The sequence below is a fragment of the Ischnura elegans genome, chromosome 8 (assembly GCF_921293095.1).
Source record: "Ischnura elegans chromosome 8, ioIscEleg1.1, whole genome shotgun sequence".
NCBI classification, from domain to species: domain Eukaryota; kingdom Metazoa; phylum Arthropoda; class Insecta; order Odonata; family Coenagrionidae; genus Ischnura; species Ischnura elegans.
Window position 1 is genome coordinate 10,270,698 of NC_060253.1, and position 72,089 is coordinate 10,342,786.

The 72,089-nt window shown below is 40.0% G+C and overlaps 1 protein-coding gene and 1 long non-coding RNA gene across 2 annotated transcripts; one reads left to right on the forward strand and one right to left on the reverse strand.

The window, feature by feature from the left end:
* Positions 1-4,589: 4,589 nt before the first annotated feature.
* Positions 4,590-8,512, reverse strand: LOC124163751 (uncharacterized protein K02A2.6-like). The gene is made up of 2 exons (XM_046540831.1): positions 8,503-8,512; positions 4,590-8,083 (listed from the first exon to the last, which is right to left on the reverse strand). Exons 1-2 carry the CDS (start codon positions 8,510-8,512, stop codon positions 4,590-4,592), a joined length of 3,504 nt encoding a protein of 1,167 aa, XP_046396787.1.
* Positions 8,513-43,283: 34,771 nt separating this feature from the next.
* Positions 43,284-51,637, forward strand: LOC124163194. The gene is made up of 4 exons (XR_006865728.1): positions 43,284-43,479; positions 44,098-44,330; positions 49,044-49,313; positions 51,246-51,637. It is a non-coding gene; the product is annotated as an uncharacterized LOC124163194 (long non-coding RNA).
* Positions 51,638-72,089: the final 20,452 nt, after the last annotated feature.

Sequence of the window (72,089 nt, forward strand, 5' to 3'; positions counted from 1 at the left end):
CTATAATCTGCCATTGCCTCCGGATCCAGTCCTCGAGAGATTAGGAACATGGCTGGAAGCATGCGTGTTCAATGCACAACACTTCGAGAAAATTAAGAATGTAAGTAATTTTTTGTGGATATGATTGTGATTGATGAATCAATTTTGCCTGCAATTTTGCTCAGTTAAAAATAACTACATCTGCACGTTCTAAATTAAAGAAGAAAATTGTATTTTAATTTTTTTACTTACTTTCTTAAACGTTCCATCCCTTATTCCCTCTCTGTCCGGGGACATAGTATTTGTAATAATCCTGAAGACCTTCAAAAGTTCCTCTCCAAACTTCACACCTCTCTTTTTCACCGCGGCTACCCAAAAAACTTTTGATAAATAAAATTAGAAAAAAGCCGAAAAGTATTTCCAATAAACCCCGCTCGCACAAATATTGATCTCATTCTCTGCTCACTACCTACTTTCCTGGTGCTCACGTTCTACAGAACATATTGAAGGACTTGTATCTCATCCTTTCTAAACACAAGTCTACCTCTCAGATTTTCCCCTCCACTCCTCGTTTCACATTTAAGAGACCACCGAATTTAAATACCATATTTAAAGCCACCCGCCCTCTTCAAAAGTCACAGTCAGTCACCATCTCCACACCCTCACCTTGCAATCGTCCCAGGTGTAAAACCTGCAAGATATTCTCTCCATCCCCTGCCTCTTTTCTCCCCAAGCTTAAATGGCTAACGGGTTTGAACGTCCATCGTCCCCCCACTCCTCTCTACCAGTTCCTACACATTGTCTGTCACCCGACTCCGTCTTTAATCAATGCTACAAAGTATCCATTATTGCCTCCCTCCCTCCCACTGACTCCGCCATCAAATCTCCACACCCTCGAATTGGCGTGCATTTGGCACTTTCAAGCCAATAGCTTTCCGGGTTTGAACGTCGCATCCTAACGTCTATTCCTAACCCCCCCCCCATACACCTCTCCCCTCCTTTCCCTTGTCCAACACACTCCTTTCCTCCACATTCTTACTTAAGCAATAATTTTAGGCTCACGATATACTTCAAACGATTATTTACACAAAATTCTACAGTCGTGCCATTCTCCCGACGGTTAAATTATTATTTAAATGGTTTATAAATCAGTATTAAATGCCAACAGCCAACCTTGCAGTATTGCAAGCGAGGGTGATTCATTAGAACATGACCATCATAATGATAAACCAACCTACGCTGTTCCTTCTCTCAATATTAAAGTCATTTACTACCATTGTTTTTTTTAATTACTTCCTCCGTGGACTTCGGGAATATTTACAGCTCTACTTTAAAAATTTTAAACAAATACACAGATCCGACACAGGAATTTTGTTCGGGGGGGTCCAAAACCAGAGGGGAAATTTTTGAAAAACAGGGTATTAAGTAATGGGTGTTAAACTAATTTTAACACTTTTCATAATCGAAAATACTTAATTTGTCAAAAAAATATTTTGTTAATTCATGATTTTTCAAAATTTTGTTTTCTTTTACGAAGGGGAATAATTGTGTTTTTATGTTTCGGGGGGCGGAGGTCCGGACCACCTTACAATGTCCGCTGTCCGCTGATTCCTTATAGGAAAAAGAATTTCCTATAGGAATCACAATGGTTCCTATGGGAGCAATAAGGTGGTTTCTTATTATTTTTTATTGCCTTAATCGAAATATTATTACTCCTGGAGTACGCATTTGATGCTCTTAGGTTTTCAAATGACGATATCTATTTTTTGCGATTTAACGAAAAGTGAAAATTTTCAAGCGCGCGAAAACGCGACGGCTAAGTAGGAATGCTGGGAAAAGTCCGTGTGACGTATTTCTGGTTCCGGCTGTAGGCGTGTGAGGTGACCTTGGGGCGAGGAAATATGCGATGATACGACGGAGGCTGCTAGCAGGTAGCGCTTGGCTTAAATAAGGATCATTTATACCTTATCAAACGAAGAAAACTTTCCGACCTTAGCCAGTTTTAATAGGTGATTATTAAGAGATGTTTCCCTGAGCTCTCTGCCTCATGCATGCATTGGTAATCTCCGGCGATGCAAAACTCCTATCTACTCGTATAGAAACTAGGTCCCTGTGTCGTCACGTGGAGTGGCATCGCATGGGCGCCAATCTGGCATTTTTCAAATCAGGTTAAAATTGACCATTGCCATTCGTCTAGCTGGGATTTCTAAAACCAAATAATTTGTATATTATGAATACACTAATCGTGGGTAACGAAGCATAATCAATACATTTCGTTTTCTTTGATGAAGGAAACTACCCTGTTAAGGTTCCTATAGGAACCATTGTGATTCCAATAGGAAATTCTATTTCCTGTAGGGTTTTAAGAAATACTTGAGGAATCATGTAAATTCCTATGAGAAATTGAATTTCCAATAGGAATCACAATGGTTCCAATAAATTAAGGTCCCTATAGGATCCTATATTGGTCCTATATGAATAATAAATTTCCTTTCGGTACAAGAAAGTTTACAATAGGAATGAGAAATTTTCCCGATTCTCGTACGGACCTCGGAGCAGGGGCGGATCCAGGATTTTTTTCTAGGAGGGGCACAAGCAAGGCCGTATCCAGGATTTTGTTCTGGGTGGGGCACAAGGATACCTCGTAATACAAGACGAACGCAATGATAATGGGACCGTATTAAAAATCTTGCATATTTTTGAGGGTCTGGGGGGGGGCACGTGCCCCCGTGCCCCCCCCCCTGGATCCGCCTATGCCTCGGAGGGAGCGATCCCGCGCGCCGTCATTGATGGTGGACAAATACGAAATGCAGACGGCGAGTATAAGATCGGAAGAAATGATTCGCCCGAGGTCAAATGGGCGCACCGCATGTGTCTCATAGGGAGCGAAATCAATTGGCATTTCAACTCAAAGCAGTATAGGATACACGACCAAGTGATTCGAAAAAGTGACTCCGCCCACTGTTGATAGGAAATGGGATCAGATACGATCATATACATGAGATCTAGAGGTGTGAGAATTCTTTGTATGTACAATGTACATGCTTGGCAGAATTCCGGTAGAAACTACTCGCATTTGCTGGTAGCTTTCTAGTCGGATGGCTTTCGACTAACTAGCATCGCGTCTTGAATACAACTAATAATGCAAAACCTCAGTTAATCACCAAAATAAGAGATAGAAGTGTATGTAATAAATGCAATAAGTAATTATTATATTTAACCTTGAAATGGAAACCAGTTATGGAATACTAGTGGTATCAAGTCCTGGTAGCTAGTTCGAAGCTACCAGAGGGGAAGTCATAGTTAGAGAATAGACCCCCAGGAAATCGATTCACGATGAAAAAAGTAATTTATAGTTCACATGGTATCACAAGATATAGATCTTCGCTTTTTCGAATTCAATGTTATGGCCGGCCTCACTCCAAACATGCTCTGCAATGGAAGCGAAGATAGTGGCAAAAGAGATTCGCTACTACCCAAGGCAAATCAGGGAAGCAATTGAAATTTACAAAAGACAAAATATTAACAGGGACAATGGCTACCCAATCAGCAACGTTTGGAAGAGAGTTCTGACCAATCAGCGCACAGGAGGAGATCGGCCAGTGCTATATAAGACGGCAAAAAATGAAAACTTCTCACCTTCGACCTGAAGACGGAAGCAGGATGGCTTCCGAAACTGTTGTCAACCAAAAACGACAGACGCGGCTGAAGAACCCGGAAATTAGCAGTCATCGTGAACAACGCCGCGGAAACCTACGCACGAAGAAGTATACATGCACCAACCAGAGGGTTTTGTTGCTAGAGGTAATGAGAACAAAGTTTGCCTTCTGAAAAGGGCAGTGTACGGGCTGAAATAATCCTCAAGGAACTGGAACGATAAAGTTCACGTTTCACTAATTGAAATGGGATACAGTAAATCTGGTTACGAGTCTGGCATGTATTTCAAAATTACTGGTGAAAAAATTGTCATTAATGCGGTGTATGTTGATGATTTTTTTGTATTTTTCAACGACTCGACTGAGGTGACACACCTTAAAGAGAAGTTGATGATGAAATTTAAAATGAAGGACTTGGGGGAAGTAAGTCATTTCCTGGGCATGAGGGTTACCAGGGATAGATGCAAAAACACCATAAAAATTGACCAGAGGCAGTACATTGTAGAGTTACTGAAAAGGTTTGGTATGGAAGATGCAAAGGCTGCTTCGACCCCTATTGAACCCAATTTGAAATTAGAGGCTTCCTCAAATGACATGACTAATTTCCCTTATCAGAACCTCATTGGTTCACTCTTGTATATATCTGTGTGCTCAAGGCCCGACATAATGTTTGCTGTGTGTTGTTGCTGTAAAAATAAGTAAACTCCGTTTCGGGTTTCGGCCTCTTTATTCAGTAGCCACCAAGCAACTTTACACTGTCTGGTTTTACAGCAAAATAACCCCCGTCTGCCGCAAGACACGGCCTTTTATATCCGTCGCTCCCGCAGCTCCGCGACCTCGGCGCCCGCTGTCTATCCGGGGTTGTCATTAAATGGGGCCTCCGCGACGAACCCGCCACATCTCTCCTTCTGAAAAAACACTGAATAAAACAGGGAAAGGAACAGGGAAACGGGTCTAAGGAGTGTATCGTTGAGGGGGACGCACAAGTCGTCCGTATCTCGTCCTGAATACTCCCGTCTCTGGTGGGCTGTGGCTCTTCGCTGTAGACTCGAGGTCTGGAAAAAATGCTTCATAATCACTCGAAATACTCGGCTGCCGTTCAGCTAATGTCAGCGCCACCCGATTCCTCCTGATGACTCCACTACCCGTCTCAATGAGATAGGACCGGGGATGGCCCGACTCTCCGACAACCGTTCCATACTCCCGACGATCTCTCACCCAAACGGTGGCTCCCGCAGGCAATAGGGGTAGTTCTTTCGTCCGGTGTCGTCGGTCGTAGTTCCTCTTCTGTCTCTCCGCGATGACCTTATTCTTATCCCGTAGGACCGTGAGGCTGGGCCATTTGGGATTCAACTTCGTAGGATGAAATGGCAAAGTCGTTCTCAGCTTACGTCCCATTAGTAGTTCCGCTGGGGAATACCCCGACTCCATGGGTGATGCACGGTATGCAAGAAACCCCAACCACGGGTCTCTTTCTTTCGCCAGTATGTTTTTTACCGTTTTCACCGCTGCTTCCGCTAGTCCATTACTCTTTGGGTAGTATGGACTGCTAGTTACGACATCCATTCCGTATTTGTTCGCGAATTCCTGGAACTCTCTTCCTCCAAACGGTGGCCCATTGTCCGTTCGGACTACTTGTGGGATTCCGTGACGTGCGAATATTGATTTTATTTTCGCTATCACGTTCGTGGCCCGCGTATTTTCCAAATACGCGACTTCAGGGTATTTTGAAAAGTAGTCTACGATGACTAAGTACTCACGCCCTCTGCTATGAAAAATATCCATTCCCACCATCTGCCAGGGCCGTGCCGGTGTCTCCGTAGGTCTCAACGGCTCTACTCGCGATGGACGACGTTCGAGACATTCCGGGCACTTGCTTATCATTTCCAGTATTTGATGGGATGCTCCTGGCCACCACACCGATTGCTGCATCCGCCTCCGGCACTTTGAAATACCTAGATGACCTTCGTGGATACGGCTCAATATCTCTTTCCTCCATGATTCCGGGATGTAAACCCTGGTCCCCTTGACTAGTAGCCCGTCAAGGAGGGAAAGATTTGCTCGTTCGTGGTAGAAGCTGGTATCCTCCAACAGCAGTTTCTCTTTACGTGGCCAGCCTTCTTTCACATACTTAGTTATTCGTCGAGTTCTTTCATCTTCTCGTTGCGCTTTCAACACTTCCTTCATGAGTTTGTCGCTCATTGGTAAATCCGCTTTCACAGCTTCGACGTACAATTCCACGTCTTCATCGGTGAGAATATCGCCTTCTTTTGGGGTTTTGGAGATTGGTGATCGTGAGAGAGCATCTGGCGTATACAATTTCTTTCCGGGAACATAAATTACCTCATAGTCGAAACGCATGAGGCGCATACGGAAACGCTGCACTCTGGCGGACAATTCGCTGAGGGGTTTTGTTCCCAATAGTGCCACGAGTGGTTTATGATCCGTACATAGAAGAAATTTCTTGCCTACTAAATAATTTGCTAATTTTTCACACGCCCAGGTAAGCGCTAATACCTCCTTTTCCAATTGGGCGTAGCGTCTTTCGGTATCTGTCAACGCCCGTGACGCAAAACATACCGCTCTCCAATCACCATCTGACTGCCGCTGCTCTAGTGTAGCTCCCAATCCATATGACGATGAGTCGGCTAATACTCTTGTCGGTCGATTTGTCTCGTACATGGCTAATGATGGGGCACTAGTTAATCTTTGCTTGATTTCTTGGAAAGCTTTGGTGTGCGTAGCAGCCCATGGCAAAGGCTCTTTTTCCCTCATCAGCTCTCTCAACGGTTGGGTAACATCCGCCAAGTGAGGGAGAAATTTCAGATGATAATGCACAATTCCAAGAAATCGACGTATCTCTGCTACCGTTTCGGGCTGCGGCAATTTCTCTATTGCCGTAATTTTTTCAGGATCTGGCTTGATTCCATCCTCGGCCGATATGACATGACCTAAGAATTTTGTCTCTGCGACCCGAAATCGGCATTTCTCGCGATTCAAAGTGATCCCATTTTCTCTAAGACGCTGGAGGACGGCGTTCAATCTCACGTCGTGCTCCGGCTGCGTCGCTGCAAATACGAGTATGTCATCCATAACGTTGACTACTCCCTTTAACCCCGTCAATGCTTCAGACATTCGTCTTTGAAAATGCTCTCCAGCTGAAGATAATCCCATCGGTATCCGGTTAAAACAATACCTTCCAAAAGGGGTAATGAAAGTAGTCAGCGGACGGCATTCCCTCTCTAGTGGTATTTGGTAGTATCCTCTGCAAGCATCCAATTTTGTGAAAATTTTCGCTTCTGAAGCCTTCATCAGTGTTAGGCATTCATCCACGGTTGGCAGTTCGTGCTGTTCTTTCCGAATGCATTTATTTAATTTAGTGAAATCTACACATATTCGAACTCCTCCGTCTGCTTTAGGCACTACTACCATGGGCGCGCACCACTCCGTCGGCTCTTCTACCGCCGTTATTATTCCTTCCCCCACCATTTTCTTGATTTCTTTCTCAACCTTATCTCTCAATGGCAAGGGCACTCTTCTCGGCGTAGATACCGCATAGGGCACGGCTTCATCCTTGATGCGAATGACGTAAGGTTTCGGCATTCTTCCTAGCCCACGAAAAAGTTCCTGGTAATTTTCTTCCGGATGGCCAGTTGTTATTTCTCGCAGCCAAGTCAAAATTCCCAGGGATGATATAGCTGGACGTCCCAAGAGCGCATCTTCAACTCCATTCACCACGAAAATCTCGTCCTCGTACACGCGATCCTTCCAACGTAGAAGTGACCGGAATTTTCCTTTGGCCTGCAATCTGCTTCGATTTGGGCCGCGGAGGAATGTTGTGGTGTTTTCGAGTTGTATTCCCTTCAACGTTTTAAATAATTCGGCGCCGATGACAGTGACATCCGCGCCTGTGTCGACTTTGAAGGGGATTTCTTGGTTACCGATGACGAGTGAGACCCTCCATGGTTCTTCTCCCGTCGAAATGCTTCCCAAAAAGAAATGGTCGTCTTCACCCGGTAGCCGCTTGTCAATTTCAGCAACCGCCTTCGTTCTGCAAACCGCTGCCCAATGTCCTTTCTTTTTACAAAGGGCGCACGCAGATTGACGCGCCGGACATCGTGCGAAAGCGTGCTGCGGCGTTTTCCCGCACCGTGGACATTTGCGACCACTCACCTTCATTTGGTCGGGTAGGGCGGCTGTTGACGTCGATGCCTTCTGGTGCCGTGGAGCCTTCTTCCGCACCACGTCCACCTCAGATCCTCGTGCCTGCGAGTGGACTGTTTTATCTTCCCCTGAGTTACTCCTTATCAGCGTCTGTTGCCTGTGCACGTCTTCTGCTTGCCTCGCCTTTGTAACGGCTCTCTCCAGCGTAAGCTCCGGATCCAATTGTAGGGCTTCGGACAACTTGGCGTTCCGTAAACCAACTACCAGACGGTCCCTCACCAATTCTTCACGCAGGGTGCCAAATTTACAGTTTTTAGCGATAATATGCAGATTACGAACGAATTCTTCCACCGTTTCGGTCTCTCCTTGCAGTCGCTTGTTGAAACGGGCACGTTCGTAAATTATATTTACCTTCGGGACAAAATGCTCTTCAAACTTTCCAAACACGATACTGTACTTCTTTTCTTCTTCCGCCGATAGGTTGAAGGATGATAGTATATCGTCCGCGTCGTCACCCATTGCATAAATCAATGCGTCGACTTGCTCATCTTCTGGCTTTTTGGCGAGTCCAGAAGCTCGTCTGTACCTCTCGAACCGTCGACTCCATTTTGGCCAATCTTCCGCCACGAAGGAAAACTGCTGGGGTATGGACCAGGTAGGACCTCCTATCCCTTCGACTTGCTTATTCGACATAATAACACACCTGACACCATGTGTTGTTGCCGTAAAAATAAGTAAACTCCGTTTCGGGTTTCGGCCTCTTTATTCAGTAGCCACCAAGCAACTTTACACTGTCTGGTTTTACAGCAAAATAACCCCCGTCTGCCGCAAGACACGGCCTTTTATATCCGTCGCTCCCGCAGCTCCGCGACCTCGGCGCCCGCTGTCTATCCGGGGTTGTCATTAAATGGGGCCTCCGCGACGAACCCGCCACATGCTGTGAATTACTTGAGCAGATTCAATGTTTCGCATGGTAAAGAACACTGGGAGTACGCCAAGAGTGTTGCGCTACGTAAAAGGGACTATTGATTTTGGACTTGTGTACAGACAAAACAGAAGTGACATAAGTGGGTATGTTGATGCAGACTGGGCAGGTGATGTGAGTGACAGAAAATCTTATACCGGGTATGTGTTTATGTACGCTGGTGCTGCTGTGTCGTGGGAGTGTAGGAAGCAGCGGACTGTTGCTCTCTCGAGCACCGAGGCTGAGTATATGGCCATATCAGATGCTGCAAAAGAAGCAGTGTACTTAAAGGGATTGGTTGGAGAACTGCTAGGGAACTGTGGGGTCATAAATGTATATTATGACAACCAAAGTGCCCAAAAGATTGCCTCAAATCCTGTGTTCCACAATAGAACAAAGCATATAGATGTGAGGCATCATTTTGTGAGGGAGGTGGTATCAAGTGAAGTGATAAATTTACTGTATCTTCCCACGAATGAGATGATAGCTGATGTTATGACAAAGGGACTTCACAGTCCAAAACACATTTTTTGTGTTGAAGGTCTTGGTTTGAATTAATCAATATTGTTGTGCTTGGACAAATTGAACATACTCTTGGTTGTAGTACAATTAAGCTGGTACAATTATTAGATTATGGGGGTGTGTTATTTGTAATCTTATAATTGTAATATCTACGCAGAGACACCAAGTGTTATGAAGGTGAACTATCTTCCTCTTTGTATGCTTTTTGTTTTGCTTGTTTTTGTTTGTCGTTGTTCATCCGAGATCGCGAATAGACGTGTGAAATTAATATCCGTCTTATTTATTTCCAATCCTGATCCGTTCCTACATTTTATAGACACAGAAATAAGTTTCAAGCACTATTTACGCTTTATTTACACAAGTTCCTGTTTTTGATCCGAAATCCACCGCAGAAACGAGTCGAAATTTTAGGTTTTGCGTTGACATGCTGCGAACTTTTTGACATGACAGCGGTAAATATTGAGTTAACCCAGAGAGTTTACCTTGCCAAAAGTCTCATATTTCTCGTATATTCCGTATTTTTCGCCGTGGTTTAATCGTAATCAGAATTTATTCTCGTGAAAAGCTACCTTCCTTTATATTTAATCCAACAATGAGTAGACTATTAGGTACATTCCTAGGGTTGCTTACAAAGTGAAGTGAGTGATACATCCTAAATTTGGTGGCTATCCGAGAAAAACAGTGGCAATTCGATGGAACCCTACTGCAACCCTGATTCAAGAGTGTACTTACGTTGAGAAATATTCCGTTGACAATGTAGACAAAGTATATAACTCCATTCTGTAGGTCGTCAACCACTTCCTTCTATTATTTTTGTCATTTGGAACACAAGCAGAAACCTTCTCCGGCAAGAAAATAGAGGAAATTGAGCGCCGTGGCACCATAAACGATTTCACACGTTTTTCTATTGGATATTCATGCTGCAATACTCTTATTCCAAGCAAATGATGTAGGTGTGCAGCGTAGATCATAATATGCAATCAACTTATTTTCATTTAATCATTCCATTTCTCCGCAAACAATCCCCTTTATTTATTTCAACGACGCTTTGGCAACCCAATATATTCATTATCTGCATTTTGACGATATAACAACAATCATTTTCGCCAAATTTGCGTTTTTGCCCCTGTATAGACCGGTTTTCTATCCACTGCCTCAGCATGCCATCAGTGGATACTGTGCCGTGACGTCACGCTCCGAAGACGTCTCATAACTCGGCTAAAAACATTATTCATCCGCGAAATTTTCGGTGAGTACATTTGAGGTAGGGACCTTCTTATTAAAGCACTTTTAAAAAAATATGCATGTTCCCCATTGATAAGTCGGTCAAAACTACAAATTAAATTATTTGTTTTGCTTTTACCAATTTAATAACTGGACTTCGTGGCATTATAACATTTTAATTACTAATTTGTAAGCACTAAGCTTATAGGAAGGGCCAGGTTCGAAGAAGGCAGAATGAGATAACAAGTCTGGTTCCACACGTTTAATTCAGAGCACAGTTACAAACTCCCCCTTCGAGATACCACGTAAGACTCCCCGTGTCTCTTCCCTCCAAGAGGCTTCCTTCCGTGTCGCGTCCGTCCCGTGACCCTCTCGGCGTCCTCCTATTGGCTGGAAAAGGCCGCAAGATCATGCACATCATACGCCTTCCCACGCCAAGATACTGCAACGTGTTACGGCATAAAGTGTTGGAGGAATACGCGGAGACCAATTCCCACGCGAGAGCAAGTTGTTAATCGGAGTAGGGTGTCAGAGTCATGCACGAGGATGGATCCCACGCGAGAGGTTGCAACGTGTTAAGAGTTTCAGATACTGGACCCATCACTCGAACGTGACTCTGCGATTCTTCCATTACCCCAAGAGCGGAACCGAGCTGACACAAGACGGCAAGCGACACCCTTACATCTCATTTCCCCCCAAAAGTGAATCGCTGAATAATAAGGAATTATTTTTTATATTCAGCGATTCATCCAAATGAATTCAGCCCACAAAATTTAGATACATATAACTATTACAATATAAGAATTAAAAAGTTCATGTTCCATTGAAAATTCCAACAAAAAAAAACACTTCAAGTTCATATTTGCATTAAACACTATGGTAATAATCACTCTTTCTGCAGAACCGATATATGATAGAAATAGATAGGTAGACCAATAAACACACCCAATATTCCATCCACAAAATTCAGCCCACAAATTGAGATACATGTAACTATTAAAATACTACCCACAAAATGTACTGTCCATAAAATACATAGTTACGCAAATTATAAAGTTTATGCAGCAAACACCCTCTAAAATTGACTACTAATGATATAAGAATTAAAAAGTTCATGTTCCTATTGAAAATTACAACTAACAAAAATACACATTTCAGTTCATTTTTTCACTAAGCACTATGGTAACAATTACTCTTCCTGCAGAGCCCATATATGATAGAAATAGATAGAATAAAAACAGACCCCAGGCTAACTTCCCACTTGCTCTACTGGCCCTGCACCCACCTCCTCCTTGACATGTTGGTATTCCCTATTCATCCTTTCTAACGCTAAAATATATCCCCGACCATAGCTTTGCCTAACTTCCTCTCCCATCCTACCTCTTACTTCATCGAAAATGATTCTAATCCTTTTATATTCCTCTTTCATGGAACCCAGATTAAAATTTATAACTACCATCCATGAATGTTCAGTTAACACTACATCCCGCTGTCTTTCAAACAATATTCCACTATTCAACGGCATCACCTCTTGGCCCCTAATAGGGTCCAAACCACAACACAATAAACACACCAGCCAACCCAAAATGTTTAGGGGTCCACCATATCCTCTTCTTCCTCCTCCCATCTTGTCAGCGCCTCCCGCGGGCGTAGATAATAGCGGGGAGAGGGTGCGGGAGGGGGACGTCCTCTTCTGGGTCGTAATCTGTGAAGATAACGACGGGGAAGGGGAGGGGGGTCAGTGGGGACGACTCCTTCCGCCTCCAATGGGGGAGCGGTGTCGTCTTGATGAGGGGCAGGGGGCGGAGGGGATTGAGGACCACAGGGGGGGGCGGGCACCTCTTCTCCCTCTATGGCCACGACTTCCCCTCTCTCCGCGCCGCCTTCTCCTCCTCCTGCGCCTTGCGTCACCAGCTGATCCCCTCGGTTCTCCACCCACTCGTCCTCCCAGTGAAGGGGTGTGTTTACAGCTGATGTCGGCTCTCGCGAAGAAATGTCACCTGGAAGAAATTTTCGTGGCCGTCCACGGGGTCTATCAGCAATATTCCCTGTATTAGGAGGGGGAATAGGGCCATGATAAGGCTTAACACGACTTGTGTGCACAATAAGGGTTCGAAATGGAAGTTCCAACAGTATATTGCACTTCGAAGTTACCTTCAACACGCGATACGGGCCCTTCCACGGTCTATGAAACTTTTTTACTTGCCCCACTTTCAAACAAGGATCACTTAAGAACACGTAGTCGCCTTCCTTATACTCCCTCACCTTACCCCTTCCCTTCACTGTTTCCCTCCTTTTCTTTACCGCTAAGCGATCATTTCGGGCGCATTGTTTCCACATTCCCTTCAACCTCTCTCGTAGACCTGTCACACTAGGGTGTTCCTTCCCTGGGCTACTTGCCCCTAAACAATTGAAAGGTGATGCCATCTGTTGTCCAAACACCAACTCATGCGGGGTGAACCCCGTGGTCCTGTGGTTTGAGGTGTTATACGAGCAAACGGCAAACTCGAGATGCTTCCCCCAGTCATCGTTTCGTACGTTCACGTAATGGCTAAGGATCTTTGCGATTGTCCGATGCACTCTCTCAACTCGGCCATTGCACTCTGGGTGGAACGGAGATGTCCTTAGCTGTTTTACATTCAGTAGCCTACAAATCTGTCGGAACAGATCAGACATAAAGTTAGTCCCCTGATCCGTAAGCAATAATTCCGGCACCCCAAATTTTAAAATCCATTGTTTTACCAGTGCAACGGATACGGTTTCAGCCGATTGGTCGGGCAACGGCACCATTACCAAGTATCTCGTAAAATGGTCTAGGATAGACAAAATATAACGATTCCCATCATTTGTCCTTGGAAGGGGGCCCACAATATCAATGGCAATAAACTCAAAGGGTTTATTCGCCGCGGGAAGCGCCTGCAAAGGGGGTTTGCACTTGCCATAGGGGCTTCGCTGACTACAAGCTATACAACTCTTTACATACTCCTTGATATTCCCCAGAATCGTGGGCCACCAATAGTCCCTTCTGACTCTACTCGTAGTTGCGTGTACTCCAAGATGGCCCGAAAGAATGTGATCATGACACTGGCGTAACACTCCCTCCCTGCAGTTTCGTGGCACCACTATCTTATTTCCCCCTTTGTGTCTCTTACAAATAATGCCGTCAATCACAACAAAATCATTTTCATTAACCCACTTTATGCATTCTGGGTCTCGTTTCTGTTCTTCTCCAAAATTAATTATTTCCTCGGCCGATACGAGGCCAACTTTTCTACTCAGCGCGTCAGCATTTGCATGGGTTTTACCCGATCTGTGCACCACCTGGTAATCATATTCACCCAGTTTTAATGTCCACCTCATCAATCGACTATTAGGATCCTTTAAATTGAATAGCCACGTTAGTGCTGCGTGGTCCGTCACAATAGTAAATTTTCGTCCCAGCACATAATGTCTAAACTGATTGACAGCCCAAGTTATTCCGACCAATTCCTTCTCTGTTGTGGTATAATTCAGCTCCGGTTTCTTAAGCTGCCGTGAGGCAAATGCTACCGGGTGTTCCTCGCCGTTGATCACTTGGGACAGGATGGCACCTACTGCAAAATTACTAGCGTCTGTTGATATAGTAAATGGCAAGGAAAAATCTGGGTATATTAATACGGGACTACTCGTAAGAGCTGTTTTTAAATCTTCCACTGCTTGATCGCATTCGGGAGTCCAAACGAATGCGCTACCCTTTTTCAATAGCGACGTAAGGGGTCGGGCTATAACTGCATAGTTTTCGATGAACCGACGGTAATAATTCGTGAGGCCCAAAAAGGATTGTATCTCCTTCACATTTTTCGGAGTAGGGAATTCCTTTACCGCTGAAATCTTGCTAGGGTCCGGGAGAATACCTTCTGCACTAATTATGTGTCCCAAATAGTTCACTTGTGATGAGGCAAAGTGACATTTAGATAGTTTTAGGGACAACCCCGCTTTTTCTAGCCTCTCGAATACTCTTTCTAAGCGCGAAGCGTGTTCCTTTATGGAGCCGCTAAAGACGATGACGTCATCGAGATACACCAGGCATTCTGTGGGAGCCATCCCCCTAAAAACTCCATCCATAAACCGTTGGAAAACGCTAGGGGCGTTTCTAAGACCGAAGGGCATTCGGAGGTATTCATACAGCCCATTATGCACGATGAAGGCGGTTTTCTCACGCGAGTCGGAAGCCATCGGGATTTGGTGGTAACCCGCAGTTAAATCAAGTGTAGTGAAATATCTGCATCCCCCCAAATAGTCTAGTGTTTCAGTAATGTTGGGTAAGGGGTATACGTCGGGTTTTGTTATCGCATTTAACGCGCGAAAATCTATGCAAAACCGGTACTTCGGCTCTCCGTCCTCAGATTTTTTCGGAACAATCACAACGGGCGAGGCCCAGGGGCTATGACTTGACACTATTATTCCCCCCTGCAATTGTTCCTTCACAAAATTGTCTATCAATGGCTTCAAATGATGAGGGGTTCGGTAGGGTCTTCTGTAAATGGGCCGAGCATCACCAGTGGGAATGTGGTGTTCTACCAAATGTGTGGCTGGGGGTGTGCCCGATGGCGAGAACAATTGACTATACCTTCCGATTAAAGGCTGCAATACCGATTGTTCCTCCGCGTCTAGATGAGACAACTTCCTTGCGATCTCGTCCTTAAAATCATCCTCACCCGCCTTGCACACGGAAATATGCGCGTCCCTGTCAATCCCGGTCCCTCGCACTCCACTTTTGTCCCACCCATTATTCACATCATCCTCCAATTCACTCACTATTGCGATCACTGTACCCTTACTCAAAGTTACATCTATCATTCCAAAGTTACTTACTTGGATCTTAGCACCCCCTTCCTCATCCACCTTACAAACACACCTGGCCACCCAGCAATCGTCCAATTCCAGCGCTGACTCCACCATGCACTCATGGCCCTCTCTCCAGCCGCTACCAAGGGGAAGAGTCACGAGACGGACGCTCCGAGCTGGGATCATCTCTGCCGACACAAGGCGTACCGGCATATTCACCCGTGGGCGGCGCCATTTCCTCCCCGCATCTCCCAGCTCCTTCGCCGTGGACCTCGTCGTTGCGTCCCTCGGTCTCTCCTCCGTGATGTCCGCGGCTCCGCTTATCCACGCTCGGTCAGCCACGCCCTCCGTCCTTATCTCCATAACGGCCGGGCACGCTCCCTGCGGTTCGCCGTCCGTCATCGCGGAAGTGGTCGCTTCGCCAACCTCCCTCGGCCGCGGTGGGGTCTCCGCGTGCTCTTTACTTCCACTTTCGGTTAGACAAATTACGCGTCCGTCAATTGTCAGTTCACATCTACTCACGTCAATTATCGCTCCAATTTCGCGGAGGAAGTCTATTCCTAAAATTCCCTCATGGCCCCCCAAATTATCTACAACCTGAGCCTTTAGGTTATACACTTTATTACCGACAACTAGCGGTACTACCACTTCTCCGAAGTTCCAAATAAGCCCTACATTCAGTCCTTTTATCCTGAACTGAGACCTCTTCGGTGTTCGGTCCCCACAGCACTTTTTAGTTAAAAGGCTCACTTGCGCCCCTGTATCAACCAACATTCGTCGCCGCATGCCTCCACACGTCACAGTCACCGCCAAATCTTTCACATTCCCCTCGCGGTGCACACATGGAAGTACGATCCTTAATTGGGGCCGTTGCGGGCGACTTGCGCGGCCCCGGAGCCGTTTAACGGCATCTCAGAACGCTGGCTGAAACTACTTCGCCCTCGCGCCCGACAGCTTTTAGCCCAGTGTCCTTCCTTCCCGCAATTAAAACACTGCATTCTGCCCCGCTGTTTACAGTCCCTTGCAAAATGCCCAAGGCGGCCACACGCGTGACAAGCTCCATCACGGACCGCGAAAACGCTCCTCTCCTCTCGCCCCTCCTTCACCGGTCGGATCCTCCGCTCAGCTTCCCGCACGCGCACGGCTGCGGATATAGCAGCGTCGAAAGTCTCTGGCATGGAGAGGCGCGTGTGCTCCCCCACCCTACCAGGAAGGCCATTTAGGAAGGCGTCTAAAGCTCTCTCATCAGCCTCCGCACGACGAGCTGCCGCTGCGGCGGAATCTTCCTCTTCCTTCCATGTATGACTATTTATTTCGCGGATACGATCCGCGAACTCTTCTATCTGCTCCGCCGGGCCCATTTGTATGTTCGCCAACATCTCCCTGTAGAATCTCCTATTCTTCACCCCCTGGTACCTCTCCAACAGCACCTTCTTTGCTTCGGGGTAGGTCAAGGCATCCCCCGCTCTTGCCTTCGCCCTCAGGAGATCCGCGGCCCCACCGCGCGCGCGAAGTGTGACCGCGCTTAGCCTGTCTTCATCATCCCACCCTCCCAGCCTTCCCACCTGTTCTACTTGCGAGAGGAACGCTTCAATGTTTTCACCCGTGGCTCCCGAAAAACTGTCTATTGCCGATAACATCGAGTAGGACTTCCTCGAGTTTTCCCCTGTCCCAGCCACATCAGTTGTACGGGCTCTATAACTGGCGTTTTCTTCTTTGAGGGCCCGTAGCTGCGCACAAAGTTCATCCACGGCCTGTTGGAGCTCCATTTCTCGGCCCGATAGACTAACTCGATTCGACATTGTCACTCACCTTTCCACGTCTGGTACTAATGCCCTTCGGGAGATCCCACTTCTCAACACCAAATGTAAGCACTAAGCTTATAGGAAGGGCCAGGTTCGAAGAAGGCAGAATGAGATGACAAGTCTGGTTCCACACGTTTAATTCAGAGCACAGTTACAAACTCCCCCTTCGAGATACCACGTAAGACTCCCCGTGTCTCTTCCCTCCAAGAGGCTTCCTTCCGTGTCGCGTCCGTCCCGTGACCCTCTCGGCGTCCTCCTATTGGCTGGAAAAGGCCGCAAGATCATGCACATCATACGCCTTCCCACGCCAAGATACTGCAACGTGTTACGGCATAAAGTGTTGGAGGAATACGCGGAGACCAATTCCCACGCGAGAGCAAGTTGTTAATCGGAGTAGGGTGTCAGAGTCATGCACGAGGATGGATCCCACGCAAGAGGTTGCAACGTGTTAAGAGTTTCAGATACTGGACCCATCACTCGAACGTGACTCTGCGATTCTTCCATTACCCCAAGAGCGGAACCGAGCTGACACAAGACGGCAAGCGACACCCTTACATCTCACTGTATTTCTTCCTTCTATTCAAGAGCGCAGCTAGGAATTAAGGATAGGGGGGTTTTAGGCGCAGCTAATACTACGGGTCTGCAGGGTATAGAAAACTCGCTAAGGTAAGCGAGAACGGCGTGGGGGCCCTCCCCCAGACATTTTTTAAGACAAATGGTTCAAAATAGTGGGTTTTGCGGCTGTGTGAATAGTTAAATATGTTTTGTTAGTGACTCATCCGTCCCCCTAATATTATTAACAAAAGTTTTTATAAAAAATTCTCTGACCTCTTGGGGGGGTTTTAACCCCCAAAAACCCCCCTCGCTGCGTCACTGCTTCGCTTCGCTGCATTTATTTAGCTTCATCCGCATTATCTTGCGTCTGATATCAAAACAAAAACTGTTATTTATCAGAAGGTGCTTGACTCGAGTCATTAAACCCGAATGTGTAGGGCACACCGTGGTGCGTTTACGTATGCAGCACGTTTACGCAGTGCGTTTTTTCCAAACAGAGATACTATAACTGGCGCGCCTTAAGTCATTTGATACGACTGCTGCTTCATACGGGCTTTTCTTACACGATTTTGAGAATCAGTCAAGCGTCGGTCTGGCGTTGTGTTAACCTTCCCCGTGAACGGGCCAAGTTTACGCAACGAATTTGGGCCGAAAAACATTTTTTTACGGTTAATAACACAAATAGCCAACAACTGAATTCGTATAATTTTAATTTCATTAACTGCTTTACAAAACCACAATGCCCAATACTTCTTAAACAAAATGTAGGAATATTTATTGAAAAGGCTCCGCGTAAACGTGGTCCGATCCACCCTACGTAGATTAAATAAAGAAATAGTCTATCTGACAAGCAATATTGATACTCATTAACGTATTTTTATAGAAATTGTGTCCTTATTTTATTAAATTAATCAAATATGATTAAAAACGATGAAGCAACTCTTGATTTATAAATGGTGAATTTAACTTTAAGTTCAATGACTGGTAGGCAGTAAGAAGTTCGCCGAGTCAGTTGGTCATATTTTAAAATTATACAATTCTCTGAGCTTATCATTATCGTACTTATTATCGTAATTATTATCGTATTCTTATACGTATCATTATCCCTATTTTGTCTTCTTAAATATATGTATAAAGACCGTGATATGCACCGTCGTACGTACGTCAGCATTTGAGCTATGACCTTCTAAATATGACAGCTGCAGTTGTACTCCTTATACGTCACCGCGTCGACATTTGCGAGGATTCGGAAAAATTGAGGTTTTCGTGAATAAGTCCCCATAAACAAAGTAGATAATAATCCGCTTAAGAGCTTAAGTCAGGCACATTCTGCTAAAAAGATTTTGAAAACGCATTTTGCTAGTCTTTGCTGCGAGTTTTACTTGACCTTTGAATGTTTAAATATGTGAAAAAGAGAGGTCGGCTGTGCCCAGAGCCGATCACCTAAGAGTTCGCGTGTGTGGCATCTAAAGAGATGCATCGGCGCTGTTTTCCTTACGACCTACCTATAAAGCTCGACTGAATTGTGTTTGGGACATAGCACGTGGCCCACTTGGTCACCCCGACCTCTTAATTACAAGAAAAGAAAATCCATCCGCTTATATCGCTTAAAATTCATCTAGAGGGTTACCAAGTTGAACGCTAACCATTGAGGGTATCACCTCAAAATCCTGTTCCTTTAATTAAAACCTGAATTTTAATGAAATTATTGAACTATAACGCAAGAATACTACTATGTCTTTCCTTCAATCAAATTTAGAGACAAAGTCAGGTACACTCTGCTAAAAAGATTTTGAAAAGCGATTTAAGAACCCCTCTATCGAAAAATATATGCTTTGTTTACAGTCCTCGCATTACCTTAGATTACTCCGCCTGTAATAGTAGATTATTCTGAAATAGAACAACAAGCCCTTTCGAAGATTAAATTTAAGTTAAGTATCTTTATTCCGTCAAACGGTGATTTTTAGTTAAATATACCTCAAATAAAAATGCGAATACATGAGCACATAAAAAACATACGCATCGAATCCTATGCTTATTTTCTTGTCTTGGGTCATGTATAGATAGAGTATAAGAGTATGTATATCCCTCCCACCATGCAAAATATAAAGCACTAAGAACAAGAGGAATGGTGATAAATTAAAAAAAAACATATAGCTCCCAAAGAAATACGCGTGGAAATTAAGTGCCTTTTTTACAAAAAGAAAATCACTCAGCAGTTGCACATTTTGTAAATCGTGGATCAACAAGACTCGAAATCAATGTCGAGGCCTATATTATGCTATTGCCACAGACGTCCATGCAGAGTAATGCCTCGATTATAGCCTAAAATTTGATAAATCACATCAACATGAATGTAAACTTCAGTGGACGATCCTAATTATTCTTAATTTCCGCGTAAAAACTCGTATTTATATCTCGGATTTGCAATGGGTAACAACACAGAAGCCGATTAGAAGATCCTCTTTCTAATATTCGAGGAAAAAAATTGGGATTCTTTTACCCTAAATTATGATCTTCATACAAAGGAATATCGATTTAAGAATCAGATCCTTCCCTTACCTATTCATTTTATGAAAAAACCCAAATGCAAAAATTAGGAGTGAAAGCACTGCAGCGCGTAAGAATGGTGAAATGTAACCGCTGCAAAAACAAAACCATACCTGCATAGCAAAAAAAATCACTCCGCAGTTGCACTTTTTGTAAATCGAGGATCAACAAGACTCGAAATCAATGTCTAGGTCTATATTATGCTATTAGCACAGACGTCCATGCAGAGTAATGCCTCGATTATAGCCTGAATTGGAAAATCAGGAGTTTAAGGGGGTCAAAAAAAAAGAACTTTCACTAAAGTTAATCAAAAACTATTTCATTGACTCATACTTCCAAGACTAGGGTTAACAACTTGCTTGTCCAGATACTCCACCTCATGCGTCAATAACAAATGACCTCCGTATAGCCGTTGGTGGTGAACTGGGTGATCTGCAGACCTCGTCAATAACTTTTCCAAGTTAAAACGCAATGATAAGTCAGTTTGGCTGCCCAGGTAGTGCAAAATAAACATCATAAACATTTACCTAACGCATGAACCTTGGCGATCACAAGTTGACAATATCGGTATGTTGACTTGAGCATAATTGGAAACTTGGACATCTTACCAACCATGCTGCTTATGCCATCCCTTTGACATCGGTGCTTACCACCCCTGTGTCTTCATTAGGGCCACGGTATATTACAAAGTAGTGTTTTTATTTTCTCAAGACCTTTAACCGCGGTTGTGTCATTTTCACCTAGGTATTCAGAAGTTTTTCAATCTCGAAATTTCTTAGCATGCAAAACCCATGCAAAATTTTACTTATGGATCCACATTGTGAGGTCAACAATATTCTAATTTCTACTGTTGTGTATTAGTGTAACTAAAATGAAAACTAGGAGCAAAAATATAATTATAAATTTTTCACCAGTAAACGAGACAAAAATAATATTACAATATTGATACTCTCAGCGGAAGCCATCAACGTGGCTGGCAGGTCAGAAACTCTGACTGGGCACATAATGACAGCATTGAAGAAAAGCCTACCAAAAAAGGGATTAAAAAATCGCAGTACTTCAAATTTTTATTAATTCAAGCTAATTCTACATATACTTACAAAAAATAATATGCAAAAAGATAATAGAAAAATTGCCATATTTTAGCATGCAGAGAAATTAGAATCATGCACTTTACAAAAAATCCCCAATACTAACGAAAAGGAGGAACTAAAATGTATTTTACAACGAAAATGCTTAAATGGGAATATAACTTAATATTTAATTTTACAGAGTATACCATTACACAGCAAAACATTATCAAGAGCAGTGAAAATAAATAAAGATAGTTAATAAATTTTAAATTACTTTAATTCCTTAAAAAAACACAGTAATACTTATTTACCATATCATTGTAATGAGAAAATATAAAAAACAATACCAAAATTGGTACCAAACAGTAAAAAAGGGGAATGAAAAATAAATCAGTGATGTTACCATGAAGCACATTTCACCCAAAAGAATAAAAATAACAAAAAATGAAAACATTATAAACAGAACAAAATTAGATAACATTCTACCACTTCAAACCTCCTAAATACATGGCACAAATACAGAATTTGAAATTGCACTAGGATACCATACTGCTTTAGCCAAAGGAAAGTCCAACGCTATAATTGAAGCAGGAGATAAAATAAATGATTCATTAAAATCAATAATTGATTGGTATAGACTTTCCTCTGTTTATCCCCCTCCCCACGTAGAGGGAGCAGTTTGGATTTTGAGGGGGAGGGAGGGTGGGGAGGGATTTTTAGTGAAAGGAAAGGACAGTTAGTGTCAGTATTCCTACTAACACTACCATTAGTACTACTGCTACAAGCACACACTCATTCATAAAATCACATTCCATTCATTCATTCATAAAATCACATTCCATTCACTCATTAATAAAATCACATTCATCCATTCATACAGCCCTGCCTACCTAAATACTACTTTATACGCCTGAATTAATTAAACGCCTAAATACGGAATCGTGGCCACGATACACGAAGACCTGCCTAATTTGAGTTATTTCTACTCGACGGTAGGACGCAATATAAAATCCCTACTCTCCTGCCGCAAATCCTAACTATACCTGGAAAAAATACATGCATTAATAAAAAAATATACAAACACCCTGTACAATAATTGCAACAAAAAAAGGCAACAAAAAAACAACTATCTTCAGGCTTGGTGTCTTCTTTCTTCCTATCTTCATTCTTCCTTTCTTCACGATAAAATCCTCAATTCTCTAGTTGTCGGCGCAGTAACCTTCAGATGTCCATTTCATGGACCTGAAGAGTTGTCTCCAAAAGCAATCGCTGTCGCTGTCCACAAGCTTGACCTGTGGTAATATAACAAGAAAAAATTCTCATAATCCAACAAAGGGGAGACCTAAAAAGTTAACTGTCAGCTCAGAAATATCATTTCGAGGATGAAGTATAGCAAATATAAACTTTTTAAGTGTCTGGAAATTTTTAAAATTAAAAAATGCAAGAGTGGGTAATTCCAAATTATTTTACGATTATCTAATCGGCGACATTCCAATGTATTTTCATTATTCTTTAAAACTTTCATAGTTATGATTTGGCAATATTAAACATTTTCCCGGAAATAATTACAGTGAGCTGAGTGTGTTATTAATATATCTTTTTTTACGACTTACTTGGACTTCATGGGTGTTACTAAAAATTGATAGAATAAATACCCATTCTACATTTAATGTATGTACTATTTTATGAATGGAAAACAATAATGAAATTATAAAAATCAATACGATGAAATTATTTAAAAAGACGAAAGCAGAAGTTACAAATATGGAATCTATATCAAGGACACTACACCTATCCAGGAGGATGTATTTTAATACATTTTTGTAGGTTGTAATTTAATAATTAAGTCTTCTGATACGAAAGGAATAATATAAGTTAATGCTCAAGATCATGCAAAGAGCCAGAGGTCAAAGTATTACGTCAAAAACAGCCATCACGAAAAATTCAGAAAAGTAGAAAATATTATGGAATCCAATGTTTCCCTCAGGTAGGGTCTCCGAGGAAGTTATTACATGAGCGCGCACGACGGATGCTGAGTTACCAAAAGCAAGGCCAATATGGAAATCCTCGACCACCACATTACAATGAGAAAATTAAAGAGCAAAGTAAATACTTATGATAGATTCACGAAAATCCCCATAACTGTCCTTCATTCGAATTATTTAATTTATTAGAAATGAAGTTTCAAATCGAAAATATTTGAAAATATTTATTTATTTTCTCACACAATCATTACTTTTATCATCGAGGTTCCGAAATGTAAAAATTATAGTGTACCTATGTGATCACTAAATAATGGTTCTGAACTGAATTCAAACCTTGTAAGAGGAATGAATGAAATCTTACCGTCTGCCTGCGGCAACGAGCGGTATTCTTTCGATCTCCTTGCACGTGGTCTCATCGAGGCCTCGAGTAGTCAACTCACACATTACCATCCAACGAACTCTGCAATTGAAAAAAAACAACATTCATAAAGACACAAAGCATGTCCTCGAAAATCGGCTTCATGGCCGAATCAATCAATAAATTTTCTTATGGCACATGGACGTTACAGAGTGAATAGGCTCACCATTAAATTGGATTTAAAAACTTCCAGTGCGAAATAAAATTTCCCGTACTGCAGAGGATATCAAATAATATTCAATTAATAAATAATACTTTTTATCGTAAAAAATTCCAATTAAATGGAACTATATCTTTGATTAAATAGGAAAAATTAAGGATTGATTTTGAAGTGGGTAACCTTTCACAGGGCAAAAAAAGTTAAATAATTCTGATTCAGAATGAAAACTCATGACGGAAAATAAAATTTGTAATGAATAAACAGATAAATTAGATACGAATTATAAATAGAAGTTATTCGGACTGCTTTATAATGTGAAAATATTTTAGCGGAGACTGTTAATGGAGGTGATACTTTTACTCGAAAACATTTGTAAAGAAAATACGTTGATGTGTTATTATAATTCATCCAGAAAAAAGTAGGCACAAAATAATATTTAGCCCATTGCAAATATTTTTATATTCAATTCAAAGTTAGTATAGGTCAATGAAATTAAATCACTTCCAGTTACTAAGTACCAAGTACAATTTTCAAACTGAGTAGTCAATGACTAAATTGAGGAGGATATTAAGTTTATTTGTAAATTTAAATGGCATTATGGGGATATTATAAGTTCAATGTAAGCACAATTCAGCTCCGTTTATGAAAAAAACATTGAACATTCTCAAGAAACTCGTTAAATTTTAAAATGTATACAGGAAAAATGAAACACATTTGAATGAATATTATGAGATCATACCGCTCCTTATCTGCTGCAACTCATGTAGAGCCGACAGAAGCCGGCTCGGTAAAGTGCACCATCCCATCTTCTTCCAAGTGTCTTCATTTTCCTTTTCTCAGCATGTCCAGCGATGGCTTGCGGACCTAAGGAGAGAGCGGGTTAGTGCATACACAAATAAATAACCCTTCCGAGGATTTGCACCACTCCAAAGCAGCATACAGGAACATGACAATGGCACCGATAGGAAACCTTAAATTTCCTACCTAGCCACAGCCCCATTCCTGCATGACGCCTTGGAATTCTCAATGCAAAACCACGGCACAAAAAAACTAAAACTAACGCACGGAAAAAACGCCTAGCCTTACGCAAATTTATGTTCATTGGCCAGAAGGGCCCAAGGCTAAGATGTCGTCTTCTTCTGGTTCCACGATGCCATCCTCTTCTGTCTTCTCTTCTTCCGATGAATATTCATTCTTCTCTTCACATCCGGCGATGGCATGCGGACCTAAGGAGAGAGCGGGTTAGTGCATACACAAATAAATAACCCTTCCGAGGATTTGCACCTCTCCAAAGCAGCATACAAGAACGTGACAATGACACCGATAGGAAATTTCCTACCTAGCCACAGCCACATTCCTGCATGATGCAATGGATTTCATAATGCAAAACCACGGCACAAAAAACTAAAACTAACGCACGGAAATAAACCCCTAGCCTTACGCAAATTTATATTCATTGGCCATAAGGGCCCAAAGCTAAGATGTCGTCTTCTTCTGATCCCGCGATGCCATCCTCTTCTGTCTTCTCTTCTTCCGATGAATCTTCATTCTTCTCTTCTCATCCAGCGATGGCTTACGGACCTAGGGAGAGAGCGGGTTAGTGCATACACAAATAAATAACCCTTCCGAGGATTTGCACCACTCCAAAGCAGCATACAAGAACGTGACAATGGCATCGATAGCAAATCATAAATTTCCTACCTAGCCACAGCCCCATTCCTGCATGACGCAATGGAATCCGTAATGCAAAACCACGGCACAAAAAAACTAAAACTAACGCACGGAAGAAACGCCTAGCCTTACGCAAATTTTTACTCATTTGGCCAGAAGGGCCCAAAACTAAGCCGCAAATATCGCACACGTCTTCTTGCGATGCTCCTCTTCTTTCTTCTGTGAATACTTGCGTCTTCAATATCCTCTTCTTTGTGAAGTCTTCACTCTTCCTTCCTTGAAGTCCAGCGATGGCTTGAATCTGTGAAGAGGTAAGATTAGTGCATGCGCAAACAAACAAATAAATAAATTACACTAACATGCAAGCCCTAACGCGACGCAACGGAAAAATACTCGCAGCACACGCAAATATAAAAAAATCACACGCAGAAAAATATCACACGAAATCACACGATGGATAAAAAAACACACGCAATCGGATTCTTGCCGTTCTTCGAGCTCAATTTGATGTCTTCAATCTTCATGGCTGGAAGGGAAAGAGTTACAGACATGTTACATTTAAGTACAAAAAAGCACTCAGTTCAGGCGAGGGATTATCAAAGTCCATTCATTCCCTATACACACACAGATTATCTTCCCTCTTCATTCTTCGAGGCCCCCTGCGATGTCTTCAATCTTCGGGGCCTCAGGTACGTCTTCTTTCTTCATTCTTCAATCCTGGAATAAATGGTGTTAGTACAAAACCCACCCAAATACCTTTAAAAAACAACCCACACAAAAATACCCACGTAGATTTCCTGCCTAAGAATGCATTCTTTGTCTCCTGGGAGCGGTCTCATTCGTAGAAAATAACTTTAAAGTGCACTTTCTGGTACCTTTGTTTCAGCGCTGTTTCGAACCCTCTTTAAACCTGCTCCTTCGAGCCGTTACCTTTCGTGTACTTTTGTTACCTAGAGCTCGTGCTTTGATAATCGAGGGTGAATTCACTTTCCACCAGGAGTCTCTCATAACTCCAGTTGTGTGGTCCATGACGGCCCTATTTACCATTTCACGTTCAAGATTACCTCATGTAAACCTGATGAAAATATACGGCAATGCACAGCGTCCGAAGAAAACTGCACTCTTAACAGCCTTCAACTCAAGTCGATGATTGGTGTTCTAATTCTTCAATATTCATTCTGAAATTGAAAAAGCAAAAATGTGGATTAAAATTCGAGTCAAATGTCTCCGAATAACACAAAAGGAATAAGCATTGGAGGTCCCGCGAGGCCATCGTCTTCTTCTCTTCTTCATTCTTCCTGCTACACCTTTCATTCTTCCCCTCACGTCCAGGGATGGCTTGCACCTAGAAGAGAGCAAAAAATTAAAATAAATTCGGTGGTTAGATTATTAAACATGGCTCACTCCACCTTAATTCAACAAACGATTGTCCCTAAAAGACTCAGATTTTGATACCTGTATGGGTCTACATCAACCTCAAACTAAATACACTCAGATCATTTTTTCATATGTGGTTTTAATACGTTATCGATTTTTTTTCAAAAAAATTTGCCATATATCATATGAATCCCACAATTTAACTATCAGATTGTCATAGAGCCATTATTTATTGCTCATTTTGCAGCTAAGTCCTTTCGGAAGTCACTCTGAGTAAAATATTTATAAAGTGCACTTCCCTATTATTGTTATATATAAATGTTTAAAACGTTGTAAATCAACTTCTCTAAAATAATCCATCTCAGAATTTGCCCAAGCATTTACTTTTTAGAATGTAGGCTCATTCATTGCCTTAGAATTACAAGAATTAAATTTAAATCAACCCCTGAATGATATTTTTTGAAAATATGTAAACGTTTACTTTTTCTCCCGTACGGATTTCCGATTACTTTTAATACCAGTCTATGGACGTGTGTACATAGACTGGTAGTCTATATCATACTAGTATGACCTACAGCTTCAACTATAAACTATCAACCATGAATTCATCAAAATCTGAGACCCTACGGGACAAGCTTTTTTGGAATTGAGGTGGAATGTCTGAAACTATTATACACGTCTGTCTTTAAAAATCATGAAAATGGATGCTTAAACAATGGCTGTTTATTTAAAGAGAAGGACATCCAGAAAATTCTCTAGAAATTCACATTTTTCTTCAATGACTGTTAAACAACGGGCTACTTTTTAGGGAGCTTGCCAAAGTGATATTGAATAGGGTAGGTATATTAAAATCCCTCGTAAACAGATTTAATTGTTGCACTTTAATTTGGAATTCTTTATATCCACTTGATTTAAGCAGTAAAATATTTGTATAAATATGTAAACTAACTTGGAAATATATAACTTCAATTATTATTATAGCACCACAAGAGAATTCGTAGAATAAGCAGTACCAAAGAAGTACATAGCAAACAAACATTTTGGGAAATATTACACCGTATCAACTTTTTTGTTTTAAAAAATAGGCAGACAGCAAAATTTAAAAATGTAACTCAAAAAATTGAAGTTATTGACCACACGATGTTAGTATATTACAAGTTGAACAAGGTTTTTAATACTGAAGCTTATTTTTCGTCAAAAATCATACGCCCGAAGCTGGTTTATTACGAATCGTGCAGCTTTCCTTTGCATTTTATTAATTTCACGAATTAAGTCTTTCCGCACCCGATCCCATACGCTCGCTGCATATTCAAGGTGTGGCCTGGCGAGTGCGAAATAGCACCTCTCTGTCACTTTCTCGTCCGAAAATCCACCCACTAAACGCTTGACGAATCCCAGCTTCTTCAGGGCTCTGACCAAAATATTTAAGGCCTGTTTACACGGTACATTAACACGTACGAGTATAAATGTATGAACGCGAGAGTAAACTACAAAATGCACCGCGTAACCATCCAACATATGCGAATGGATGCACAGAAAATAGAACATGTTCTAATTAGGGTCATGCATTCATACGTGTTCCGTTCAGATCCACAAAAATCATTCATTCACGATATTCAACTCGTACGTGTCACTCTGCCGCCATAATGTTAAAAACATCCACAGAAAATACATGGGCGACCCGAGCAAAAAATTCACCGTCGTGCATTTGATCAGATTAAGTTCGAGTCCCTACTCTTGGCTTCACTAATGAACGTTGTTTAAATTCGATTATAGTATTTCATTGTCAGAGTGATCACTAATTTCGCGGTGGATGACGGCGTCGTTAGCAAATAAGCGTATTTAAATGCTAATTCTAGGGCATAAGTCATTTATGTATATGCCTAATGAACAAAACGGGGCCCATTACGCCTCCTTGTGGGGCACCTTATGTCACTTCAACTACATCAGAGATAATTCCGTATTGAACTACTTGTTACTTACGATTACTCAGAAAGAAGCGTATCCCGTTTACCACTGTTTCATCTAATCCGCATGACTGTAAATTGTATATGAGTTAATTGCTAGGTACCGTGTCAAATGCTTTCTTAAAATATAAGAATTAAGTGTAATCATGTCTTTTCGATTCGACAGATTGAAGGACATCGTAAAAAAAGAGCGCGAGCTGGGTTTCCGGAAGCCGTGTGTATATAAAACATTTTCTCAATAATAAGGTAGAAGGATAGATTAAATCGAAATCCCTCCGTGAAGGGATTCCGGGCAAATTTTTTTCAGGTGGCTGATGACATTAATTCACTGTGTTTTTTGCAATTTTTATGATATTATAACGGTGGATTCATCGAGAGCCTTGCGGAGTAATCATCGAGAGCGTTGGCAACGGAGGTTATTGACGTGGAGAGGAGAGTGAACAAGAAGGGATTGGGAAAAATTGTGTGTTTAGAGTGACTTTAAGAGATCTGTGTTTTTTTATACTCGCATTGAGTGCATTTCTCAAGCGTTATGCTGTGGAATTTTTCCGTATGTAATAAGGACATTCAAAATAGGAAATTTTTAAGTTCATACGGATGCAAATAAAAACTAAAAAACTGCCAACATTCTAAAACGAAAAGAAATTGCAATGAACGCCAGAATCTATTAGAGGAAAACGGACACAGTAGTAAATCATCAGGAAGGGAATAGCATTAGGAAAGAAGGCGTTCATGTACGGACAGGACCTTCTGAGAGGAAGGTTATGTAAGAGTGTAAGGAAAAGGTTGCTGAAGAGTCTGATCTGTAGCGTAATTCTTTACGGTGGGGAAACGAGGACACTTAGGAAGGAGGACGAGAGAAGATCGAAGGCATTCGAGATGTGGGTGAGGCGAAAACTGGAGAAGAAGAAGTGTTCGACGCATTCCTAGGCTGTTGGAAACGCGAGTTACAAACTTGAACGGTCTGTTGGCCAGGCATTACTCGTCCCCGGTGAACGCACCACCGATGGTAGAGATGGGTGTGGTTCCCCAAAACCTTGAAAGATAGCTTCCTATTTCTATAGAGCTCCAGGTGCATACATAGGATGTGAAAGTACATCAAAGTCTCTTTTGGCAAGATTGATTAGAGCAGACACAAAGTTAATTACCAAGAAGATTTAATGATAATTCTCAGTCATTCTGAGATTAACAAAACTGTTCACCATTCAAAATTTTGCCTTCATTCATGTAGTTTTCTCTAGCTCATCACACACATATGGGTCACACTCTCCAACAACATTAACTTACAACACTTTGTAAGACTAAAAAAAATAAATAAAATATGACTCCTGTCGTTTTCCTAAGAAAACACTGCTGCTGGTACCACATACTTGGGAGAGGAAAAAAACCCTCTCTACTGCCATATGACGGAGTATATCTTACGGGAGAAAAGAAACTCTCGGCCCGAGAAAGAACCCTAGACGGGTGAATTGGGAGACACGGCGGGGAGGACCTGCTGATTCCGTGGTTAGAACGCGAACGTCGCATGTTTCGGGAGGAGTGGCGGGAAAGGAGGGGAGGGGTGAGGGTAGTTGAACGCCGAAACCTGTTTTCGTGCGCGATCTGTGAATCGCGGAAGTACCCCGGAACTAAAAATATTCCGTCAGCTAATCGGCTAGGCAAGGACGTCGCGGTGGAAACCGTGACAGGTGGTCTGAGAGGAGGAGGAACGACGAAGTGCTGGATATGGAGGTTGAGGAGAGGCATCTTTTATATTAGATTCGGAGGAGACATAAGGTATGGATGGAGCGAGTACTTAGTGGGGAGGGGATGTTGAAAACAGAGTTAGATGGTACAATGTTAGGTATACGATGGAGAGGAAGGAAAAGGATATAATAATTAGATAGAATTAAAGGGAGTGAGTTGAAGAGCAGTACTTGAAGTAGGGGGAAGAACCCAGAATGCTTCTGAAGTACTCCATGGAAACCCACCCCAATCGGCAGAATACTTTTATATGTTTAAAAAGGTATAGTTTACCGATGCGTTTGAATTAACAGTAAAATATATGTGATTGCCACCCGCGTATTAAGCTAACTTCGGACGGTGTGCCTGCGTCTGATATATAATATCTCCTGATTAATTACAGAACTTTATACCTGTCGCTGGCCTCCTATGACGTCAGTCAGCCGGCAACAGTCGCATGAGGTCGCAATGTCATACGATGGTAGAGAAATGATGCCTCCTGTAAACGACGCTCAACCAAGCTGAGTGTTGTCATACTTTCACAAGAAATAATGAAAAACTGTTAGAAAGAAACTAACTACAGTTTAGAAATCAGCATGTCTATTCTAATCTAAAATAGCTAAAATATTGAAGTCAACAAAAAATAAGTTAAAAATTGTTCCCCAGCGTAATAAATCGAATTACATTTATTTTTGTTACTCCTTTAATGTCATTAAAATGATTTTAAGTATAAGTGTTTCTGGTTATTTAGTGAGAATTGTTGTTAATACGAGTAGGAATTTTTCCCAACTGATACTGGACAGAATTAGCCGAAATGACACGAAGATACAAACACAGTTTATTTCATCTCTCAAGCAGTCAATGAATCTGCTTAAAAATAAATGCATTAATGTAGATAGTAATATTTTATTAAATTCGGCCGTTTTTAATAATTCGGTGTTAATTATTAATTGAGTCACCTGTGTCTAATATGATAAAGTTAAGAATGATTATTTCACAAAAAATAAATATATTTTTTCGGATTCGCACCCTCCAAAAAATTCATAGAAAATAATGCGCGTGAAACAAACCTACTCACCAGAGCCAAATCTACTCATTATGCGAACGTTAACGTTTTCGTTATATTAAATTCGGCCGTTTTTAATAATTCAGTGTTTATCATCTTTGAGTCACCTGTGTCGAGGGTTGCACCAGTTTTGAGTTGGGAAACACGCCAACTGCGAACGTTTGCTCACAATTTGTTTTCATGGAGGCAAGCAAGCTTTTTTAGGATGAGACTCTTAGAATAATTCGTCGACGGAACTAAAGGGTTCATTGGCTCAATTATCAGCCAATCAGAACGCTCGGCCGCTCACAGAGATTTGATTTAATTTACCTAATGCCAATCTTTGATCTTAATTGAATGAGAGTTATGGATACGGAAAGTGACGCAATAAGCGATGGAAAAAGGGACGGTGGGAATGACCGCGAGATTCATAATAAATGATGGATCAGGGAGCGATGACTATTTTGGTCCCTGAAAACCCATCGTTTGACCTGTCAATATAAGGGATGGAAAAATGATGGTTTGATTCCGGATTCATGAATCATACCCAACTTTAGAAACTAAAGAGAGCTTTGGATGCAGTTTCGGACAGATTTCATTTCAGATAAGTGAACGAATAAGATGATGTACAATTGATGGTGAAATGCATCATAATATGATACTATGTGACGATGAAGTTTAGGTTATTAATTGCAACCTATGTGAGTACATGATGGAGATAACAAGCATATGTGGGGTGAGTTTAAGCTAACGAGCCGGTGATAGCAGTGAACCCAATCAATTAGCGGGGTCACTACCATCAAATCTATTAAGCTTCACAAATTCAAGTCCAACTAATGAGATCTACAAAGAAACTAATTAGTCAGAAGTTGTTACTACTCATTAGATGGTAAATTTCTACAACCAATCAGGCCGCGAGTAAAATCTCCAAGGCAACCATAACAAATGTAAGGCTACACTGGATGAGTACTTGCAAAAGGTAATATTATTGATGAATTTCTTATTCTGCATATGACGTAATAAAGCTTTTGGGACAATTGACTAATGCATTATAAAGGCCACCGAGTAGTCCATTTAATTCAAATAATCCGTAGGCAAAACGAGGGGTGGTGAAGACATGATATCGGAAAATGGAATATTGTAAAGCCGTGGTTTGCTTCGCGCCCACCATGCATCATTATGGAGCTAGAGAGTCACTATCGTAAGACTCGGTATCTATCAATTTACATCTTAAATAAATTCAGAGAAAATAGAAAGGAGGTTCTGATTTCTTGCGTGGTAATGTGTAACCAAGAAACTACTTCGTCTTCTAAGTCGGCAGCACTTCGTGGTTGTGTGTTCTCTCGTGTGTCCGGGTCATTCAGTCTGTTCCCTAATCTGCTCCGGAATAGTTGTTCTTGAATTGTTTTCATTGAATTTCTCAGCAGTCAGCAGCGCTGTTGTGATGTGGTTACGTGTTCTCTTTCTCTTAGTGATGGAGCTCTGAAATTTCCTCCCTCAGAGAGAGATCTTTGGCCACTGATAAAATCAAACAGTAAAATTACCATTTACCGTAAATTAGGCGTATTTATAAGTTACCGTTCATGTGAAATAATGGGATCTGTGGGTGAAATAAAAGATTAATACCGTTTTAGGTTAGTTAAAGAATACGCTAGAGAGAATTGATATTTATAGAAAGGTACCAAAAAGGCCATTGAAAATGTTCAGTTCAATAGCTTCTCCCTACACATAATCACACCGTATTAATTTGTTTCCTTCAGGTATAACTAGGCTACCGCAATTACGGTTATCAGAAAAAAGGGTAAGCAAATGGGAAATTATATCCTTGGTAACAAGGCATACGGCTAACGATTGACATTTGTAATCCCAACAGGTTCCAGGCAACATAACTATAGTGAAGCTATAAATAGATTTTCATAAGTATCATCATTTTGGAGATAGTCTGGAGACTTTCAATGTCTGTGGGATGTGCGATTGAAAGGGTGAAATGTAAGTAGTGTGCTGGAACAAATTTTTCCTTGGCGAGAACTCTAAATTGAAAAGCGTGCAAGGCATTACAAGGATGGAAATTCCTAGTAAAGAATTATCTCAAGAACAAGAACTTATAGAAAGCAGTGGATCCCAAAACCGATAACGACGGTAATGAATTGCCGATAAATGGAGATAAAGACTAGCTCGTACAACCGTTTGCACACTGTTAGAGCCTGTGTTCCTCACCGAAGCACGAAACGCGATCTCTTTGACGCGGGTTTGTATTGAGGACAACTGTTGAGGCAGATATCAGAGACACTGCAATTCGGAAGCATCCCGATCGATGGCCGATTATTTGTCGAAAGTAATGCATCTTGTTCATCGGCTTAAAGATATAGACACCAATGTTTCGTATATTGTGTCATATCATTAATAAGAGGCGGATATTCATCTATCCTAACTGATCATTACGCACCGTTGACCATGCCCATTTATAATGGTAATTAAGTGGTTAAAATTGAAGAACTAATGAATAATATGTTATCTGAGAGTGACCGGTGGCAATCCAGTGGAGTAAAAAACCGTGAAAATATGGCCCTGCGGCCCATCGCAGCGAAGAAAAAAGGTAAAAAAAAAATGGGCAAAGGGCGCGTAGGTAAATGCAGTGCTCTTGAGCAAATTAATTGTAAGAAGTTTTTATATTTTTGCGACTTTTTTTTGCAAATGTTAAGAACTCAGCGTTGAAGGAACTAATTGATCTATCAGCTCACTTTGGCTGGCATATGGGCCACTGGGACATTAAGACGGCATTTCCAAATGGAGCACTGAAAGAAGATGCAACCAGCGGGTAAGAAAATTGCAGGAGAATAGAATGTATGCACGTTAAAAAAAGGCTTTGTGTGTTCTAAAAATAAACGTCTAACGAATAGAATGAGGAATGATATTCTGTTCTACGTCAATTGAATGAGAACCATGTGATCATAAAAGGGTGAGAGGGAAATGTATTCCCGTTGTTGCGATATTTGTATTTCCGTTTTTTGCAATGATTGCGTTGAAAAGGCTTGTTGTGCTCAAAAGAAAACTTCTGATGATGTTTGAATTGAAAGACCTCGATGCAGTGAAAACTGCTCTTGATATGAGAGTAACAAATAAAAGTTATGGCATATTGGTAAATCAAAGCAAATGATTTAATGAAGTGTTGACCAAATCTCTAGTGGGCAACGAGAGTGCTGCGCTATTAAAAGGGGACTTGTGATTACGGATTATTTTTTTAAATGAGATAATAATCATGGGCGTCTCATGCTAATGATATTTTAAATCGTAAATAATATACAAGGCTCGATATTATCGTCGCAAATAGAAGAGTATTTTTTAATGAAACAGCAGAAAGAAATACAATGCAGCGATTTCCAGCACAGAAGCAGAATACTTCTAAAGTTCTCACTAAAAGTAAGTACCAAAGGATATACTTTACTAATCTTCTGCATAAATTAACTGGAAAGATGAATTGTGTACTCATGGTAACTTCTATAGTAACCAGCCTCCTCAGAAAATGCGATGAATACAACTAGAACTAAACATATCGATGTAAAATTATTTGAACGGAATGAACGACCACATGAAGTTCACAACGGAGGTGGAGGAAGACGGAGAACTTCCTTTTTTACACGATTACGTGGAAAGGGAGGAGAGTGGAACATGGGCATATACTCATCACTCCGCACAAATAAATGGAGTGGTAAACACCCTGAGTCACCGCTCCCACAAAAAATCGACCAAAACAACTTTGCCGAAGAAAGGCGGAAACTAGAGGCCTTTCTGCGGGGAAATGAATTTGACGAAAGAATTACCTCACGAGCACTGAATAAGGACATGAAAAAGAATGATGTGGACAAAGGAGACACCGCAGAAACAGCGAACTCCTCAACAAATAACGTAAGCACCGAAATAAAGTCTACTGCGAATAAAGGGGACCACGGACAGATTTGTAAATATCCTAAGAACATGTCAGATAATGACAATCTTCTCTCCTCACGTGCAGATAAAAAATCACTTTAAACCCTCAAGAACAGAGCTTCACAACAAGTCAAAGGAGTCTACCGGATCCCTTGTGAAACCCGTGGGAAGAACTACATTCGCAGATCAGTTAGAACATGCCAGGAGGAACACGAGAGAGCAATTCAACTGGGGTAGTCAACTAAGTCCACGGCAGCCGAACACGCAGCGCTGGGCCACGCAATCGACCTTAAAGGAACAGAAAAGGTCCCAAGGCTTTCAATAAAGACTCGTCAGAGAAGCCATTGAAATAAAAATGAGGAGAAGAACAATCTTAACAGAGACATCGGCCTTCAAATAATTCGTACTTGTCCAACCGTAATTCGGAAAAACACTCAACAACCTACTCCTCTATCCTCCAACTCCCATTCCCCCCTGAAACGAATACCAATAAATATATAAGAACAAAAATTCCTACTTCATTTGATTCACTTGAAAGGCGACCATCATTCGTCGGGAAATGTTAGGGCCACCCGAAAATTGACGCAGTGACATAACCTTTTTTTTCATTGGCATAGTGATTATCGCTATCACATTGTTAGTGGGGCTGTTAAGTATTATTAGGTTGAACTTCGCTACACCATAACGGAAGAAATGATAGTAAGCAATTTAACGAAACATCCGAGAGCATTATCAAAAAAATCGATACTTTTCTCACTACAGGCGCCGTAATATCAATTAAATGGCTAAAATACTGTGACGTAGAAGTGAAGGGTCTACCACCACATCTATCCCTTTATGTCATAGCTACGAATCGGCAATATACAGTTGCCCGAAGTGGGAGACTTGTGGAGTGTAAGCTACTGACTAATACACGAGGGATCGCTAAATATTAATGCTGGAATAAGTATAATTCTTATCAAAAGCGCAAATTAAAAAGCCACCAAATGTATGATGAAAGGTAGGTAATGGTTAAGATATAAAGCAAAGCCCATTACTACTACATCTCCGAATGTTTCTAAACCTAAGAAATTGCTAAGAAATGCAGAAGTGGAGTAAGTGAATCAAGATACCGCGGGAATAATCATGCAGATTAGAGGTGAAGAAAATGTAATTATTCTCGGTGAATTTAATACCATCACTGACGATGTTTAAGATGGTTGGAAAGCCGAGAAACAGGGATGATGAATCCAAAATGAAAGACTGACAAAGAACACAAGCTAGTGGTTGCGAATACAAAATAAAAATGATCACAGTCGAAGAAGATAAGGAAAGTGATAGTAGACTTCATAGATTCTAAGTTGATTAAATTCTTCAAAGATGAAACGATTCAGCGACTATAAAAGGGACGGCAAAAGTTACCCTAAGGCTTAAAACGACCGAGACTAGAGTATCATTAGAGATGTCATGTCACCCAAAATAATAAAATAAAAACTTAAGAAAGCTGTGAAAAGTATTTGGTAAGCAGAAAATTCAGAAAAATCGGTATCAAGTGTAATTTCAGGAGGTAGAGGAGAACAAAATAGCATCGGAAATGACTGAGAAATTAGAGGAAGAGAGTCAGAAACATTATCACCATAAAATATTACAGCGTAGTAAAAAACAGGGAGTCAAGAATAGCATAAAACCAGGGAAACAAACATTGGAATAGGTCGGCCAGTTTAAATATTTCGGAAGCAGAAAAACCAGGTGTAGAAACAAGAGAAAAATAATCTGTAGAACAGCCAAGGCGAAGCGATTCTAAGGAAAAAACGGAAAAAACGATTCAGGGATGATACGATAGCGAAAAGAAAACAATTGAGGAACTAGAAAATTGGCGGTTAAAGTTACCTTAAGACTCTCATCAGCGACAATGCTATTTCAACCAAAATTAAAAACTGAATAAAGGTGTGAAAAGCATTTGGCATGTAGAAAATTAAGAAAACTCGGTATCAAGTGTAATTTCAGGACGCAGAGTAGACCAAAGTAGCATCGCATGTGACCGAGAAATCAGAAGAAGAGAGTCAGTAACACGTAATCCGTGGGCTATTGGAATCAGCTGAAGAAGTTCTTGGGAGAAGGAAAATCATCTCAATGTATCACGCAAAAAGTCTCGAATCTAACTGAAAGCACCACTTAAGTACAAGAATACTTAAGCTGTGGAATATCAAAGGAGAATAAAGAACGGTATTTGACATAAAGCCAGGGAGGCCAGAGAAACATGGTCGAGGAATATAAAAACATCGTTTGCATGGAAAAGTAGAGGCTGGCTAGGCGAACCTCTTCAAATTAATGAACGTTAGATGAATACCGTAAGTGAAAAAAACAAAGAACTTATGACTGGTGACTAATAAAACTGAAGACATGTATTGCATATCTGTATGAGACGTGTATAGGAGGGCGACTACGTAGGAAATCAATTTAAATGGATATCGATTATTAAATATTAGTGTGGCAAAAGAATGGCATTTAACTAGGGAAAAAAAACATTGGAAGAGGACGAAAAGTTTCTCACCACATTCCTTTAGTCTTTTTCTTCCTTAAATAATTTGACGTATCAGTAGTGTGGATTAAAATTCAATGCTTATAATTTTGAACGAAGTTAATTAGCAATGCTGAACAAATGTGTGAAAGATCCACAATTCATTAAAAAAGCAAGTAGGGGTGATACTTTGTAAGGTCCAGCTATCAAGAATCAGGAGCAAAGTCAAGTCATCTGAGGCTGTGTTAATCCTCCCGGAATTTTCATAGTTTAATACTTAAAGGGCACCGATTACAGAAACAAATTAGGAGTTTACATTTATGATTATCACCGAGGAGAAATCAGCACACGCTTGAAATATTTACAAAATTGAAAAAGAGTCGATTGAAGATGGGTAGAACAAAGACCAATGCCATCTGAAAATCACCATCAAATATTAGAGAGTAGAAAACGACAATAAGTTAAGAATAGTATAATACTAGGGAAAGAAACATCGGAAGAGGTCGACCAGTATATATGCTTCGGAGGCAGAATATGCAAGTGTAGAAACAAAAGAGAAATAATCAGTAGAACAGCCCAGGGCAAAAATACTTTTCAGAAAAAATAAAGCATCAATTTGCTTATAAAAGCAGGAAATGTTATCATGAAGTTTGGAAACTTTTTATAAGAACGTAAAATTCGAGTATGCTTCTTTATGGCAATGACTCATGGGCAATGACAGCAGCGGAGAAACTTATGGATGTTCGGCTGTATGAAAATTAAAGGGATCGTTCGAGTGAGGACTGCGGGATTCCTCAGAAGAGTGGGAGAGAAAAGAAAGCCTAGTCCATAAATACTCTACACAGGATTCTACACTCCCTTAGTTTCTGTGATTCCCACCCGTCGCATCAAATAGCGGCGCTGATGTAGCGAGCCCCGGTTGTCACGCCCACAAGAGGCACGCTACGCGGCGAATTTGAATCCACGTTTCGCAACGCAGAGCTGTCATAGGGTCATAGAGTTAAATCGGCCCACCATGACAGCAAAAGAGTGTAACAATGTGTTTTAAAGGGTGCCCAAGTCAGTTTTGCTGTTTTCAAATCCATATTGTCGACTTTTTATTACCAGCGAGGGTCACAATGGGGTCAGAGGTCATAGAGGCATGTTTTGAAATAATAGGAAACAAACAACAAAACAACCTTTGGTTGGGGATATTAGTTTTCCTATTATTTCAAAACATACCTCTATGACCTCTGACCCCATTGTGACCCTCGCTGGTAATAAAAAGTCGACAATATGGATTTAAAAACAGCAAAACTGACTTGGGCACCCTTTAAAACACATTGTTACACTCTTTTGCTGTCATGGTGGGCCGATTTAACTCTATGACCCTTGACCCCCATTATGACCTTCGGAGGTCAAAATATCAACAATACGGATGTACGAACAGCCTAACCGACTTTGGCACCCTTCACAACCTATGGTTTGACACCTTGGTTGTCATGATGGCTCGACGTTTGACTCTATGACCTTTGACCCCAATTGTGACCTTCGGAGGTCAAAAAATCAACAATACGGATCTACGAACAGCCTAACCGACTTTGGCACCCTTGAAAACCTATGGTTTGACACCTTGGTTGTCATGATGGCTCGACGTTTGACTCTATGACCTTTGACCCCAATTGTGACCTTCGGAGGTCAAAAAATCAACAATACGGATCTACGAACAGCCTAACCGACTTTGGCACCCTTCAAAACCTATGGTTTGACCCCTTGGTTTTTATGATTGCCCCACTTTTAACTCTATGACCTTTGACCCCCATGGTGACCCTCGGAGGTCAATTAGTGAATAATACGGGTATTTGGACAATACCAATGACTTGGGCACCCTACAAAACCCATGGATCGACACCTTTGTTGGTATGCTATTCCTTTTGCCACCCTTATGACCTTGACGGTGGCCTTACTGGGTCAACGGTTGAATATTCGTAAATAAAAGTGTTATTTTCGGTTCTCTCGTGTCCGAAAACCTAAGAATTGACATATTGGTCAATGAAATTCACACTTTTGTCTATCTCGATTTTTTTAACATTGAAACCCCATAAGGCAAATTCAAATTTTTGGTTTGGACCCACTTTGTGAGGTCAAAAGGTCAAAATTGTAAAATTTTGCTTACACTCAACAAAACTTAGGACCTTTCCCCATAAGTGTGACAATTGGTCAATGAAATTCACACTTTTGTCTATCTCGATTTTTTTAACATTGAAACCCCATAAGGCAAATTCAAATTTTTGGTTTGGACCCACTTTGTGAGGTCAAAAGGTCAAAATTGTAAAATTTTGCTTACACTCAACAAAACTTAGGACCTTTCCCCATAAGTGTGACAATTTTCATGAATATTGCTCCATGCAAAGTTACTAAAAGTACAGGTCAAAAATGACACACGACCCTTGGGACAGTCTGTATGATAAAAATTCTTGCTATGGTCCTGTATCCCCAACCGCTTATTTTCCCTCAGTTCCCAATCGTAGCCTGAGCTGCATCCGGGCACAAAACACCGAGATTTACCCATGATATTTCGTAAATATCTTACTGGTGGAGAAATACTAAAAAAAAACACCAAAATCGGTGAAATTCTCGGCTCACAGAGGATGATAACAGCCGCTCACTCATAAGCCGCCACTGACAACAAGCCTAATGAAAGGAATAGTAGTGTCGGTCGCGCCACAAGTGGCAAAAGTTGGAACTTGAATTAATGCGCGGGACCCGTGTTCAAATTATGACTGCTACCGCCACCTAGTGGGGCCTCCTTAGTAATGTAAACTCTATGGCCTAGTCAATGCTTAAAGTAGAATACACACCATTGTAATCGAACGTATCTTGAAAAACTGATCTTGATGGTCTAATGAAGTCAATCCTCGAATGACAAGTGGTTATTAAGAGCGGAAAAGTAAGACGACTGATTTCGTATTTAAGAAACCAAAAATGAAGGAAATGAAAGAGCATTTGAGAGACCGTGACATGTTTAAATGCTAAAATGAACCTCTCAAAATTCACCCGAACTACGTAAAATTATAACTGCTTTAATTCCTCCTAGTCGCCTTCATAGTCACGAATAATCATACCAGTAAACAGCTGAGAATTCGTAGCATAAAACACTACTATAAAATAGGAAATGATGAAATATCGTCCTAAACATTATCACAAAATAAGTTACATCTTGCGCACCACGCAGGATTTAGATCTTAATGAGCTGATGGTACTAATAGAGACAAAGACCTGCATAAGATCTGTGTATGGGAACATTCAAAGGCCTATCAAATGAAGTGAATGATATTGACTCACCATATTTCTTCAGTCTTCCTCTTCCTTGAAACCTCATCGTAATGCCCCATTCAACCCCAACCGTTTCACGGAACTGATCCGCCACCCCTAATCCAATCGAGGACCTGAAAAGAAAAAGTTCGCATTAAAGGATAGCAATACTCACGCAATAAAGGTTCACACTTTACATGGAGCATAACTTAAGGATTATGGTAAAATTAATGACTTAAACAATTATCATACCAACGATCAGAAAGGTGAAATAAGTGGAAAAAAGAAAGTTCCACGTGAAGTGCCTGCAAATCCAATTATGATCGCCAAAATTATACTACTTTTCCTCATCATAAAATTATATGACCAATTATTGCGGAGCGGTTTCTGAGTGTCAGATGCATTTCTTAACGAACTATGTTGGTTGCAATTTCCTAGGTTCAAATATCAAGCACTTTTTGAAATGCCTCGTTTCAACTTTAATTATGAGGAGTAACTCGCCATTGAGATAAACCAATTATGGTAAAAATTTTGAAGGGTGAATAAGGGATTCTGGCTAACAACTGAGGAACTCGCGGATGAGAGCTTCATTTTGAAATTTCAATTTCTCTCACAATCAATAAAGAAGCAGCGTGGTTGGCATGAAATACACTGTTCCACGTCTAATTTTAATACCTTATATTTACAGTCACTGAGGTAAAAGTCATCACTTTAACCTTCGTCAAAAAGTAACTTATCTGCTGAAGTACTAGAAGCCACCTACCGGATTGCCGTAAGGATCGTAATTCCTGCAATTGAGCCGTTATCTTTGATGTTATAATAAACATGATAAATGTAAAGATTAAACTACTCACAGGTTACTTACTCATTTCAAAAGTCGGCACTTCATGATGGAAGGCAAACATCACAATTTAAACTTATTACTCTCGGAAACCAATATTACGTACCGAGTCTAATGATCGAATATTCACTCTTGCAACAAACCAAGTGCGGGATTTAGTCCATTGCCGATATAATTTTCACGAAAACTGTAAAATTATAATTCCTAGGTCACAAGACAATGAGTAAAAACAGGACGGTATTAATCGGCCAGGGTATTTCCCTATCACTAGCGCTCTTAAAAAAAACTACTTTGACACTAATATTAACTTTTAGGCACATTTCACACATGGTAATAAAAGGTGAAATGTGAAGACAGCTGGCGTAATAAATACTGTCACTCAAAATATACACCACCAATATCGCGATAATGAATGAGGTTTAAGACATTGTATTTGCGAAGTATCCTACACTTCAGAGAATAAATTGAAAGTGCATTGAAAATAATATGAAAAGGATTCACCAAAGAAGAAGTTATGGTACTCACCTCTTAACCCCAAGAGAACTTGCCGCGAACTGAAGTCCAGAAAAAGTGGGAGGGGATGTTCCGACACTCCGTCAGCCATGTCACGTGTGCCTGTGACGTCACGATAAATTCGAACCGATTTCTTTATTTAGGTAACGATAAATCTTTAAAAAAACGCTGGATATCTTAAAGGTCATTTGAAATTTTATCCTATAAAATAAATCAATAAATACAGTCTTGTTAAACATTATAAAAAATACTATATATATCGCGCGGAAAATCATTAATACGATTAACCAATGAGATTCGTTCATTAGGTGCCGCTGTTATAGAAAAATATCGCGGAAATTCTCAAGCGTCCAACGGTCGAAACACACGTGATCAATGTTCCAGAATATTCTATTCATCTGCGAAGGTCATTAGCTACGTTTGCAAAACACGTCATCGCATTACGAAAAACAGTATAGCAGGGTGTCAACGGTCCGCATTCAACTGTGGCCCGCAAAGCAGCACCTCCCCTTCCCCCTGCTTACGAAGAAAGCACACCCCATTTCTTCACCAACCGTCCTTTCGGCGAGTCACTCTTCTATATGTTTTAAATTTGTTAAATTAATTTCCTGGACTGCTTCAGCCGTTCCTCCGTTCGTTGAAGTCGCCGTCTCATTATGCGGAAACGAGGATGGAGACCGATTACTACAAGCTACATATCAACAGAAATACTAAGAAGAAATACGGCGGTATTGACTGAGGTAAGTGAGGACATGTAATTTTTATGAAATATTGAACAGAGAAGGTAATTTTAATCACGATTATCCTTACCCATAAATATGTCACTCACATAGCTCATCATGTAAAATGTCTGCATACGACAGTGAATAGCGGAGATATGTAGTGAGTTCACAAACGATAAGAGCATTGCTCATCACACTATGCGATTAGTACATAGGGATAAGTATTTATGTGTTCTCTTTAGTGCATAAAAATTGTCTACTTTACGATCCAATTATTGTCAACGAGTTTTCAAATTTATCTACGATTTAAATATAAAAACCACACTGAACAATAATAGCTACGATTCAATCAAGGTCGTATGCATTGCTTAGATTAATACTACTTGGAATCTACGTAGTATTTCGGTGGAAAAGATTCCATGAAACGGAAATATTCTATTGATGCTCACTTTTACATTTTTTAATTCATAATGGCGTTAGTTGTCAGCTATCACACCTTTCTTGGCCTCAAAATAGTGTTGTTAAGCCTGAATAATTATGTCATTATACTTTCATGGGCACGCCGATGAAATTAATAACTCTTGATTCAATTATAAAAATCACATAGTAGTATTTATTTATTCTGGTCATTCGCAGATTCGTTTCCATGTTAGCCAAGCTCAACTTAAGCCATATCCGGGTGGAGAAACCTGATGCCGTCAACTTTATACAAAGACATTGCTAAATGGTTCATTACGAACCAACTGAAGATATAAGTCACCTGCGAAAGTATCTACTTCAAGGAGAGCATAAGAACGAACAGATAAATTTCATTTCTTTCCGTGAAGATTGTCAACATTCTTGGTCTACATCGTCGAGTCTTACTCAAGGTAAGTCTTTATGATTTCATCATTAGAATAAATCATTTGGCAAACAACTAAAATTAATTATCTTTTATATGGCAAATTTTATTCTTCAGTGAAGGCATAAAAACTGGCATCTTGAGTTGCTTTGAACATATTTAAAATTAATACACATTTTTGTTTTTTTTTTCCCCGAAATAAAACCAAGGTCAATTAGAATTAATGCGGATTTTAGGCGCCACCAGGCATGCCTATCAGATGTTCTCTGTTTAGAGAGGTTAAGTGATGGAGATTTCGCGACAGATCATCGAACCAGCAATGATTCGACACTAACATTCTTGCAAATTTCATGAAAAAGCTGTACGGATATAATCAATGAATTTCCGCTTCAGCAAAAGCCAAGTTCATTGGTAATAGCATGGTCACCTCTACTTCAATGAAATATCAATTGATAAATACTTACTTATTGAGTTCCTACATTTTAATAGACGCGTTACTGAATGGTAATACTTCTTAATGTGTAATTCAGACTTTGCAAGCGAGGTATGCTGATTATTATTGTGTAATTTAATAATTATGGTCGTAGTCAACAAAAGCTGGGGAGAGATCCTTCGTCTGCCTCATAACTATTAGACATGAGATAAGCCGACAAAATATTCAGTCAAGATACTTGAATATTCTGGCGCAACTCACGAGTTATGGCAGTACAACAGGAAAGGTCTCGTGATTTACTTCAGCTCTCAAAAGATTTCGATTTTTCGGTAAACTACATAACGAAGGAAAAATATGGGGAGGAATTTATCTTTGATGAACAAGTAAAAGAAGCAAATGGGGCAAAAATATTGAGTTAGTACTTATGGCTTCTGTTGTGTCTGAAGTTTAGACACTCGGTATGCAAGGCTAAAATTGAAGGTATACACCCTGAAAAACGCGAAAGAATAGCGTTAGATTATTTCAAGTAAAATAGCTAGTTTAGGAAGTAATATGTCGATTAAAAAGATAGAGCCAAGAATATAACCATAATTTCGAAGATAAATTCGGGCAAGCGATAATGGTGCGTCTTTTTATGCCATGTTATATAGGTTAGAGATGGAAAAAAACTTAAAATCTTAAAACTCATAAAAAATCCAGCCTTCACCATTAGGGGTGTCATTGGATAAGAATCGGTCAAATCCGCATTCCCTGCCTTAAACGGTTTGTGCTTCACGTAGGTTTGAACTCACACGCGTTAACAGTGCAGTGGGAAGTGGAACAGTAGCTTATGTACTTCTCCCAAACAAACACCTATCTCCCTTAACACACATTTCCAAAGAGGTGATTCAGTTATGTAAAATCTGACGCTTTTCCGGGCGAATATATTCGAAAAGGGATTTTCGAGCTTCCAGCCGGGTGGTCTCCGTCCATTCATGATGAGATGATTCAGTTGTTCTTTTTTATATTACCTTGTTTCAATGAACAAATACTGTTTGAGAACTTTGTCCTCACGACACTGCTAGAAATTTCAGACACTTTCATAGAGTAAAACTGTTAGGAATGGCGTATCAGTGACTAAGATTATCGGGTACAAAATTAATTTATCAGAGTATTATATTCATTCCAACGTATCGTAGAATTAACTAAGTCGAAAATGTGAAAATATGTGGCCGGGTCATGCGATACCGAAAGAGCAATAATAGCATTTAATACCTATTGAACTAATCTGAAAATCCTTTTTTATTTACCCCGCTGTACTACAAAAACTATAGCTCCAACATTCAAAGAGTATATTTCATTTACAAAGAGACCCCACGAATTGGGTCAAAGAATTTTCCTTCTTATCAGGAAAAAATAAGGCTAAATCAATTTGAAAAAATTATTTTCCCCAAAAACTGTTTAACCTCCATGTTGAATCAAGCTGCAAGAGGAGAAGACTCCCTACCTTTTATTTGCTGCCGGGTCCATCGTCGACAGAGCTCAGCTTTACAACAGCGACTCTCCAAAATACTTATATTTCACCTGCACTTCACAGTGAACACAACACTGACAATGAACACTAGACACATTCACTTCACTCTTTAGCTGAATGAACACTCACTCAATGGGTAGAGTAACACATTCAGGTAACTTTACATAATTCCATGAGACATGAACACTGCTTCCATGATAATGAATAACCTATGATAATAATCCAAGCGTTGAGGAAATGGCTTGAAGAGATAGTTGACACCTTGATTTTAGGATTGCAGTGTCATCTACTGGAATTATTGAATTGTTCACTCAACCTTTCGTAAACTGTAAATAAAAAAGATATATCTTTCAGCTATGGCACTAAAAATTCGGCACTGATGAAAGTAAAAGTTCTTAATTATTATACTCGGAAGGAACATGAAGTCTAAGCGAAAAATGTGGTCACAAAAACTCCTATAATTGTGACCAAATCATAATGCCAAAGAATGTATCATTCTTGGACAAAATTATCAACAAGTATGTTTAAATTTGTAAATTATCATGTATTGATAGGTCATACACGAGAATATGACTTACCCGTTCACTTCTGCGAAGGAGGATCCACCTCCAACCGAACTGCTGCGAGTCTAAAACTTAACTAGGCATCTTAGAATGAGGAGGAAAACCAAAGTGATGCAATGCTTCCTACTAACAGTCCTGGGAGGTAATGGAGGGCGATGAATCACTAAGGATGTAAGGGGAGTTTGCCGTGCACACATAGCTCAAGGCAGAGTCAAAATTGTTGGCCCGATTTCGAGTCAAAGTGCATCGCGAAGGCGTTCGGGAGAGGTTCGGTTGGCGCGTCGTATGGTGGACACCTGGTTGTTAAGGGTAGGTATTGAAGGAGAAGGAGAGGGGATGTGGAAAGGGGAGTCAGGGCGCCCTCTATATTCCTCTCGTGACGTCACATACTTAGGTCACAATGTTCGCTTTGCGGCGAATAGTCGCTGAGTGAGCTCTTATTTTAATTTAACTGTGTTAAAGCAATGAATTTACAAATAGGAGTTAAACGTGAATAAATGAACCAAAAAACATGAGTATGGACGTATGTATATTATGCTGTTATGCGTAATATTACTATGGCCATGCGGTGTGCATGCGGTGGTCCTCTTACATGCTACCAGTTGGTGATTAATCATCCCCTGCCAAACACCCTAAAAGTGTTAGAAAACAGAATTAGGTTGATGTAGAAGAATTAGAAAATGCATTATTTTCTGTTCTATCGCCTTCACAATTAGGTTGGTTTGGCGGTGAATTCTTAAGTTAATACTTAACACATTTCCGTCCACGTTTTTATGTATCCTATTACCACAGACAAACAACAAGGAGAAGTTCTTAATCATTAGAGGTTACCGAAGGTCCACGAAAGAAATCAAACGTAAGAAACATGTGATAAACATTTCCAATAATAAGTCCTAACTCGATTATTATAGTAAGCTTTAATGGCTCAACTGAACTATAAAATATCAAGTGATTAACTTCCATTCGAATGTCAATGAATTTTCGTAGCATGAACTGTGGTACCAAGAACTGCAATAAATTACTTATTATTATCACCGCTTAATATGTAATATTATAGCATAATTTTTATACCTGGGTGGAGGTCGTGGGGATGGCGGTAGGTGACGAGGTTTGTAGTATTCTGATCCCCCGGGAAACCAACCACCTCAAGTATAAATTGTTTAAAAATAATGGCTAATATTTTAAGCCTGAATATCTTTCATGCGTGTTCAGTATTTTCTATCTTCTTTTTGATCTTCCTGATTTGAGTTAATATTCTAGGTCTGAGTATTTTTTAATTATTTTTTGTATGTTCTTTTTCATATCCGAGGGCTGCTTTTTTTCTATCTCCAATGGGTCATGATTAAAAGACGAAGACATTGATTAAAAATCATTTCGTTGCTTAATATAAGTATTTTTTTGCTTAACGTTCGGCGTTACCGCCCAGTCGATTGATGTTCTTCATAGATCATTGCTGCGAATGCCGGCATCCTGAATCTAATCGTTCGCTTTCAAACGCTTTTTCCTAGCCAAATCGTCACTCCGTCGAAATATGAAAGTCAAAAATTACCAGTTAATTATTGCACAGAAGGTGGTCGTAAAAGTCCCATTGAAACTCAAAGAACAGTTAGGGTGCACCAGCGCTTAGAGGACGGGCATTGTCATGTATCAGAACACTTACAGAATTCAGCACGTCTCTCATTTTATTTTGAATGGATCCGCGCAAACAGCTTGTTTTTTTTACACTTATCACTTGCATTTATCGTTAAACCCGCCAGAATGAATTCAAAAAGTAACTCGCCATATTCGTCCCAAAACAGAGAAGCATAATATTTCGATTGTTTTAAGGATCGCCTGAATTTCATTTTTTTGCTTGGTGACTTTTAATTGCTTTGACTGTAACTTTGTTTTAGGTGCGTCTTATGGAATGCGTCTAATCTTTAGACTCAGTTGAATTTTTCAAAAATTCTCTTTTATCGGCATAAAGGACAAGAAATTTCAATTCCCATTCATCAAGTTTCGTTGTTGTCACTCCATAGTTCTCACTAAGCGAGAGAATCAATGGCCGTGATCTTGCTAATGAGGCTTGCTACTCGTCTTAAACGGACAACTTATATTCTCAGATGACTGTTGATACAGATTGACTACTCATACGATCCATGCAATAGATTGAAATTGCACTTAGCGTCCAAAAGAATGGGATGGCTTGCGGAGCAGAGCCACCTATCATTTTCTAACTTCTCTCTTCTCCAGATCCTGCATCCGAGTCAGTGGTCGCCAAAGTGTACCTGCTATCTCCCCATGTCCAGCCGAGAGAACATATGTGGCCCAAGTCCAGGACAGCGCGGCTTATGATGGTGTTGGGGGAAGGAGATAGGTCGGTGTGTTCCTGGAATGAGCGGGTGATGGCCATTGGGAAGGCGGACGGATGAGGAAAAATCTTTGTTTTCATCAAATTATAATCTCAAATAGTCTTCTGTGATTCTCATACTATCTGAGCTCTAGTTAATCTTAAAATTTAAGGTAACTTCCTTTCACACGTTTGAATTAACATTTCATTAGTAATTCTTCAATGGACATCAAGCCATTATAGAATGTCATGTAAGGTATCTTGCTCGAGATAAAAATAATCCAACATTCACAATATCGTCGAAGTTAATATCTGCCACGTTTCTGAAAGAAATTTCTTCCCGACCTAGGCAAATTACGATAACATGAAATACTTAAAATTCCAATTTGAAATAGCGTAAAACCTACCTAATTAAATCATTCTAAATTTCATCTTACGCCCATTAGGCACCATGTATTTCCCTTCTACTTTTTTTCAGCTGCATATTGTCAATCTTTCATTCTGAAATTATCAAATCCTATAGTTGAGAGCATACATGATTCCATCGCCTAATAAATGCTCTATTATTTCCTGAAAACGGGCGTGTTACCATAAAACAATTGATTTGGCAATGATAACTTGTGGGAACTCTTCCCCGCCATTGACTTCAAATATATTTTGTAAATTATCTCAATGACCTGAGCCTTATTGGCTAGGCTATAACAAAAAGAACAGGTTTTTCAAACATGAAGAAGTGTTCATCATTATCTAAATAATACCCCGCAAGCCGCCTAAAAGGCGCGTGGGAGGGGGTGTTAGGATTTAGGATTTAGTGTAGGGATTAGGATCCGTTTACACATAAAAATAAAGTGCCCTAACGAAGTTTTGGACTAGCGTTTCTTTAAGTTCTTTATGCTTCGGGGGAAAAACGAATTCTAATAATATGTTCTCCGTATCGCTCTTAAAGATTTTCCATTGTTCACGCAGTAGAAGCCTAACGCAAACCCTACGATTCTCCAGCGGCTCCCAGCCGAATTCGCTTAACATCTGGGTAACGCTGTCTGTACGCCCGTAGTAATTTGTAATGAAACCGGCAGCCTTCCTTTGAATTTTTTTCTTCAGTTTGCGGATTAAGTCTTTCTACACCCGATTCCATACGCTCGCTGCATTTTCAAGGTACGGTTAGACGAGAGGGAAATAGCACCTTTCTTTCACTTTCTCATCCGAAAATCTCCCCACAATACGCTTAAGGAATCCTGTTTTCTTCATTGAAATGCCGCAAATATTCCCTATATGTGTTCCCCACGAGGGGATCGACGTAACTCCCAGGCACTTTACTTCTTCTATTGCCTTTATGTTGGTACCATCCACTGCATAAACATGGTTATAGTTTGACGATTTCCGTAAGAAATGTACCGTCATGCATTTGCTCAGGTTACCTTCGAGTTCTCACTCTTGGCTCCACAAATGAACGTTGTTTAAGTCAGAATATAGAATTTCATAGTCAGAGTGATCACTAATTTCGCGATAGATAACCGTATTTTATTGCTAATGCGTGAGTAGAGATCATTAATGTATACAATGAAAAAAATGGGGCCGATTACGGAAACTTGAGGAACACATGATGTAACTTTTACTACGTCAGAGCTAATTACGTCATGAGCTACTTTTTTAGTACGATCACTGAGAAAGTCGTGAATTAAGTTTACCATTGTTTCGTTTATTCGGCATGACTGTAATATTTATAAAAGTTTGTTGTGAGGTACCGTGTCGAAAGCTTTCATCAAATCTTAAAATAGTGCATCAAATTGTCTTTTCGACTCACCAGATTTTAGAACATCGTGAAGAAAGAGCGCGAGCCGTGTTTCGCATAAACTACCTTCTCGGAATCCGTGCTGACAGTCACGGAGGAAGTTACCTCTGTCCAAGAAAGTCATAATATTGCTCACGACGATATGCTCAAGCAACTAGCCTACATTTGAGGTTAATGACACTGGACGGTGGATGCCTGGGTCATGCCTGTTTCCCTTTTTGAATATCGTTGTAACGCTTGCAATTTCACTGTCTAGCGGTAGCTTTGTTATGTTATAATGTAGTGGACTAATACCGATTTATTTAAATATCAGCACCTCACAAACACCATCACCATGAAATCCGCTGGACGAATAATGCAAAGGACAACGAGAGCGCATCGCAAGACAACACAGCGGACACTCTACGTCATCTATTCTCCAGCCCTGATGAGGACACGGTGGTCTCTTTGGGGGTTTTATCGGCTTCCCTAAAGTTTCGGACGAATACCAGATCACAAGGCATTACGGAAGAAGAGAGTCCTGGATGATTTTGATTTAACACTGTCTGCCACACGGTCATTTATAAATGTATCAATTAATAATAACTTATCGGCAAGGCTTGACGACGAATGGACACTATAGCGAGGATCTTGTTGTAACTATCTATTATAACTTATTAAATGACGTTCATGGCTCAATTTTGGGGAAATGCCCAACTTTGATGTAAAATATTGTAATGCAATAATTTATGTCGATGCCAAAATTTGTACCATTAGCATTTAGTAACCACCCACCAGAATGACTTATTTGTTTTAGTTTTGGTAACAAATAAAGACAAAACATCAGCGTCGATGGAGCATCAGTAGCCGAGAGAATTAAGAGGCAAATATAAACTTATTCTATCACGTTAGTATTTATGGTAAGTATTCATTGCAATGGCGGCTTGTCATATCATCTGCAGAACAGAGTTTGTTCCAAACGCCCTCCTGAAAAGTGCTACGGCAAGCAAGGTGCAATCTTTGAAAAATCTCCTCCTACCAGTACTTGTATCAGGTAGTATAACTGTGTATAACTAGTATTTGTATCCGGTAACACAGAGTATGAAACCACTATAGTTATCACATCAACCAGACCCCAGAGTGTTACCTTAAGAATAAATTATGAACATTCTCTTCGCCATTGTTAAAATTCATTATCTCAATGCATGTCGTATAATTGTTAAAGAACTCCGCCTTAAGTGTAAAAGGTTTCTAGTTGTGAGTTTGTTTGAAAACGTAGCTCACAAGAAAAGGGTTTGTATATAGTTATAGATTTTATATCAATCATTGGCTTTAATAGATTCAGTTTCCTACACCCGTTGAGTAGGATGATCCCCGCAGCCAGCAGCCGAGGAAATTATCTAGGAAATCCCGGTTAAGAACTGTATCACCCAGTAAGTGCCACAAAGGAAGCGTGACGTCACGGCACGGTATCCACTGATGGCATGCTGAGGCAGTGGATAGAAAACCGGTCTATACAGGGGCAAAAACGCAAATTTGGCGAAAATGATTGTTGTTCCAAAGTTTTGGTTCTTTACTTTTAGGCGAAACATTCCATTTCTCTTCTCTTCACGGTCTCCTACGTGACTGAACACACTTATTAAATGGCTGTGTTATAGGGAGTAGATTAATTAGTAATAATTTAATTTTGAAATTATGCATTACAACCAAACGGTCATGATATATTGAGAATGTCAATAAAAGTTTGAACAGGAAGCATGCATTTTCGGGTGGTTCTGCGTCAAGGCGTAAGCGATATTTCCTCCGCGACTACCGCATTCGCACTAACGGAAAATAACGAAAAATTGGCAATCCTCAGTGTATTTTAAGAGTAGGGTCGTCGTCCACTCTTAAACCGAGAAACCGCAGTTTTAGTAAAAGAATTCGGTAGATGATAGGTAAGAATAATTGAATTCGGCGGTAAAAAAAAAACGTTCAGTAATTTGTCAAAGAAACGTAAAAGCATGCACAAATTCGTGAAGCGCAATGAAGTTTTTAAACCTAAAGTTTATAAGTGATATTTAATGGCAAATAGTCAATTATAATATCAACTCTAATATTATATATGTTTTGTGCAGCATAATATAATCGTTTTCATTTTCAATTACCTATACTATAAAGAGTTATTTCCTCAAATCGGTCTCTCAATGTGTTGTCACAGATTGCGCATTTGCGCATGGCTTTACAAAAGTCGTCACTCGAGTCGCTGGCGAACAAATCGAGTTTCAGGGGAAAATAGGGCGTTTTAAGATATTTACATTGATGATGTTACGATGTAACAAATTCATAACTTTTCAACGCTATGGCCCATAATTATAAACATTATGCTGCAAATTATTGGAATATAATTGGATCGCATTGCACTCATCACATTGCCGCGGACATTTATGGGAGCCGATTAAAATGCGACCGAAGTGGAAACAGCAATCAGCCTCTTATGTGATAGAATTGGGCCTCCTCTATGCATTGTCCTTGGTATCATTAATCCAATCGAGGTTCATCTCAGGGCTGTGACATTCGCCCATTCAGGGAAGGGGGGGGATTGCTAACCCTAGGCCACCTTCTGCTTCGAGCATTATTGTTAGCGGAGGGAGGTGTCCCTAGGCTGCACTATAGATTGGAACCCGGACTCTTCGAACATTATTCCAATGCTCCACCCTCTGGCACTCCACGTCTCACTGATGTCACGCATTAAAATAATCTTCAATTTTTACCCTATCCGATTTTGTTAGTTATAAGGGGAGAATGTCATAAGTACTAAATAAAATCAAATTTCACTTTAAAATCCAATTCAAACTGTATCGAAAGAGAGCTTTAAGTTTACAACCTACTTATCTCTGTTAGTGCATTTGACTCTCATACGATAATAGCTTTCCAGAAAAAAGATAAGTGATTTTAATGCCATGATTGAAGAAAATGCCTTTGAATCTATGGTTTAATCTCATGTGCGCTCACGATAGACATGTTGTTCGTGTTTTTTTCATCTTATCCATGCTTCTTCTTGAAGTTCGTTTTCATCCTCAATTCTGATTTAAAATGTGATCATATTTAAAAATGTGACCGCTTTGCTGCTTTGTCATTATAATTGACGATCATGAAATCGTATCACCTAGTTGTCAATTCCATAACACGTTGCTAATAAAAATTATAGAGTGACATAAAAAGGGATATTGTAAGCCTTATATGTTTCGTTTGTGGCACTTACTGAGTGATAGTTCTTACCTGGGATTTCCTAGATAATTTCCTCGGCTGTTGTCTGCGGGGATTACCCTACTCAACGGGTGTTGGAAAGTGAATCTATTAATGCCAACGATTGATATAAAATCTATAAATAGATACAAACCCTTTTTTTGTGAACTACGTTTTCAAACAAACTCACAACTAGAAACCTACTACACTAAAGGCGGAGTTCTTTAACAATTGTACGACATGCATTGAGTAAATGAATTTTAACAATGGTGAAGAGTATGTTTATAATTTATTCTTAAGGTAACACTGTGGGGTCTGGTTGATGTGATAACTATAGTGGCTTCATACTCTGTGTTACCGGATACAAATACTAGTTATACATATGTATACTACCGTATACAAGACTGGTAGGAGGAGATTATTCAAAGGTAGCACCTTGCTTGCCGTAGCACTTTCCAGGAGGGCGTTTGGAACACATAACTCTGTTCTGCGGATGATATGACAAGCCGCCATTACAATGAATATTTACCATATATGCTAACGTGATAGAATAAGTTTATCTTTACCTCTTAATTCTCTCTGCTGCTGCTGCTCCATCGACGCTGATGTTTTGTCTTTATTTGTTACTAAAACTAAAACATATGAGTCATTCTGATGGGTGGTTACTAAATGCTAATGGTACAAATTTTGGCATCGACATAAATTATTGCATTACAATATTTAACATCAAAGTTGGGCATTGCCCCAACGTTGAGCCATGAACCTCATTTAATAAGTTATAATAGATAAGTAAAACAAGATCCTCGCTATAGTATCCATTCGTCGTCAAGCCTCGTCAATAAGTTATTATTATTTAGTAAATTTATAAATGACCATGTGGCGGACATAGTTATCTCAAAATCATCCGGAACTCTCTTTTTCCGTAATGCCTTGTGATCTGGTAGTCGTCCGAAACTTTAGGGAAGCCGATAAAACCCCCAAAGAGACCACCGTGTCCTCATCAGGGCTGGTGAATAGATGACGTAGAGTGCTCACTGTGTTGTCTTGCGATGCGTTCTCGTTGTCCTTTGCATTATTCGTACAGCGGATTTCATGGTGATGCTGATTGTGAGGTGCTGTGCTGTAAATAATTCGGAATTAGTCCAATACATTATAACATAACAAAGTTACCGCTAGATTGGAAAATCGCAAGCGTTAAAACGATATTCAAAAAGGGAAATAGACATGACGCAGGAATCAACCGTCCAATTTCATTAACCTCGAATATAGACAAGATTCTTGAGCATATCGTCGTGAGCAATATCATGACTTTCTTGGACAGAGGTAACTTCCTCCGTGACTGTCAGCACGGATTCCGAGAAGGTAGTTTATGCGAAACACAGCTCGCGCTCTTTCTTCACGATGTTCTAAAATCTGGTGAATCGAAAAGACTAGTTGACGCACTATTTCTACATTTTATGAAAGCTTTCGACACGGTACCTCACAACAAACTTTTATAAAAATAAGCTCTTATAAAATTTTTTTTTTTTTAAACCAGCCTTTATATTTAGATTACAGGGGATGAGCAACGTTTATATATGACACAAAGCAAAAAACTCAGTGACCCCGAAAAACCAGAAGTGACGTATTAAAAAAGTCACTATATTTATTAAATTTTCAGTGAATGGTAAGCCCCCTATGTTTCAAAATGCCACCCCTATGCTTTTAAATGCCTACCCCTATGTTAAAAATGCCACGAAACACGAAAATCGACCATTTGGAACTTCTTAGATCAAAAACATGTTTTGGGGGGGGGTTGACTGGGGGGTGGTTAAAGGGGGGTTGGAGAGAAAAAGTTATATTTTCATGTATTGTCATCGGAAATGAAGAAGTGTGCAAAATTTCAGCGTTTTTGCTTCACAGGAAGTGAGTCAAATTTGAGTTACAAGATTTGTACCAGACAAACAAACAGACAAACAAACAGACAGGTTGGTGAGTTGATATAAAGGCTGGAATTACAGTCATGCCGATTAAACGAAACAGTGGCAAACTGGATTCACTACTTTCTCAGTGATCGTACTCAAACGTAGTTCATGACGAAATTAGCTCTGACGTAGGAAAAGTTACATAATGTGTTCCACAATGAATCGTAATCGGCCCAATTTTTTTCATTGTATACATTAATGATTTCTGCTCCAGCATTAGCAATAAAATACGGCTATCTGCTGACGACGCTGCCGTCTATCGCGAAATTAGTGAACACATATAGGGGATATTTGCGGCATTTCCATGAAGAAATTAGGATTCGTTAAGCGTATTGTGGGAAAATGTTCGGATGAGAAAGTATAAGAAAGGAACAGTTTTGCATTCCTCTAACGGTACCTTGAATATGCAGCGAGCGTATGGGATCGGGTGTAGAATGACTTAATCCGCGAACTGAAAAAAATAAAGGAAGGCTGCCGATTTCGTTAAAAACTACTACGGGCGTACCGATAGCGTTACCCAGATGTTAAGCGAATTCGACTGGGAACCGCTGGAGACTCGTAGGCTGCGCGCTAGGCTTCTACTGCGTTAACAATTGAAAATCTTTGAGAGTGACACGGAGAACATATTATTAGAGCCACACTATATTTCCAGGTCCAATAGAAGGGATAAATTAAGAGAAATTTTTTTACGAATGGATAGATATGGGAATTCGTTTTTCCCCCGAACCATAAAGGACTTTAATAAACGCTAGTCAAAACTTCGTTAAGGCACTTTATTTTTATGTGTAAACGGATCCTAATCCCTATACTAAATCCTAAATCCTAACACCCCCTCCCACGCGCCTTTTAGGCGGCTTGCGGGGTATTATTTAGATAATGATGAACACTTCTTCATGTTTGAAAAACCTGTTCTTTTTGTTATAGCCTAGCCAATAAGGCTCAGGTCATTGAGATAATTTCAAATATATATTTGAAGTCAATGGCGGGGAAGAGTTCCCACAAGTTATCATTGCCAAATCAATTGTTTTATGGTAACACGCCCGTTTTCAGGAAATAATAGAGCATTTATTAGGCGATGGAATCATGTATCCTCTCAACTATAGGATTTGATAATTCCAGAATAAAAGATTGACAATATGCAGCTGAAAAAAGTAGAAGGAGGGAAATACATGGTGCCTAATGGGCGTAAGATGAAATTTAGAATGATTTAATTAGGTAGGTTTTACGCTATTTCAAATAGGAATTGTAAGTATTTCATGTTATCGTAATTTGCCTAGGTCGCGAAGAAATTTCTTTCAGAAACATGTGGCAGATATTAACTTCGACGATATTGTGAATGTTGGATTGATTTTATCTCGAGCGAGATACTTTACATGACATTCTATTCAATCTATTGCATGGATCGTGTGAGTAATCAGGATGGGTATTGCCCGCAGCTGGTATTTCGGCCTCCTCATTATCATCCTATCTTATCTGTATTATAAGTCATCTGAGAAAATAAGTTGTTCGTATTAGACGAGTAGCAAGCCTCATTAGCAAGTAGCATTAGTAGCATTAAAGGTCACCCGCAAACAAATGAAATTCAGGCGATCCTTAAGCAATCGAAATATTATGTTTCTCTGTTTTGGAGCCAATATGGCGAGTTACTTTTTGAATTCATTCTGGCGGGTTTAACGATAAATGCAAGTGATTGGTGTAAGAAAACAAGCTGATATCGCGGATCCATTCAAAATAAAATGAGAGACGTGCTGAATTCTGTAAGTGTTCTGATGCATGACAATGCCCGTCCTCTAAGCGCTGGTGCACCCTAACTGTTCTTTGAGTTTCAATGGGACTTTTACGACCACCCTCTTTGCAATAATTAACTGGTAATTTTTGACTTTCATATTTCGACGGAGTGACGATTTGGCTGGGAAAGAGCGTTTAAAAGCGGACGATTAGATTCAGGATGCCGGCATTCGCAGCAACGATCTATGAAGAACATCAATCGCCTGGGCGGTAACGCCGAACGTTAAGCAAAAGAATACTTATAGTAAGCAATGAAATGATTATTAATCAATGGCTTCGTCTTTTAATCATGACCCATTGGAGATAGAAAAAAAGCTGCCCTCGGATATGAAAAAGAACATTAAAAAAATAATTAAAAAATTCTCGGGCCCAGAACATTAACTCAAATCAGGAAGATAAAAAAAAAAAAGATAGGAAATACTGAACACGCATGAAAGATATTCAGGCTTAAAATATTAGCCATTATTTTTAAACTATTTATACTTGAGGTGGTTAGTTTCCCGGGGGATCAGAATACTACAAACATCGTCACCTACCGCCATCCCCACGACCTCCACCCAGGTATAAAAATTGTGCTATAATATTACATATTAAGCGGTGATGATAATAAGTAATTTATTGCAGTTCGGGGCACCACAGTTTATGCTACGAAAATTCATTGTCATTCGAATGGAAGTTAATCACTTGATATTTTATAGTTAGGTTGAGCCATTTAAACTTACTATAATAATCCAGTTAGGACTTATCATTGGAAATATTTATCACATGTTTCTTACTGTGATTTCTTTCATGGACCTTCGATAACCTCTAATGATTAAGTACTTCTCCTTGTTGTTTGTCTGTGATAATAGGACGCATTTAAACGTGGAAGGAAATGTATTAAGTATTAACATAAGAATTCACCGCCAAACCAACCTAATTGTGAAGGCGATTGAACAGAAAATAATGCATGTTCTAATTCTTCTACATCAACCTAATTCTGTGCGAGCCACTTTTAGGGTTTTTGGCTGGGAGTGATTAATCACCAACTGGCAGTATGTAAGAGGGCCACCGCATGACCATAGTAATATTACGCATAACAGCATAATATACGTCCATATTTATGTTTTTTGGTTCATTTATTCACGTTTAACTCCTACTCGTAAATTCATTGCTTTGACACAATTAAATTAAAATAAGAGCTCACTGTGCGACTATTCGCCGTTAAGCGAACCTTGTGACCTAAGTATGTGACGTCACGAGAGGAATGTAGAGGGTTTCTTTTGTGGCGCCCTGACTCCCCTTTCCACCCCACCTCTCTTTCTCCTTCAATACCTGCCCTTAACAACCAGGTCTCCACCCTACGACGCGCCAACCGAACCTCTCCCGAACGCCTTCGCGATGCACTTTGACTCGAAATCGGGCCAACAATTTTGACTCTGCCTTGAACTATATGTGCAAGGCAACCTCCCCTTACATCCTTAGTGATTCATCGCCCTCCATTACCTCCCAGGACTGTTTGTAGGAAGTAATGCATCACTTTGGTCTTCCTCCTCATTCTAACATGCCTAGTTAAGTTTTAGTCTCGCAGCAGTTCGGTTGGAATGTGGATCCTCCTTCGCTGAAGTGAACGGGTAAGTCATATTCTCGTATATGACCTATCAATTCATGATAATCTACAAATTAAATCATACTAGTTGATAATTTTGTTCAAGAATGATACATTCTTTGGCATTATGATTTGGCCACAATTATAGGAGTTTTTGGGCCCACATTGTTCGCTTGGACTTCATGTTCCTTTCGAGTATAATAATTAAGAACTTTCACTTTCATCAGTGCCGAATTTTTAGTGCTATAGCTTAAAGATATATCTTTTTTATTTACAGTTTAAGAAAGGTTGAGTGCACAATTCAATAATTCCAGTAGATGACACTGCAATCCTAAAATCAATGTGTCAACTATCTCTTCAAGCCTTTTCCTCTACGCTTGGATTATTATCATTGGTTCTTCATTATCATGGACGCAGTGTGAATGTCTCATGGAATTATGTGAAGTTACCTGAATGTGTTACTCATCCCATTGAGCGAGTGTTCATTCAGCTAAAGAGTGAAGTGAATGTGTCTAGGGTTCATTGTCAGTGTTGTGTTCACTTTGAAGTGCAGGTGAATATAAGTATTTTGGAGAGTCGCTGTTGTAAAGCTGAGCTCTGTCGACGATGGACCCGGCAGCAAATAAAAGGTAGGGAGTCTTCTCCTCATGCAGCTTGATTCAACATGGAGGTGAAACAGTTTTTGCAGAAAATAATTTTTTTAAAGTGATTTAGCTCCATTTTTTCCTGATGAGAAGGAAAATTCTTTGACCCAGTTCGTGGTGTTTCTTTGTAAATGAAATATACTCTTTGAATGTTGGAACTATCGTTGTTTGTAGTATAGCGGGGTAAATTAAAAAGGATTTTCAGCTTAGTTCAATAGGTATTAAATGCTATTACTGCTCTTTCGGTATCGCGTGACCCGGCCACATATTTTCACATGCTCAACTACGTATATGTACGATACCTTGGAATGAATAATTAACTTCGTAATACTCTAACACATTAATTTTGCACCCGATAATCTTAGTCACTGATACGCCATTCCTAACAGTTTTTAGTCTCTGGGAGTGTCTGAAATTTCTAGCAGTGTCGTGAGGACAAAGTTCTCAAACAGTATTTGTTCATTGAAACAAGGTAATATAAAAAAGAACATCTGAATCATCTCATCATGAATGGACGGAGACCACCCGGCTGGAAGTTCGAAAATCCCTTTTCGAATATTTTCGCCGGGAAAGCGTCAGATTTTACATAATTGAAACACCTCTTTGGAAATGTGTGTTGAAGGGAGATAGGTGTTTGTTTCGGAGAAGTATATAGGCTACTTTTCCACTTCCCACTGCACTGTTAACGCGTGACCGTTCAAACCTGCGTGAAGCACAAACCGTTTAAGGCAGGGAATGCGGACTTGACCGATTCTTATCCAGTGACACCCCTAATGGTGAAGGCTGGATTCTTTTATCAGTTTTAAGATTGTTTTAATTTCCATCTCTAATCTGCATGGTATGACTTAAAAAGACGCACCAGTATCGCTTGCCCGAATTTATCTTCTAAATTATGTTTATATTCTTGGCTCTATCTTTTTAATCGACATATTACTTGCAAAACTATCTATTTTACTTGGAATAATCTAACGCTATTCTTTCGCGTTTATCAGGGTGTATACCTTCAATTTTTGCCTTTCATACCGAGTGTCTAAACCTCAGACACAACAGACGCCAAAGTTAAGTCGCTATCGGGCGGCAAAAGAGGACAAGCCATGTCTAAAATTAAGGCTAAAGATGGGAGGATGCTAACCGAGCGAGAAGAGGTACAGGGTAGGTGGAAGGAATACGTGGAGGACCTGTATGACGGAACGAACAGACCAGAGAGATTGACTCTTGAGGCGGAAAGTGCAGTGGAGGAGGATAATCTTGGGCCGGAGATATTAGATTCAGAAATAGAGAGATCACTCCGTGATATGAAGGCTAGGAGAGCAGTAGGCGTGGACAACATCCCGTGTGAGCTTCTGAAGAATCTAGGGAAGGAAGGTAAGAAAAGGTTTTTCGAACTAGTGCGCAAGATCTATGAGGAGGGATGTTGGCCGGAGGATTTCGTGAAGTCGGTTTTAATTCCGCTTCCGAAAAAGAAGAAAGCTGTGGAATGCGGAGATTATAGGACTATCAGCCTAATATCCCATGCGGCTAAAGTAGTGCTGAGGATATTGAAGAGACGAATGGAGGCGAGGGCAAACGAGTATTTGGGCGAAGATCAGTTTGGTTTCAGAAAAGGGAATTCAACTCGTGATGCAATAGCAATAATGAGGGCCCTCGTGGAGAGGAACCTAGAATATGAGCAGGACGTATATGTGTGTTTCGTGGATTTTGAAAAAGCGTTTGATAGGGTGAACTGGGTAAAGTTAATGGATATTCTCAAGAGAATAGGTGTAGACTGGAGGGATAGACGACTGATTTGTAATCTGTATATGGCCCAGACTGCGCAAGTGAGGATAGCGGACGGAGAATCTAGGTGGGCAAGCATTGGCCGAGGTTTTAGGCAAGGCTGTCCTCTATCGCCACTGCTCTTTAACGTGTATGCTGAAGAGATGGTAAGGGAAGCGTGGGATGAGTTAGAAGCTGGGATAAAAGTGGGAGGAATGATGTTCAAATCAGTGAGATTCGCGGATGACCAGGCGTTGATCAGTCAGTCAGCAAGGGGGCTTCAGGCCCTAGTGGATGCGTTATACGAACGTTGCGAGGAGTTTGGGATGAGGATTAATCACAAGAAAACTAAGGTAATGCGGTTTTGTAAAGCATCACGAGCGAGGAATGTGAGACTCAAGATAAAGGTGGGTGGTGAAAAACTTGAGCAGGTTGAGCAATTCAACTATTTAGGCAGTACGTTAGAGGAAAACGGATACAGTAGTAAGGACATCAGGAAGAGAATAGCATTAGCGAAGGAGGCGTTCATGAACAGGAAGGAGCTTCTGAGAGGATCGTTGTGTAAGAGTTTAAAGAAAAGGCTGGTGAAGAGTTTGGTTTGGAGTGTAGCTCTCTACGGTGCGGAAACGTGGACTCTGAGGAAAGAAGACGAGAGAAGATTGGAGGCGTTCGAGATGTGGGTATGGAGAAGAATGGAGAGGGTGAAATGGACGGAGAGGATAAGGAACGACGAAGTGCTGGATATGGTTGGCGAGGAGAGAAAGCTTTTAGATGAGATACGCAGGAGACAGAAGGTTTGGATGGAGTTAGTGCTTAGCGGTGAAGGGATGTTGAAAATGGTGTTGGAGGGTAGAATGTTGGGGAAACGAGGGAGGGGAAGGAAAAGAATAGGATTTTTAGATAGATTGAAAGAGAGTAGGCCCTACAGTGAATTAAAGAAGGCAGTGCTGGAAGGAAAGGGAGGCTCCCAGATCACCTCTTTAGTACTCCATGGAAACCTACCTTAATCGGTAGAATACTATAATAATAATCAAAGATAAATTCCTCCCCATATTTTTCCTTCGTTATGTAGTTTACCGAAAAATCAAAATCTTTTGAGAGCTGAAGTAAACCACGAGACCTTTCCTGTTGTACTGCCATAACTCGTGAGTTGCGCCGGAAAATTCAAGTATATTGACCGAATATTTGATCGGCTTATCTCATGTCTCAAAGTTATGAGGCAGACGAAGGATCTCTCCCCAGCAAAACTACTATGTGTTTTATTACTATGTGTTCTACTAATTATGGTCGTAGTCAACTATGTGTTGACTACGACCATTATTATTAAATTACAAAATAATAATCAACATACCTCGCTTGCAAAGTCTGAATTACACATAAAGAAATATTACCATTCAGTAACGCGTCCATTAAAATGACGGAACTCAATAAGCAAGTATTTATCAATTGATATTTCATTGCAGTAGAGGTGACCATGCTAATACCAATGAACTTGGCTTTTACTGAAGCGGAAATTCATTGATTATTTTTCAGCTTTTTCTTGAAATTTGCAAGAATGTTAGTGTTGAATCACTGCTGCTGCGAAATCTCCATCACTTAACCTCTTTAAACAGAGAACATCTTATAGGCATGCCTGGTGGCGCCTAAAATCCGCATTAATTCTAATTGACCTTGGTTTTATTTCGGGGAAAATAAAACCAAAAATGTGTATTAATTTTAAATATGTTTAAAGCAACTCAAGATACCAGTTATTATGCCTTCACTGAAGAATAAAATTTGCCATATAAAATATAATTAATTTTAGTTGTTTGCCAAATGATTTATTCTAATGATGAAATCATAAAGACATGACTTACCTTGAGTAAGACTCGACGATGAAGACCAAGAATGTTGACTGTCTTCACGGAATGAAATGAATTTTATCCGTTCGTTCGTATGTTTTCCTTGAAGTAGATACTTTCGCAGGTAACTTATATCTTCAGTTGGTTCGCAATGAACCATTTAGCAATGTCTTTGTGTAAAGTTGACGGCATCAGGTTTCTCCACCCGGATACGGCTCAAGTTGAGCTTGGCTATCATGGAAACGAATCTGCGAATGACCAGAAAAAATAAATACTACTATGTTATTTTTATAATTCAATCAAGAGCTATTCATTTCATCGGCGTAATGTCATAATTATTAAAGCTAACTGACACTATTTTGAGGCCAAGAGTGGTGTGATAGCTGTAAAAATGTAAAAGTTAGCATGATTTATCGATATCTGAGGCATAGTGAAAAAAGGTGATCGATCACATTGATGACTTAATTGATTATCACAGATCATATCGAAGTCTGAAGATCTTCGAAGCAATTGAAAGTTCCTTATTTGGCTCTGTTATGGTTTCATTGTTTACCATCGACCAGTTAAAAAGATGAAAAATATATTTTGGGGGTAATTTGAAAGTTTTTCTGCGATTAATATTATGGCACCAATTATGAGAATATCGAATAACACATTCGCAGGTGGCGTACATCAATAGAACATTTCCGTTTCATGGAATCTTTTCCACCGAAATACTACGTCTAAATCTAAGCAATGCATACGACCTTGATTGAATCGAAGCTATTAATGTTCAGTGTGGTTTTTATATTTAAATCGTCGCTAAATATGAAAACTCGATGACAATAATTGGATCGTAAAGTAGAGAATTTTTATTCACTAAAGAGAACACACAAATACTTATCCCTTATGTACTAATCGCATAGTGTGATTAGCAATGCTCTTATCGTTTGTGAACTCACTACATATCTCCGCTATTCACTGCCGTATGCAAACATTTTACATGATGAGCTATATGAGTGACATGTTTATGGGTAAGGATAATCGTGATTAAAATTACTTTCTCTGTTCACTATTTCATAAAAATTACATGACCTCACTTACCTCAGTCAATACGGCTGTGTTTCTGTTGATATGTAGCTTGTAGTAATTGCTCCCCATCCTCGTTTCCGCATAATGAGACGGTGACTTCAACGAACGGAGGAACGGCTGAAGCAGTACAGGAAATTAATTTAACAAATTTAAAACATTTGGAAGAGTGACTCGCCGAAAGGACGGATGGTGAGGGAATGGGGTGTGCTTTCTTTGTAAGCAGGGGGAAGGGGAGGTGCTGCTTTGCGGGCCACAGTTGAATGCGGACCGTTGACACCCTGCTATACTGTTTTTCGTAATGCGATGACGTGTTTTGCAAACGTACCTAATGACCTTCTCAGATGAATAGAATATTCTGGAACATTGATCACGTTTGTTTCGACCGTTGGGCGCTTGAGAATTTCCGCGCTATTTTTCTATAACAGCGGCAACTAATGAACGAATCTCATTGGCTAATCGTATTATTGATTTTCCGCGCGATATATTTTATTATTTATAATGTATAACAAGACCGTATTTATTGATTTATTTTATAGGATAAAATTTCAAATGACCTATACGATATCCAGCGTTTTTTTAAAGATTTATCGTTGCCTAAATAAATAAATCGGTTCGAATTTATCGTGAAGTCACAGGCACACGTGACATGGCTGACGGAGTGTCGGAACATCCCCCTCCCACTTTTTCTGGACTTCAGTTCTCGGCAAGTTCTCTTGGGGTTAAGAGGTGAGTACCATAACTTCTTCTTTGGTGAATCCTTTTCATATTATTTTCAATGCACTTTCAATTTATTCTGTGAAGTGTAGGATACTTCGCAAATACAATGTGTTAAACCTCATTCCGTTATCGTGATATTAGTGGTGTATATTTTGAGTGACAGTATTTATTACGCCAGCTGTCTTCACATTCCACCTTTTATTACCACGTGTGAAATGTGCCTAAAAGTTAATATCAGTGTCAAAGTAGTTTTTTTTAAAGGACGCTAGTGATAGGGAAATACCCTGGCCGATTAATACCGTCCTGTTTTTACTCATTATCTTGTGACCTAAGAATTGAAATTTTAAAGTATTCGTGAAAATTATTTCGACAATGGGCTAAATCCCGCATTTGGTTTGTTGCAAGAGTGAATATTCGATCATAAGACTCGTTTTACACTCGACTAAGTACGTAATAATTGTTTCCGAGTGTAATAAGTTTAAATTGTGATGTTTGCATTCCATCATGAAGTGCCGACTTTTGAAATGAGTAAGTAACCTGTGAGTAGTTTAATCTTTACATTTATCGTGTTTATTAGAACATCAAAGATAACGGCTCTATTGCAGGAATTACGATCCTTACGGCAATCCGGAGGCTTGGTCGTAGTACTTCAGCAGATAAGTTACTTTAATGAAGGTTAAAAAGTTGACTTTTACCTCAGTGACTGTGAATATAAGGTATTAACATTAGACGTGGAACAGTGTATTTCATGCCAGCCACGGTGCTTCTTTATTGATTGTGAGAGAAACTGAAATTTTAAAATGAAGCTCCCATCCGCGAGTTCCTCAGTTGTTAGCCAGGATCCCTTATTCACCCTTCAAAACTTTTACCATAATTGGTTTATCTCAATGGCGAGTTACTCCACATAATTAAAGTTGAAACGAGGCATTTCAAAAAGTGCTTGATATTTGAACTTAGGAAATTGCAACCAACTTAGTTCGTTAAGAAATGCATCTGACACTCAGAAACCGCTCCGCAATAATTGGTCATATAAATTTATGATGAGGAAAAGTAGTATAATATTAGCGATCATGATTGGATTTGCAGGCACTTCACGTGGAACTTTCTTTTTTCCACTTATTTCACCTTTCTGATCGTTGGTATGATAATTGTTTAAGTCATTAATTTTACCATAATCCTTAGGTTATGCTCCATGTAAAGTGTGAACCTTTATTGCGTGAGTATTGCTATCCTTTAATGCGAACTTTTTCTTTTCAGGTCCTCGATTGGATTAGGGGTAGCGGATAAGTACCGTGAAACGGTTGGGGTTGAATGGGGCATTACGATGAGGTTTCAAGGAAGAGGAAGACTGAAGAAATATGGTGAGTCAATATCATTCACTTCATTTGATAGGCCTTTGAATGTTCCCATACGCAGATTTTGTGCACGTCTTTGTCTCTATTAGTACCAGAAGCTCATTGAGATCTAAATCCTGCGTGGTGCGCAAGATGTAACTTATTTTGTGATAATTTTTAGGACGATATTTTATCATTTCCTATTTTATATTAGTGTTTTATGCTACAAATTCTCAGCTGTTTTCTGGTATGAATATTCGTTACTATGAAGGCAACTAGAAGGATTTAAAGCTGTTATAATTTTACGTAGTTCGGGTGAATTTTGAGAGGTTCATTTTAGCATTTAAACATGTCACAAACTCTCAAATGCTCTTTCATTTCCTTCATTTTTGGTTTCTTAAATACGAAATCAGACGTCTTACTTTTCCGCTCTTAATAACCACTTGTCATTCGAGGATTGACTTCATTAGACCATCAAGATCAGTTTTTAAAGATACGTTCGATTACAATGGTGTGTATTCTACTTTAAGTATTGACTAGGCTTTCTTTTCTCTCCCACTCTTCTAAGGAATCCCGCAGTCCTCAATCGAACGATCCCTTTAATTTTCATACAGCCGAATATCCATAAGTTTCTCCGCTGCTGTCATTGCCCATGAGTCATTGCCATAGAGAAGCATACTCGAATTTTACGTTCTTATAAAAAGTTTCCAAACTTCATGATAACATTTCCTGCTTTTATAAGCAAATTGATGCTTTATTTTTTCTGAAAAGTATTTTTGCCCTGGGCTGATCTACTGATTATTTCTCTTTTGTTTCTACACTTCCTTATTCTGCCTCCGAAATATTTAAACTGGTCGACCTCTTTCAATGTTTCTTTCCCTAGTTTTATACTATTCTTAACCTCCTGTCGTTTGCTACACTCTAATATTTGATGGTGATTTTCAGATGGCATAGGTCTTTGTTCTACCCATCATTATTCGACTCTTTTTCAATTTTGTAAATATTTCAAGCGTGTGCTGATTTCTCCTTGGTGATAATCATAAATGTAAACTCCCAATGTGCTTCTGTAATCGGTGCCCTTTAAGTCGTAAACTTTGAAAATTCTGGGAGGATTAACACAGCCTCAGATCACTACACCTTGTTCCTAATTCTTGATTCCTAATAGCTGGGCCCTACAAAGTATCGCCCCTACTTGGTTTTTTTAAATGAATTGTGGATCATTCACATGTCATAGTTCAGCATTGTTAATTAACTCCATTCAAAATTATAAGCATTGAATTTCAATCGGCACTAGTGATACGTAAAATTATTGAAGGAAGAAGAAGACTAAAGGAATTTGGTGAGAAACTGTTCGTCCTCTTCCAATGTATGTTTTCCTAGTTTAATGCTATTCTTATGCTACACTAATATTTAATAATCGATATCCATTTAAATTGATTTCGTACGTAGTCGCCCTCCCATACACGTCTCATACAGATATTCAATACATGTCTTCAGTTTTATTAGTCACCAGTCATAAGTTCTTTGTTTTTTTCACTTACGGTATTCATCTAACGCTCATTAATTTGAAGAGGTTCGCCTAGCCAGCCTCTACTTTTCCATGCAAACGATGTTTTTATATTCCTCGACCATGTTTCTCTGGCCTCCCTGGCTTTATGTCAAATACCGTTCTTTATTCTCCTTTGATATTCCACAGCTTAAGTATTCTTGTACTTAAGTGGTGCTTTCAGTTAGATTCGAGACTTTTTGCGTGATCCATTCAGATGATTTTCCTTCTGCCAAGAACAACTTCAGCTGCTTCCAATAGCCCACTGATAACGTGTTGCTGACTATCTTCTTCTGATTTCTCGGTCACATCCGATGCTACTTTGGTCTACTTTGCGTCCTGAAATTACACTTGATACCGAGTTTTCTTAATTTTATACTTGCCAAATGCTTTTCACCGCTTTGTTCAGTTTTTAATTTTTTTATTTCGGGTGAAATAGCATTGTCGCTGATGAGAGTCTTAGGGTAACTTTTACCGTCAATTTTCTAGTTCCTCAATTGTTTTATTTTCGCTATCGTATCATCCCTGAATAATTTTTTCCTTAGAATCGCTTCGCCTGGGCTATTCTACTGATTATTTCTCTCTTGTTTCTACACCTGGTTTTTCTGCTACCGAAACATTTAAACTGGTCGACCTATTCCAATGTATGTTTCCCTGGTTTTATGCTATTCTTGACTCCTTGTTTTTTACCTCATTGCAATATTTTTCGGTGATAATGTTTCCGACTCTCTTCCTCTAATTTCTCGGTCATATCCGATGCTATTTTGTTCTCCTCTACCTCCTGAAATTACACTTGATACCGATTTTTCTGAATCATCTGCTTACCAAATACTTTTCACAGCTTTCTTAAGTTTTTATTTTATTATTTTGGATGACATAACATCTCTAATGAGACTCTAGTCTCGGTCGTTTTTAGCCTTAGGGTAACTTTTGCCGTCTCTTTTATAGTCGCTGAATCGTTTCATCTTTGAAGAATTTAATCAACTTAGAATCTATCAAGTCCACTATCACTTTCCTTATCTTCTTCGACTGTGATCATTTTTATTTTGTATTCGCAACCATTAGCTTGTGTTCTTTGTCAGTCTTTCATTTTGGATACATCATCCCTGTTTCTCGGCTTTCCATCCATCTTAAACATCGTCAGTGATGGTATTAAATTCAACGAGATTAATTACATTTTCTTCACCTCTAATCTGCATGATTATTCCCGCGGTATCTTGATTCACTTACTCCACTTCTGCATTTCTTAGCAATTTCTTAGGTTTAGAAACATTCGGAGATGCAGTAGTAATGGGCTTTGCTTTATATCTTAACCATTACCTACCTTTCATCATACATTTGGTGGCTTTTTAATTTGCGCTTTTGATAAGCATTATACTTATTCCAGCATTAATATTTAGCGATCCCTCGTGTATTAGTCAGTAACTTACACTCCACAAGTCTCCCACTTCGGGCAACTGTATATTGCCGATTCGTAGCTATGACATAAAGGGATAGATGTGGTGGTAGACCCTTCACTTCTACGTCACAGTATTTTAGCCATTTAATTGATATTACGGCGCCTGTAGTGAGAAAAGTATCGATTTTTTTGATAATGCTCTCGGATGTTTCGTTAAATTGCTTACTATCATTTCTTCCGTTAGTGTGTAGCGAAGTTCAACCTAATAATACTTAACAGCCCCACTAACAATGTGATAGCGATAATCACTATGCCAATGAAAAAAAGGTTATGTCACTGCGTCAATTTTCGGGTGGCCCTAACATTTCCCGACGAATGATGGTCGCCTTTCAAGTGAATCAGATGAAGTAGGAATTTTTGTTCATATATATTTATTGGTATTCGTTTCAGGGGGGAATGGGAGTTGGAGGTTGGAGGAGTAGGTTGTTCAGTGTTTTTCCGAATTACGGTTTGACGAGTACGAATTAATTGAAGGCCGATGTCTCTGTTAAGATTGTTCTTCTCCTCATTTTTATTTCAATGGCTTCTCTGACGAGTCTTTATTGAAAGCCTTTCACATAGGGGACAATTTATGTTCCTTTAGGGTCGATTGCGTGGCCCAGCGCTGCGTGTTCGGCTGCCGTGGACTTAGTTGACTACCCCAGTTGAATTGCTCTCTCGTGTTCCTCCTGGCATGTTCTAACTGATCTGCGAATGTAGTTCTTCCCACGGGTTTGACAAGGGATCCGGTAGACTCCTTTGACTTGCAGTGAAGCTCTGTTCTTGAGGGTTTAACGTGATTTTTTATCTGCACGTGAGGAGAGAAGATTGTCATTATCTGACATGTTCTTAGGATATTTACAAATCTGTCCGTGGTTCCCTTTATTTGCAGTATACTTTCTTTCGGTCGCTTACGTTATTTGTTGAGGAGTTCGCTGTTTCTGCGGTGTCTCCTTTGTCCACATCATTCTTTTTCATGACCTTATTCAGTGCTCGTGAGGTAATTCTTTCGTCAAATTCATTTCCCCGCAGAAAGGCCTCTAGTTTCCGCCTTTCTTCAGCAAAGTTGTTTCGGTCGATTTTTGTGTTGGAGCGGTGACTCATGGCGTTTACCACTCCATTTATCTGTTAAAAGGAAGTTCTCCGTCTTTCTCCACCTCCATTGTGAACTTCATGCGGTCGTTCATTCCGTTCAAATAATTTTAAAGAAGTAGTACATCGATATGTTTAGTTCTAGTTCTATTCATCGCATTTTCTGAGCAGGCTGGTTATCGTAGAAGATAATGAGTACACAATTCATCTTTCCAGTTAATTTATGGAGAAGATTAGTCAAGTATATTCTTTGGTACTTACCTTTAGTGAGAACTTAAGAAGTATTCTGCTTCTGTGCTGGAAATCGCTGCATTCTATTTCTTTCTGCTGTTTCATGAAAAAAAAACTCTTCTTTTTGGAATTATATCAAGCCTTGTATATTATTTAAGATTTAGAATATCATCAGCGTGAGACAAATCTACATATCATTCATATGAATCAGTGATTATTTAGCTAATTAAAGAAAATAATCCGTAATCACAAGTCCCCTTTTAATAGCGCAGCACTCTCGTTGCCCACTAGAGATTTGGTCAACACTTCATTAAATCATTTGCTTTGATCTACCAATATGCCATAACTTTTATTTGTTACTCTCATATCAAGAGCAGTTTTCACTGCATCGAGGTCTTTCAATTCAAACATCATCAGAAGTTTTCTTTTGAGCACAACAAGCCTTTTCAACACAATCATTGCCAAAAACAGAAATACAAATATTGCAACAACAGGAATACATTTCCCTCTCACCCTTTCATAAGCACATGGTTTTCATTCAATTGACGTCGAACAGAATATCATTCCTCATTCCATTCGTTAGACGATTTTTTAGATCACACAAAGCCATTTTTTAACTCGCAATTCTCCTGCAATATTCTTATCCGCTCGTTGCGTCTTCTTTCAGTGCTCCATTTAGAAATGCCGTCTTAATGTCCCAGTGGCCCATATGCCAGCCAAAGTGAGCTGATAGATCAATTAGTTCCATCAACGCTGAGTACTTAACCTTTGCAAAAAAAAGTCGCAAAAATATCAACAACGTTTTTTTTAGTAAAATCTTTGGCCACTAATCTTGCCGTTTACCTAATCACATTACCCATACTATCAGTTTTATCCGAAATACCAATTTACATTGCACTTGTTTATTATTTACGAGTACTCAAGTACCATTTGCCTGCAGG